At 40.9% G+C, this 70962-nt stretch overlaps 6 protein-coding genes across 12 annotated transcripts in view; 5 read left to right on the forward strand and 1 right to left on the reverse strand.

The window, feature by feature from the left end:
* The window catches only part of apoda.2 (apolipoprotein Da, duplicate 2), a 27657-nt gene extending 14537 nt beyond the window's left edge, over nucleotides 1-13120 (forward strand). Inside the window, exon 6 of the mRNA XM_077232102.1 lies at nucleotides 12851-13120. The gene's annotated coding sequence lies outside the window, so the exon portion shown is untranslated. The remainder of the gene's footprint in view (nucleotides 1-12850) is intronic.
* LOC143740038 (apolipoprotein D-like) lies at nucleotides 9599-13120 on the forward strand. Of its 2 annotated transcripts, none has more exons than XM_077232082.1 (5): nucleotides 9599-9622; nucleotides 11524-11658; nucleotides 12094-12212; nucleotides 12400-12488; nucleotides 12579-13120. In XM_077232082.1, exons 2-5 carry the CDS (start codon nucleotides 11539-11541, stop codon nucleotides 12818-12820), a joined length of 570 nt encoding a protein of 189 aa, XP_077088197.1. In that variant the 5' UTR covers nucleotides 9599-9622; nucleotides 11524-11538; the 3' UTR covers nucleotides 12821-13120. The 2 variants fall into 2 exon arrangements, with proteins under 2 accessions (XP_077088197.1, XP_077088186.1); XM_077232071.1 differs by lacking the exon at nucleotides 9599-9622 and adding an exon at nucleotides 11369-11433.
* A 6511-nt stretch (nucleotides 13121-19631) lies between these two features.
* samd7 (sterile alpha motif domain containing 7) lies at nucleotides 19632-29232 on the forward strand. 2 transcript variants are annotated; one of them, XM_077232125.1, is made up of 10 exons: nucleotides 19632-19755; nucleotides 19932-20047; nucleotides 23045-23161; nucleotides 23292-23415; nucleotides 25299-25423; nucleotides 25508-25586; nucleotides 25711-26399; nucleotides 26882-26994; nucleotides 27080-27190; nucleotides 28571-29232. In XM_077232125.1, exons 3-10 carry the CDS (start codon nucleotides 23059-23061, stop codon nucleotides 28805-28807), a joined length of 1581 nt encoding a protein of 526 aa, XP_077088240.1. In that variant the 5' UTR covers nucleotides 19632-19755; nucleotides 19932-20047; nucleotides 23045-23058; the 3' UTR covers nucleotides 28808-29232. The 2 variants fall into 2 exon arrangements, with proteins under 2 accessions (XP_077088240.1, XP_077088233.1); XM_077232118.1 differs by lacking the exon at nucleotides 19632-19755 and having other exon boundaries at nucleotides 19904-20047.
* A 153-nt stretch (nucleotides 29233-29385) lies between these two features.
* sec62 (SEC62 homolog, preprotein translocation factor) lies at nucleotides 29386-39702 on the forward strand. Its single transcript, XM_077232136.1, has 8 exons — nucleotides 29386-29552; nucleotides 32880-32988; nucleotides 33594-33699; nucleotides 34156-34363; nucleotides 34451-34546; nucleotides 36830-36890; nucleotides 36967-37086; nucleotides 37195-39702. The coding sequence occupies exons 1-8, from the start codon at nucleotides 29517-29519 to the stop codon at nucleotides 37680-37682; spliced, it is 1224 nt and encodes a 407-aa protein (XP_077088251.1). The 5' UTR covers nucleotides 29386-29516; the 3' UTR covers nucleotides 37683-39702.
* Nucleotides 39703-39968: 266 nt separating this feature from the next.
* nadkb (NAD kinase b) lies at nucleotides 39969-49329 on the reverse strand. Of its 5 annotated transcripts, none has more exons than XM_077232152.1 (12): nucleotides 49198-49329; nucleotides 48048-48308; nucleotides 47891-47974; nucleotides 46956-47085; nucleotides 46687-46795; nucleotides 46448-46533; nucleotides 46158-46260; nucleotides 45884-46038; nucleotides 43298-43397; nucleotides 41810-41967; nucleotides 41583-41665; nucleotides 39969-41338 (listed from the first exon to the last, which is right to left on the reverse strand). In XM_077232152.1, the coding sequence occupies exons 1-12, from the start codon at nucleotides 49209-49211 to the stop codon at nucleotides 41179-41181; spliced, it is 1443 nt and encodes a 480-aa protein (XP_077088267.1). In that variant the 5' UTR covers nucleotides 49212-49329; the 3' UTR covers nucleotides 39969-41178. The 5 variants fall into 5 exon arrangements, with proteins under 5 accessions (XP_077088267.1, XP_077088272.1, XP_077088279.1 ...); XM_077232157.1 differs by having other exon boundaries at nucleotides 49119-49329; XM_077232164.1 differs by having other exon boundaries at nucleotides 48849-49306.
* An 8962-nt stretch (nucleotides 49330-58291) lies between these two features.
* gpr160 (G protein-coupled receptor 160) lies at nucleotides 58292-59432 on the forward strand. Its single transcript, XM_077232178.1, has one exon. It carries the CDS (start codon nucleotides 58406-58408, stop codon nucleotides 59231-59233), a length of 828 nt encoding a protein of 275 aa, XP_077088293.1. The 5' UTR covers nucleotides 58292-58405; the 3' UTR covers nucleotides 59234-59432.
* Nucleotides 59433-70962: the final 11530 nt, after the last annotated feature.

Consider the following 70962-nt stretch of genomic DNA (forward strand, 5'->3'; position numbering starts at 1 on the left):
ATATATATATATATATATAATATATATATGGCCCTTTTTTACATGAGGATTTTTACATGGCTCGCTCGGCCGCGCCATAAAACGGAACGACTGGTTCACATCGGTCTATCTGAAAGATGCTTTTTTCCACATAAGTATTTATTAGTGATGGGCAGATCGAGGCTTCGTGAAGCAATGAAACAGTTGAACCAAATGGTCCATATTGTTTCGAGGCTTCGAATCAATCCGACACCCGTCTCAACGGTGACACCTAGTGGTCACTTGCAGGTGTTGCTCTGAAACAACCTTGACGAGCCATGAAAATTTGTTGTTTTTTTATTATTGTACTTTTCTAATATGTGAATCTTGTAACCTATAGGCTCCTCACTGTGCATAATGTTATTGGTCCTGCAAAATGAATATTAATAAAATAAATCAAGCCACAATGTCTCACTTTTTTTACATATTTTTATTCAAAAATATTATTTTTTCTGCTGTGGAAGGACTTCGCCTACTTCTTTTTTTACAGATAATTTCTCCAGTCTTTGAAAAAATCCTCTCACAAGGGACACTTGTTGCTGGCATGCAAAGATATTTTTTAGCTAGGACATACAAATGAGAAAAGATTACTGCTCTCTCTTTCAAGTAAATTAGTGGATCATGAGTTCTGGGCAAATCGCATCGTTGATGAATTTTTTCACTTCCACTGTAGCATCAGCTGTAGCATTGTGTATCATCTGGGTTTGATGGATACGAGTATCAAAAAGTTCCCATAAAATGCCCTGTGTTTCTACTGGTGTTGGTGGTGATGGTGATGGTGATGATGTTGATGGATACATCTATGCATACCTTGCTTAGATGGCCCAGCAGTGTCAGTAGCAGGCCTAGGTACAGGGGGAATGCCATCCTCTGCACCCTGCAAAATGGCAGGATGAGTGCTCCTCAAATGGCGCATCATGGATGATGTATTGTTGCAGTAGGCGAGCTGCCGATCACAATACACACATCTCACTTTATTTGGGGTTTCTAAATGGAAATGCTCCCACACCACAGATGTACGGCATCTCTTCTGGGCAGCCTCCATTTTATCTATCTATCCAAATCTATCTAGATATGTATCTCTAATCTATCTATGTAATTAGATATATGTATCTACAATCTATCATTTAGATATGTATATATATAATATGTATCTAAAATATATGTATTTAGACATGTATCTATAAATGTATCTATAATCTATGTATTTATATAGCCTATGTAGGCTATCTTTAATCTATCTATCTATCTATCTATCTATCTATCTATCTATCTATCTATCTAGATGTCTATATATATTTATATCTATGTATCTATTAATGTGTCACTATATGCATACTCTGTGTCTCTAGCCTATAAGTCAATGTGTTGTGTAAATTTAAATGTAAGCCTAAATATAACTAAACAAATCGCACTATAACTGTCACTATATCACCAAAAATCCGCTATCTCAAAATCAAACCCCTCTCACAAAAACCCACGAGGTCAATATTCGTTGATTTCACTTTTATACAGATGTGCGATTGTGTGGTCTGTTTCCGACCGTATCAATCAAACGCTGATTCGGCGGATCACACCTGATGAAACATAAGACTTCGAGGCTTCGTTTGGCCATAGTTACGTGACATGGGTGTTTTAAAATCAAGCTTCGAATCAGTAGGCTTGTTTGAGATGCGCCTTGCCTCGCCTGAAATGTAGTCGAGAGTAGGCGGCTGCAGTGAGAGGAGGAGTGAAAAAAGCGCAGGCAAGCCAGACAGTTCTCGCTTTTCGCAGTGGATCTGACCCTGCGAGATCAATGATGGATATCGCTGGATTCACGGGATTCACGCTTGTGCACACTGTTGCTAATAAACTGGATGCAATTTAATTTCTGTTGCCTTTATATGAAAATAAATATAACGAACAAGACAATAACAAGTACTTGTTATTTAATTCCATTCCAAATAAGTGTTTATCAATCATTTTTTCTGTAATACAGACATAGGCTATGTGTTTGTTTGTGTGTGTGTTTAATAATAAAATGACATTGCATAACTCATAGAGATCGCACTGTCCGAGAGTAGCCTACATATACGAGTATCCGAGTTTTAAAATCAAACATTTTAAAAGAGAACAACACATCACGGTTGTTTAAACCAATCAGCATTAAGCTGTGTCGTCAGCAAGTCGTTTCCCATCATGCTTTTGATCAGCGCAGTCCTCCACGGCAACTGCGCGCGACTGCAGAATCCGACACATGCGCCTTGCGCTCGCGAGAGCTTTTTGACACACGTCAGCATGACATCAGAGCAAGGCGGACCGCACTCGGACACATTTCTAACCAGCATGCATTGCGCACTGATCACCGGTGATCGGTTCTGCGCATAGACAGTAAAAGAAATGGACAGAGCGACCCCGTTGATTTCAACGGAGAGAGTTGAAGCCAAACATGGGTACTCACTTCCTGATAGCCAAGCGTTCTGCGCAGGCTCAAACTGAGCTTGATGACGTAGATGTCACGTGAGCAACCTGGCTGGGAGTTGTAAATCTTCTAGTAGCTGTGCCAAGACAAATCTTAATCACCCGTAGACAGTCACCCAACCGCGACCTGCAGCAACTTTTGGTAAGTATTCTGATTAATTATTTTGTCGCGTTGCTTTTATGGACTCTATCTATGCCATGGGCTGACTTTAGACAGTAAAAGATTGCCTGCGAGCTTCTCCTCCTGTCTATACGGTAATGTCTCTATTGTGCGACATAAAGTCGCGTGGTTATGACGCAATTTTTAGCCTATTTTTACAAGAATGGCTTCTACGGGGCCATAACGTAAGATACAAAGTAATGGAGCCTTTTATACATTGTCGTGTTTCCTTAGAAATAAATAATGGACAAATGGAGTCTTTGGACGCCTCAGATGTAAAGTTATTCGCTGTCAAAGTGACGCCAAAATGAATGGGAGTCAATGGGATGCTAACAGCAGGTGATAGCCAGCTACAATGGCGGCCCCCGGAGGCAGCTTCAACTTCCGGTTGATGGATTACCCCCTTGGTTCTGCGCAGATTTTGCTCGTCTCAAACAAGCCTAGTGTTTCGAAACATCTGCGCTTCGGGATCTCGCAAAGCTTCGGAACGACTGTTTCGCGTCAGCCATCCCTAGCATTTATCCCACCCACAGGAAGTTTCTTCGTTTCGCCTACCAAGGCATATGCTACGAATTCAGAGTTCTGCCATTCAGGCTCTCGTTAAGCCCTCGAAGTTTCTGTCTGTTTGCGGAGGCGGGCTTAACACCCATGAGAATATCAAGTCAGAGGATTTTGACATACATAGACGATTGGCTCATTAGCCGAATCGAAGGAGAGAGGGTTGCAGGACATCAACACTGCCGTGTGCTCATGCACATCACATCTCTCGGGTTCAGGGGGAATGTGAACAAGAGCAATTTTACACCAGTCAAAATGTGATTTTCTTGGGCTTGGAGTTGAACTCAGTCTCCATGTGAGCGCGTCTCTCTCAAGAGCGCGTTCTCTCTCTAATGAACTGTCTGTCGCAGTTCAGAGAGGAGGTGAAAGTACAATAATCGCACATGCAAGGCAAGGCAAGTTTATTTATATAGCACATTTCATACACAATGGTAATTCAAAGTGCTTTACATAGAAGAAATTAAAATAAACAAAAGAAATCAGAATAATTAAAACAGTTTAGAATAAAAGATAAAATACAGAAATCAGAATAATTAAAACATAAAATAAAATACAGTGCAAACAGTCGGACGAACAGTGGCACAGTGCTCATTCAGTAAATGCACAGTTAAACAGATGTGTTTTGAGTCTGGATTTGAATGTGACTACTGTAGGAGCACATCTGATCTCTTCTGGAAGCTGGTTCCAGCTGCGGCTGGCATAGTAGCTAAAAGCAGACTCGCCGTGCTTAGAGTGAACCCTTGGTATTTCTAGCCGATGTGATCCTAATGATCTGAGTGATCTGTCGGGTTTATATTCACTGAGCATATCTGCAATGTATTGAGGTCCTAGGCCATTGAATGATTTATATACCAGTAATAATACTTTAAAATCAATCCTAAATGTAACTGGCAGCCAGTGTAAAGACCTGAGGACTGGTGTGATGTGTTCATATTTTCTGGTTCTGCTCAGAATCCTAGCAGCAGCGTTCTGTATGAGCTGCAACTGTCTTATGGTCTTTTTGGGAAGGCCAGTGAGAAGTCCATTACAATAATCCACCCTACTGGTGATGAAAGCATGCACAAGTTTTTCTAAGTCTTGACTGGAAACAAAGCATCTAATTCTTGCAATATTTTTCAGGTGATAATATGCTGATTTAGTTATTGCTTTGACATGACTACTGAAACTAAGGTCTGACTCCAGAGACACACCCAGATTCCTGACTTGATTTTTAGTTGTTTGACCCCTAGACTGAAGGTATGCGTTCACCTTGAGAACTTCATCTTTGTTTCCAAACGCAATGACTTCAGTTTTGTCTTTGTTTAACTGAAGAAAATTTTGGCACATCCAATTGTTTACTTCATCAATGCATTGGCAAAGGGAGTCAATGGGGCTGTAATCGTTAGGCGATAGGGATAAGTAGAGCTGTGTGTCGTCTGCATAGCTATGGTAAGCGATTTGGTTTTTTCTCATTATTTGGCTCGTTGGGAGCATGTACAGGTTGAATAGGAGTGGCGCAAGAATTGAGCCTTGAGGGACTCCGCATGTCATGGATGTCCACTCAGACTTATGGTCTCCTATACTCACATAATAACCTCTGCCTCCTAAGTACGACCTGAACCATTTTAGGACTATCCCAGAAAGCCCGACCCAGTTTTCCAGCCTGTCAAGAAGTATTTTGTGATCGACAGTGTCAAATGCAGCACTGAGGTCGAGTAGTACCAGCACTGATAATTTGCCTGTATCAGTATTTAAGCGAATATCATTTATTATCTTTATGAGCGCGGTCTCTGTACTGTGGTGCGGTCGGAAACCAGATTGAAAATGGTCAAAGTATCCATTCGAGCTTAAGAATTTGTTCAGCTGATTGAAGACAACTTTTTCAATGATCTTGCCTATGAAAGGAAGATTTGAGATCGGTCTATAGTTGTTTAATATGGTCTTATCCAGATTTCTCTTTTTCAGGAGGGGCTTGACAACAGCAGTTTTCAGGGAGGTCGGAAAACTCCCAGAGAGAAGTGAGGCATTTACCACTTCTAGGAGATCTGCTTCTAAGCTGTGTAACACATTTTTGAAAAAAGATGTGGGAAGTGCATCAAGGGCGCAGGTTGATTGTTTTTAGTTGCTGTACGGTTTCTTCCAAAATTTTGCCATCAATTTCTTCGAAATCAGACATAGTGGCTACTTTCTCGTGCTGTTGTCTGATCTGCCTGACACCAGCGCAACTCAAGGATGAGCTGATCACCTTTCTGATATTATTGATTTTCTCAGAGAAGAAAGAAGCAAACTCACTGCACTTTCTCACTGAGAGCATTTCACTGGGAATCTGGCTTGGGGGGTTTGTCAGTCTCTCTACAGTAGCAAAAAGAGTGCGCGTGTTGTTTATATTTCTGTTTATAATATTCGAGAAAAAAGTCTGTCTAGCTTTGTTTAGTTCCTTATTGAAAGCATGGATGCTGTCTTTGTAGATGTTATAATGGACTACAAGTTTTGTCTTCCGCCACATGCGCTCTGCTTTTCTGCATTGTCTTTTCATATTTTGCACTGCTGTTGAGTTTCTCCAAGGTGCTTTTTGTCTGCCACTCTTCTTCCTGACTTTCACAGGAGCAATATCATCAATTACACTCTTAACTTTTGAGTTAAAAGAATCAAGGAGAAAATCAACAGAGTCAGCAGATATGCTTGGTGTTAAAGATATAGCCTTCATAAATAGTACACTAGTGTTCTCATTTAAGCATCTCTTCTTGACAGACACAGATCTAGCTTCAATGGCAGGAGAGATCAATATATCAAAGAAAATACAAAAATGATCAGACAGTGCTACATCCTTAATAACAATTGATGAAATGTTTAGACCCTTACTGATAAGTAAATCTAGAGTGTGTCCACGATTATGTTTGGCTCCATGTACATGCTGAGTCAGATCAAAAGTTTTTAAAACAGTTTTGATTTCTTTTGCCATATTGTTTTCTGCATTATCTATGTGAATGTTAAAATCTCCAGCAATGGCAAAGCAGTCAAACTCTGAGGAAATTGTTGATAACAGTTCTGTTAAGTTCTCAGCAAAAGCTGGAGAGTATTTTGGAGGCCTGTAAACAATGATAAGTAAAATGCGTGGAGCACCTTTTAACACAATACCCAGATATTCGAAAGACGGGTAATTCCCAAATGATATTTGCTTACATTGATAGACATCTTTATAAAGAGCAGCTAAACCTCCGCCTCTTCTGACAGCTCTGCAGACACTCATAAAAGTAAAGTTAGGAGGGGCTGTTTCATTGAGGACTGTTGCACTGCAACTTTCTTCTAGCCAAGTTTCATTTAGCAACATAAAATCCAGGTTGTATGTGGTTATTAATTCGTTGACTAAAAGTGATTTATTTTTAAGTGAGCGGATGTTTAAAAGTGCTAACTTAACAGTCTTACTTTTTGTCCCCACAGCAATCTTGCTATGTCGTGTAATAGGCACCAGATTAGATGGGTTTGCTGTACGGCTTTTGAAGGCCTTAGACTTTCTATCATGTAATCGAACAGCAATAGAAAAAGATACAGGCACACTGGGTTCCTGCTTGTTCTGTAAACATTTGAGAAAGTTATTGTTATCATAGCGGGGACCCGACACATATCACTGAGAGCTGGTATCAGTTGTTTTTGGTTCACCTCGAGCCGCCGGAGGAGGGTGTGGGCCCTGGCGCTGTGGCAGAGGCCGAAGAGCTCTCACAGGAGGAGGGGGAGGGCGAGCTGGGCCCGTAGGCTTTGGTGGTTGTGGGGCCTGGCGTTTTTTGGTTGGTATCTGGGGGCTCGCAGCAAAAGAGTGGCTCATGCCTCAGACTGCAGGGTCTTATGGCCTATATATCTATCCAGGTCAGGGGTAGGCAATTTCGGTCCTAGAGAGCCACTGTCCTGCAGAGTTCCAACACTGAAAAAAAACCTCACGTGCCTATAGCCTTAGTAGCCTAATCTGAAGACATTGATTAGCTTGTTCAGGTGTGTTTGATTAGGGTTGGAACTAAATTCTGCAGGACAGCATCTCTCTAGGACCGAACTTGCCTACCCCTGATCCAGGTTTTGCTGCTGGGACTCCTGAGAATGAGAGCGTTCATGAAATGGGTTTTGTCACTACATTTCAGTCCGATACGTGATCTTTGCCGCTCTGAAACAGCCTGCTCGGCAGCTTTGCGTCACTGGAAGAGCGCAGACTTTTACGCACAGGGAACCCCTCTATGGGTAATGATGCGGAAATTGTGACGATAGATGCGTCCTTAAAAGGCTGGGGTGCCACCCAAGGAGGGCAGAATGGTGAACGGTTTGTGGCCAAGCAGACTAAGTTCAGCAGACATAAATTATTTAGAACTTATGACCATATGGAAAGCTCTGAATCATTTTCTGCCTCACCTGCAGGGACATCTGCCTGCAGAAATCACTGGTGGTCTAAATGTAGCTATTTATAGGCCTATGAAGGCATAGGAACATAAAATGTTCTTCCAATCATTAAATTAGGTCCAAATGCAATGATACGTGCTAACTGCCTGTCAACATATGTATTTTCATACCTTCGCCCACCCTGCTTGCACAGACATTACACATGCAATGCAGATTAAGATCAGTCACTGCAACTGAAACAGGAGCAATCTTTCACAGTTCTTCCTGGATCAAAACAACAAGCTTGTGCTGCTTTCACACCATAACTACTCTAATTTGGAAGAGATGAGCATTCGTAAATCGAATTCATGCATTTCATGTCACAGTGTCTGGTTTATGTTCCCTGGTGTCCACTAGAGGTCCTCTTTCCCCACGGTGTCATTCACGTTTGGAACTGCATTCCCCACAATCCTTGTCTGCGCTCATCACTGTTCATTGCACTCAGCTGTTCCCCATCATGATTGTCCTGTTCTCTGTATAAATACCCTGCCTGTTTAGTGTTTGTTACGGAGTCCTTGTATATTGTCGCACCATTTCTGGTAGCCTGTTTTTGCCTGTTTTCTTGTTTTTGGATTGCCTTTTGGATTTTGACCCTTGCCTGGACTAGTTTGTGAGTACGGATTACCCTTTAAATAAAACTGCAATTGGATCTCTGTTTCCCGTGTTTGGATAGTGACATTTCAATGGCAACCAGGGCCGACGCTAGCCATTTGGGTGCCCTAAGCACAAATGCTTGGTGGTTCCCACATGGGAAGTTAAAAGTGCAAAAAAAGAGGAAATAACAGTATAAGTATGAATTTTAAAGTGCACATTTTAAACAGCAAATAACCATAAATAACTGCACAATAGAATTTACTCAACAGAGGGACTGTCTACATCTCTATAAAGAGACCATTCTGCTATTCTATAGGGCTGGGAAAAGATTAATCGGGTTCTAATTGCAGTTTCACCAACACATGTCGCCCTTGGGCCTTGGCCTATGAACCTCTTGAAAATGACCGCATTAACCACATAGAACAACAACGAAAAAACTTATCTAAGCGGTCTTCCTTTTCTTCTCAAACAAACTAACTGCATCTTAAACAGCCCAAGTTTCAAAATTTCCCGGGGGAGAAACCCCTGGACCCCTGTTAAAATAAAAGATTCAACATGCAGGGCTAAAAAAGCCTGCCCCGGATCATTTGCGCTACTAGCGACGCCCCCCTTGACATGCATACACGACGCAAGGGTGCCCGCGCTACAAAACTAACATTTTTCTTTAAAACATTGTCTTATCTGCAAGCGAGTATCATCCCGCTGTCTCTTCTTTTTCCTTTTTTCCGCCCCCGACTCTTGGTGCCTTTTCGAGGCCATGTCTGAGGTCGGTGTCTGCCAAATTTGACATTGATTGAGGCATAATCGAACAGACCACTGGGAGGTGGGGAAGGGGGGGCACCAGAGGGAGACTGGGAAGGAGATTCACCTTTTTCTCGACTAATTTGGTCTAGGCCTATATTACTTTTGTATTGCTTTTGTAGCCTATTAGACACATTTTATTTGTTATTTATACTAGAAGCCTATTGTGGTGATTTTTCACCACCCAGATTTTTTTGGTGCCCCTCCTCCTACGCGCACTGCGTGATGTGCGTGTGCGGAGCGCCGGCCCTGATGGCAACACTATCAACGGCAAAATAAATCTGCAACAGTCAGGTGGTAGCCAACAAGCCAGTGCTCTTCACTTTCTTTATTATTGTAATATTATGTAGACATGAGATAATTTAACGCCATGTCTTCGGTTTTGTTTTCTCCCTGCTGTATGAGTTCATGTGTTTTTGAAGGAGGCGTGGCTTGGAGAGTGCTCTGGATTTGAATAAGCTAGCTCGATATTGCTAGCCGCTCCAAGAAATGTCTACCGTACCTTTTAATATATGCACACAATCACTTTTACTCGTTCATATGCCTATGTCAAAAATGGCTCCAATAATGTTTCTTGTCTCCTCACATTCAGTTATGAATTAGCCTACCACAGTTTATTCCCAACATGAAGTAAGTGATGTTTCATTAATGAATATCTAGACTAAACGTACACTGTCGCTTTGTCTAAACAGTCTTTTTAATAAACATTTAAAAATGTTTTTGTATGTGCTTACATGTTACTTAAATATAAAGTTCCTTATTGATTTGTGAGTCTATGTGGAAAGCACATTGGTCAACAGCTGTTGTTTTTAATACTGCTATTTAAATAAATTGTCATTGTCATTCCATTTGTGTTTTTGAAGTTCATCTAAGTTTAGGGCATAACTGTCTGGGGGAAAGTAACAATAAGTTGTGATAATCTGTGACAATGAACCGGTGCTTCCAAATTGAGCAGCAGGCTGAATGAATATAATTTTGATGCTGACAGATAGAGGCTGATATATATTTTGAGGATGCTCATCTGTCTGATCAAACGCTTTGCTGCCAAAAACAAGTGGTGATACTTAATCATAGCTTTTAATTGTATTTCTGAATCAATTCTTAACCATTTTTGTGGGACATGAGCATTGATTAAACTGAGGAACTTTCTATTGTCCCTCTTCTCAAGGTCCTGTATGTTACTATGTTATTGTTATAAGCTACTCATTGGGCCCATTAGGAGCGAGAGAATAGGGAGGCTCACCTGATGAACTCTTTCTTAAATGATATAAAAACTGCCACGTGTAGGCTATTTCTCCCCAAAATGTTTGCAGTAGACATGTTTTTACATAAGGACCATATCCTCACGTGTTGTGTGTTTTGCATGTTGCAGGTGTTTGTGAAAACTCAAACAACACTAGTGTGATAAGAACATGTTGTGTGACTCAACCTCCAATTGAGGACACAAGATTAGTAACAAAAGGATGAATGGAAAAACATTGAATAATTTCATGGATATTATGTGAAGAACTCAAAAAAGTTAAGTTTTATTGATATATTGGCCAATTAATTTTTTATTTAAATATATCATGGGTAACAAACTAAATCGTTATTTTTTTTCAAAGTTTTGAACCTTCATTGAAGACTAAAAATTCCAAATGTTTAAACATTAAGGGTGTAATTTAATTCTAGAAAAGGAAAAATAATATTCAACCTGCAGGTTTCAAGATGCAATGTGACAAAACATAAAATCCAAATTCATGGAGTAATGAGAATAAAGTTATCAGACTTGAAAGTAAAGTGCTTTATCATAAACCAACATAATTGTAAAACTATAAAGCTTGATGGATTCAGGCAGCTTCATGAAGAAAACATAAATCACAGATGTGCACAATGATTCAGAGATGGTGCTGGAGAATTACATTTTAAATGATAAATTGCTACCTTTTATATCTGTGTTTTGGCTTAAAGTGCATTTCTTCAGGGCGGTTCAGGCTAAAATGATGCTTACGTTACAGATATGCGACTTAGCCTAGATTATCACATTCACACAAATTAAAGCTTTTATGTGTGTTCTGTCACAATTTATATATATATATATATATATATATATATATATATATATATATCATGTAAAATAAGCAAATTCAAATTGTTCATTAAAATACCGACGGCATGGATTCTCTGGAAACCTTTTGAGTTTTATTTTAAAGCTTTATTTTCAAAGATTGTGGGAAGCTATACCCGTGACTCGTTGATCACCTTCTTCTGAGAAGTTCAACTCAAGGTGTGTTTACTTAACCTTCAACATCTGTTTGAGCAGATGACCAGGTTCCCCAAACCTGTTCTGAGTTTTTTTAAGTTGAAGGGGGTGGAGTTAGTGATATAACCAAAAGATGTAACGGTCTATATATACTAAACTTTGTCACTGTTCTTTACCTTCCACTTTTGAGTCCAAACAGGTAAGGTGGTTGTTTTGAGTCTGCAACTATCCAAACTATAATTTACATTTTCCTGGTATGCTCATTAAGTATGAATTTCTGTTTTTTCAGGTTCAAACTGAAAGAATGCAGGCTCTTCAGGTTCTGTCTCTGACTTTGCTGTCTGTGCTGGCGGTCAGCGCTCAGTCCATCAGCTCTGGAAAATGTCCAGAACCTCCTGTTCAGCAAAACTTTGATCCTACTAGGGTAAACTTTCGCTTATACACTGTAAAAAAAAAAAAAAATTCCACCTATTTAAATACTTAAGTTCAGCTGCTGCCTATAATTAACTTGTTAGTACAAGTCATTTCAACTTAAATCACATTAAACAGACTTAAAACCTTTTTTTTTTTTTGATGAGTTAAAGTCATTTAAAAACATAAGTTACCATGACTTACTAATCTTCTTTTCTTTTTTGACTTTGTAAATGTTTCTTAATCTTTACATTTACTTTTTTAGTATCAGGAGCATCATTATGAACAACTTTGTCAACATAAATAAATCCCATATTGATAAAAAAAATGTAGCAGAAATAGTAGAATATTAGTATTTGTTTATATGAAACATTTTCTACAAAATTACCTGTATTATCATGGGAAAAAATCCTGTTGCATAACTTCTTATCATTTTGTTATTTTATAGTACATGGGCAGATGGCATGAGATCATGAAGATTCCAGCCCCGTTCCAGTTGGGCGAGTGCTGTCAGGCCACTTATACTCTGAGTGACGGCATTGTCCTGGTTCGAAATGATGAGCTTCTGTAAGTATTGATGAGAAAATAGTACAATATAAATATATCATACCTTTGTTAGTATTCGGAATATAATAAGTCTATTTACAAATAAAATAAAATTGATTCTGATATTCAGAATATTCAAAAGAGTTTTGCACTTTCTTCTGAAATGGCTTAAATTAACCTAATATCTTTTCTCTTAACGTTCTCACAGTGCTAATGGCACTATCAACTTCATTGAGGGAACTGCCAAGATTGTAGATGCATCAGAGCCTGCCAAACTTGAAGTCAGCTTCTTTGAAAGTAAGTCTAAACAAATCATTCTTTTCAGCTGGTTTATTTGATTTTATTTACGAATCTTTGATTTGAGTTATCCATGATGTTCTCTTTTAGATGCTCCTGATGCCCCTTACTGGGTGCTGGCTACTGATTATGATGAATACACCCTGGTTTACTCGTGCTCTGATTTCATCGGTCTCTTTCACTCTGAGTTTTCCTGGATCATGAGCAGGACACGCACACTTCCCAAGGAGACCGTCTCTGCATTATTAGACATCCTCAAATCCCAAGGCATCAGTACTGATGCTTTTACTGAGACCGACCAGAGACCAGGACTGTGCAGCGGCATGCCTTGAATTCAGCCTTGAATAATGAGCTACTGTGAGATGCTGTGGTCAAATTTTTCTTTTTTTAAAGACCTTACATTATTGTTTTTTTCTGTTGTATTCTTAATCAGTGGTCTGTGCAATGAGAATGTGACTAAATATGTTTATCGTAGGTCGCAATGTAAACTAAAGCTTTTAATTAATCCTATTTATCCATTGGTGATGTCACTTTTCTTTCTTCAAACAGTTGAATGTTGTCTAGATAATATCTATTGTGTGATAAATCAAAGACTTTGGATAAGACTTTAAATAAAGGACAAAATATCAAAATGCTGCCTTTTGTCATTTGTTTTGTTATAGGTTTTGTTATAAGATATTCTTGGCATTTGCTTTGCATAAGCACCTGTTATTTAGTAGTAAAACGTTTGCTTTTTGACCAAAACAATACGGTATAAGGTAATAACTTGCTATGCCTTTCAGCTGACATTATAAAGTTAACCAATATTCAACTAGCTATTGTGGAATTTTTGTAGGCTATACTCTTGCAAGAAATGCATCCTTTCTAAAATTTTGCCAATAGTTAACTATTTTAATGATGACATGCAAATGACATTAATACAATTTGAAAAAGAAGAGAGAAGAGTTCAGGAGCAGAAGAGCTTTTAAAAGGCTGATCCGCTGTCCTGCCAGGCTTACTGTGAATGGACGAGAGCTATGGGTGCCATCTATTGCAAAAATAGATGCTTGATGAAATCTCGTCCCAGTCGACTGCTGTTATCTGGGATGAGGACCTTGACTGGAGCACATGGGATGATGGCTGGAAGTAGACAATCGACTGAGTTGGAAAACTAGAAAGCCAGTCAGATGTGCCCACTGCGTAAGATCTATAACAGCGAAGCCTGCTGTGAATGCTGGGTCGAATGGGATGACATAGATGCTATACGCTTCTTCTTTAATGAGATGGAACACAAGTCAAAGGAAAGAAAGAAGGCAGTAAAGAAACCCTTCAGGCTTATAAGTGATCCGAACCCTTGTCCATTGGTGAATAGCCAGCAAAAAAAGACACCAAAGATTTCCTTAGCCACCTCCAATGTCCAAAGGCATGCCAAATATGAACAATGGAATGAGTGACGGGATTTGACCGGCTGAGAAGGAGAAAGGCAGCAGCACAGCAGAGAAGATATAACCTACAGAAAATCTAAGCTGTGGTTGGCAGAGCTCAATGAGCCTAAAAAGCATTAAAGCATTTTTTAAGCATTAAAAATCATTTCTTCCTAGGTAGGTCTGAATAAATAAATAATATGTTTCCCTCATCTACAGAGGTATAGCTATCATTAAGGTTGGTAATGTTTGTAAATACATGGAGCTTCAACACTTTTTAAAACTTTTACAACTTTGTTTTGCTACCTGCAGTTGACTTAGCTCATAGAAAACCTCATGCAAAATATAAAAACACACTAACATGTACATGTGTGTGAACATAAAATATAGATATGAATTAAAACAGACCAGTTCCCGGTAACTAAAATCACTAATAATAGCATCTCCTGGAGAGATGAATGTGCAAATGTAAATAGTTCAGATCAGTGTTTGATAAGCAACTATTTTGATTTATTATTAATTTAATCTGAGGTGTTTCAGAGTATATTGTGCAAGTATAAGTTACAAGATCTTGCTTTTTTTGTCACGTCTCTTCACAGTATTACTTTGTGTGAATGCAATGTAACATACTACTTTCATTAAAATAATCTTGGATCTATGACACATGGATCTCTGCTTTGGTAGACTTTCTCTGACAACACAGTTCAGACAGTGCTTCACAAAAAACATATTTTTTTAAGTCTCTATTATTAAACTGTGGGACAGGCTCTTGAAAAAAGGGCCTCACTGCTTTATTTACAGAAGTTCTTTATCCATTGGTATCAAGATTTGACATCTGAAGCTAAAGGCACTTCTTTCGTGGAAATGATTACACAAAGTTTACATAGGCTGCATTTAAAAAGTAGGGCTATAGTAAAATACACATTAAGAATAACAGTAAATGAATGCTCCGGTTACTAACATAACATTGGTTCCCTGAGATAATGGGAATGAGCATTGAGTGAATCACCATTTTCTCAGAAAACTGAAGCCCGATTTGACAGAAGCGGCAGCGTTGACTCGAATGCAGCTGTAGAGCACGGTAGAGCATGCTCGTTCCCATTATCGCAGCGAACCAAAGTTACATTAGTAACTGGAGCGTTCCCTTTCGAAATGGTCTCTCCCATTGCGTGAATCACGTTTTGGGGAACAATATAACATAGCGCCGTGCTACAGGCGCAGAACGAAAGCTGTCCTATGAGCCCAGTTTAAGGGAGCCAATACAAGGACCCTAGGAAACATAGGCTAATTACGAGGCACAGGCTACAAGGCCGAGTTGGAGGCATCTGTCGTGACAACCTTCCTTCTGGAGTTCAGTCCCAATTGGACGCTTGCCCAATATAGGCGAGGGTCCTTCCAAGGGACCACAGCTGTGATACAGCGGGGGTCCACCTTAATGAGACGATGGAACTCAGGCTTTTCACTTTTTCTCCTTTTCCATCCCCAAAGCTATTCTGCTCATTGCTCACATAAAATCGGAGGATGTTATAATTTGATGATTTTTGTAAAATAACGTCTGTGTTTGCTTTTCAAACTCCGAATGATTTCAGGGTCATTTATTGATAATAAATAATAATGAATAATATTAATTTAACCCTTTCCTCTCTGGTGTATTGATTGCAAAAACGAGTTCAGAACGTGATTCTTGAGTGTTTTATCTTTCAAATGATGCATAGTTTATGATAGTTGATTGAATATTTGTTATAAAACAAAGTTAATAAAAAAATAGACAGGGGCCGGTGCTAGCTAAGAGATTAAAAATTATTTTATTTAAACTTCTCTTTGTTCCTGTTCTGTAGGCTAACTGATAGTTCATCAGTAAATCACTGACCAATTAAGATTGAGAGTTCAGATTAATAATAGCTAATCTCTAAAATAAAACAAAAAAATATTGTACTATTAAAAACCAGCTCACTGTAAAAGCAAACAAATAACATTCACTCAGTCAGTAAGGGAGTAACTCATTCACTCATACTCTTTTTAGTCAACTTACTATGCAGTTACTAATTGTGGTATGAGATGAAGTTGTTCATCCCAAATGCCTAGTCTTTAACAGCATCCGAGACCATATGATTCTATGGCAGGTACAGTTGATACAGTGGCTTCCAGCTGTACCCCACTGACCATAGCACATTTCTCTAAATTGCACAATAACACTAAAATAAACTAGCATCAAACATTATCTTGGCAATCAAACCATTTGCATTGATAAAATCAATTTATGAATTGTTCTTATTTTAAATTATGTTAAGACAGGTGATCTTTTCTATATGGCCACATTTATAACCCTTGATATAAATATGTCTAATCTTACAATTCGTCTTTGTAATTTTAAGTTGGGCTCAAAAGGAAGGGATGAGGGCATTTAACGAGAAAACTTTCGGGATTGCATGCCAAAAATGAGTTATGTTACACAATGTGCAAATAAAAACTTATGTAACGTACGATTACACAATGTTCAGAGAAATGTTTTATGACAATTATTGAGAACTAGAATGTATTTATTCTTCAATGTCAGTTGGATGTGATAAAATTTAGATAACCTGCTCTTCTTGAGAACTACAATTTTGTGTCATTCCCCTTATTAGATAATGAAAGGATCAAGGTTTGTTTGAATGACCTTTGTGTGAAACAAGCCCCCTGTATGAACAGATGTGAAGAGCCTCAAACTTCCCTAAGAAAATCAGTAGTCGGGGGCAGGGTTTACTGCCATGGATTATATATCTTTCTAGAATCAAGATCACAGGTAAAAGCCTCCTCCTTTCCATTACAACGAACCGCATTACAAGGCACTACTGGTTTTGTCGCTTCTGTCTGTAGTGGTGGTCAATGCCGGGCCCTCCAGGCTGGAGGATGTCATGACATTTTTCTAAAAGTTTGGTAGTCAAAATAGCATACGTTGGTCACCACACATTTGATTTTGCCGGAAAGAAGTTTTTCAAATATTATATATATAAAAATATATATTTCAAATATCTGAAAAATTATATTTATTTTATGTCCATCATAGATAGACCTGATAAATCTGGACAAAAAAAAATACACTGACCCAAATCCAACCAAAATGCCCTTTAGTTTAATAAATAAGAATCAAATAAAAGTTTTTACCTAAGAAAATGTGTTTTCTCCAAAAAAATTTTTTGTGATGTCTTGATTCCCAGTGGCTGCAAAGATAATTTAAAATGTTGGGTTGTTTCAACCAAACAAACCCAGTCGTTGGGTTTAAAATTGTTTACATATCTACATTACTGTGTAAAGAACTATGAAAATAATGTATTAATAAACTAAACCAGTATATCCATCTGTCTAAAAGACGTCTTAGTTCATATTGCTGGTCTATGTTCAGTATGCTAATAAGGTATGTCCTGTAGGGGGCAGAAGTCACGGGTCTTCTGTATTTGGTATGTATCAGTGGTCACTGTGGTTACACTTTGTGTTTATTTATCATATGTCTGTTTATTTATATGTTTAATTTCAATGGAGAGTTCCCTTATCCTTCAGCATAATTCGGACTTCACAGACAGAGTTGTTTTGGGGTTAAACCCCACGTTATCCCTTTGCCTCACTGTGACTCTATAATACAGTGCACAAACAGGCCAGGCAGAAATCCCTCTTAAAAAGCTTACTCCACATAGATTCTTAAATTAGTGGTTTACATGTCTTAATACTCTGCTCTCTCGGAGTCTAATCACTTTATTCGTGATTCTCTCTTTTTGGCTGATATGAGTCCACAACATGAGCAAAGTTTTCGTCTAATCCTGCATCTCAGTAGGGCTAGGACGGTATGGATTTTTTCTAACCGCGGTTGAAAAGCAAGAAATTCCCGCCGTATAGCGGTAAACCGCTTTAATACTTTAAATTTAAAAAAATTGAGGTGATGACGGTGACAAGCTCAGACCCACGGTTGGCGTCACGTGACCGCGGTATTGTGGTAATGTGGTAACCATCCCAGCCCGCAAACACCGTCAACAAAATAACCAACAAGAACGGCTTATGTCTGAACTATGTTTTGTATTGAGTGTAATTCAAGCACGCCAAACTATGAAACTATTACTCAGTTTTGAGTAGATTCAAAAAGGGGGACCACATAAAAAATAAACCTTTTTCCAAACAGTAATTCAGTGACATTTCACACAGTAAAATCACTCATTCTTAAGGTGAAGATATTGTTTAATTTATGCCATATTGGTTTGTAGTTTGGAATTTTTATTTAAAACAATGTAAAAATTTAAGTTAGTCCAAAAAGATTGTGATAACTTGTGATCTAATAATAAAAAAACATCATTGGTTCAAAGAGTATTTTTAGTTTTAACTGACCATAGAAATTTGATTTGTTCAAACAAAATTTTTTCAGTTGAGAAAAAGTAAATCGATTACTAGCCTAGTAACCATTTTCTTTTTACTTTGATCCAACGAGACAAGTGTAAAAATGCTACTAATAGATCTATGTTTCTTCAGAATTTTATTGTACATTTTGTTTGTAGAATTATGAGTGTTTATTCAAACCTGAGTGAATGAAATATATTTTTTAAAATTAGAATTAATAAGTTTTAATTTGTATTTTTCTCTGTTGAATTTAGACTGTCAAAAAATATTTTATAAATAATATTACACAGAATTGCATAATGGTCAACTTCAAATAATTTTCGCTTTTTGTCAGTAAGATGTTTTAATTTAAATGCTTATGCTCACCAAGGCTGCATTTATTTAAAAAAAATTAATATTGTGAAATATAATAACAATTTGAAATAACTTTTCTATTTTAAAATATTTTAAAATGTAATTTATTTTGACGAAAAACTGAATTTTCAGTATCATTACTCCAGTCTTCAGTTAAATGATCCTTCAGAAATCATTCTAATATGCTGATTTGATGCTCAAGAAACATTTTAAGAAACAAATATAAGCCAGCTGTGCTGCTTAAAACTTCATATTAAAAAATTTAAACTGTCATATTATTTTTTCAGGAGAACAGCCTTTATTTGAAACAAATCTTTGTGACCTTATAAATGTTTTTATTGAGGAAATGCATCAATTTCTGACCCCAAACTTTTTCTTAAATGGTATAGTATAAATTGTATATTGTAATTTTCAAGGCCACAGGTTCAAATGCTATTTGATGAATTACTATAGTAGTAATGTCACCAATAAGCACTTGAGATTCCTGCGGTTTCACAAGCATTTGTTTACTCATTTCTTACAAAGCTCTGCATAGCACAGGAGGTGGTGTGTGCGGCCATTTATAATAATCAGCAAAACAGCTTTATTAGCCCTCTGTCAGCTTATCCCCGCGGGAGGCGAACACTTGCCGCCAATCTCTGCGTCTCCCCAAGAATCTGTTTTCCAGCAAAACGCTCATATGCCGCCCAATTGTGCGCACACCTATCCCTGTACTAATTCTCCCTGATCCTCTCAGTGTAAAAAAAATATAAGTCTGGGAACTGCAGACAATGCTGTAAGCGGGTGGTGAGCACAAACTGTCAGATTAACAAGTCTGAGCACATGATCATCCACAACATAGTCAGGAGGGCAGGACGCCCAATTAATGCAACCTGATATAGTCTCTGATTAACACCATGAGAATGATTTCTATAAGTTGCACTTGAAAGGCACATGCACATCCTGCTTGGTTTCAGTTGACTGTCTTTTCCATGGAAAAGGAAGCTGAGCGTTTAGGTGTCTTACCCTCTGTCTTAAAGTGCTAACAGGGGATTACTGAGGTAAATGTTGAAAGAGGTTTAGCCACTGTGCTTAGGCAGTGCTCTTAATTACATTTCAGCAGAGTGTCCTGCATGCAGTTGGACGAGAGATCATAGTGATGTCAGGTAAGGGGGGGCTTAAGCAGGCAGATAAAGCCAAGCTAATAGAGATAACATGAATCTGTAATTAAAGGTCTTTTTTAGTTAAGACAAGGAGCTGGCACTTGTTGGCCAAGGCACCTGCAACAGGACTGAAGAATTGGGTCCTGAGAGTTGTTGACTTTCGTCCTTTCTTGTTGCAGCTTCAGGTCTCGTGCTCATTTTGGAATCATTTTTCTAGTTTGGAATGAATGTATTGATATTTACTTCCTGACCGAGAGCCTGGACATATTCCCATTTCTCTGGCCGACATTCAGAGGTGAGTCTAAAGTCTCATCTGTTTTTATGGCCTAACTTTTCCTTCCACTATTTGTTTTTTTTTTCTAGTTTATGCTGTATATTTTTAACCTGTAATGTAAGGTTAATGATTTAGACTGTATTTTTAACATGTTCATTTCACTGTAGATTCATTGCAACGGTGTGCAACAGTTTCATCGCACAGTATAGAATTTTAACAATATAGAACAGTGATGACATCACTCTTTCCTGCAGAGCTGCTTTATAGCTGAATTGAACTCATTCCATAATTGAACTTTAAATCAACACTGAACTGATTTTAGCAGAATGATGACACTTTTGTCTTTTTAGATCTGCTTTACAGCTGAATTTAATTCTGTTTGATTCACTGAATCATTTTCTTGTTTATCACTGTAAAGCTTCTTTGAAACAATCTGTAATATCTAAATAAGGGTGATATGACTAGAACATGCAATTAATTTTAACCATCTTTATTCCTTTACATATAAATATCACATTTAACTCTTTGTTATGTGCCAAAGAAGTGATAAATGACAAGGTAGTTGGTAGTGTTCGAATCATTGTCACTTCTGTTCATAACTGTCTTAGACTTAGAGATGTGTACCATTGGAATTATTGTGTGCCCTTGCCGTACAAAAGAAGTACATTAGACCAGATGATTATTATCTACTCTATATGACCTACCCAAATGCAAGGCTTGATTTAAGTAGTCAGCAGTTTTCCCTTCATTTATTCCTTTAATGAGATTAGTCCCAAGCAAATCCATCCAGTTCAAGACTGTGACTTGGATATGGCATCACTTATCACATGTGTGACAAGTGATGCAATAATTATTATTATTCCAAAAGGGGGTCATATTTATATAAAGAACATTGTTTGTCCAAAAAAAAAAATCATGTGTTTATCAACATCCACCTGCCTATGAATTTCCAAATTATATGAATTAATATTTTTGGGTAATATTTGAAAATATATTGACAGATACAAAGTTATATGAATTTTGAAAAAGTATTTTAAAAATTATCTACATAGAAATATGCTTATAGATAATAAATTTAATAAAAATCATTCCTTCATTCTATAATAAACAGACTCTTCTGTGTATCAGGCAGGGTTTTAACACTGTTGACGGAGTGTCTGCCTGCACCACATTTAACACATAAACCGATTGTATCCCAGATTTATCCCCAAGGTGTTTTTAGGACATCTCTGGGGCTAATGGAGGCTAATAGGCTTAGCACTTAGGGTGTATTGTCCGGTATGCTTACAGGCAAGGTTTGCTGAGGGTAAAACTCTAAACTCTGGGATTACCTCCAACACATCCCTTGAAAATGCTGTATAGTCAGGACTTAGCTAATAGGATCTGAGGGGGGAATAGGGGCCCTGAATGTAGTTTGGGGGTTGGCTGACAGCAGGACCGCACGCATGCAGGTCAGCAGATGTAGCAGGCAGACTGCTGGACTAACAGGAGGATTACTGGACTCAGATTAGAACGGCTCCTCATAACGGGTAATACGCACAGAGGCAGTCCCAAGCAGAGCACAGGAGAATTATCCAGTAATAAAGATCTGTAAAGATTTAATTAGACCATGTTATTATTCCAGTAGAGAAATTCTTGCAGGTTGAGAAATAGACACTCAATAAGCCTACATGACAATCATAATATATCCATCCATCCATCCATCCATCCATCTTCTTCCGCTTATCCGGGGCTGGGTCGCGGGGCAGCAGTCTAAGCAGAGACGCCCAGACTTCCCTCTCCCTAGACACTTCCTCCAGCTCTTCCAGGGGGGAGATACCGAGGCGTTCCCAGGCCAGCCGGGAGACATAAACCTTCCAGCATGTCCTAGGTCTTCCCAGGGGTCTCCTCCCAGTGGGACGCGCCCAGAACACCTCCCCAGGAAGGCGTCCAGGAGGCATCCAGAACAGATGCCCGAGCCACCTCAGCTGGTTCCTCTCGATGTGGAGGAGCAGCGGCTCTACTCTGAGCTCCTCCTGATTGACCTAGCTCCTCACCCTATCTCTAAGGGAGCGCCAAGCCACCCTGCGGAGAAAGCTTATTTCGGTCGCCTGTATCCGGGATCTTGTCCTTTCTGTCATGACCCACACAGCTCATGACCATAGGTGAGAGTAGGAACCTACATTGACCGGTAAATCAACCGCATTACTGCAGAAGCTGCACCCATCCGTCTGTCAATCTCCTGTTCCATCCTTCCCTCACTCGTGAACAAGACCCCAAGATTCTTGAACTCCTCCACTTGAGGCAACCTGAAGTGGGCAAGCCACCCTTTTCCGACTGAGAACAATGGCCTCTGACTTGGAGCCGGTTCAGCCCAGCCGGTTCACACTTGGCTGCAAACCGTCCTAGTGCATGCTTAAGGTCCTGGTCTGCAGGACCTGAATGTGCTGCTGCTATTGGCTCATTGAAGTGTCTGTCACTGCAGCACAGTCAGTGATTGGGTCATTCTCCTGTCCTTCTAAAATTCTTATATTTCTTTCCGCTTCTCAGCTTTTTCTTAACCCTTAACACATCCTTATTCCTTTACTGGCAGCCTGGTTTACCCGGGTTACACTTGCATAGGAAAAAATATTACCGTCAACTGTCTGATTACCAACTTTCTTAAAAATATCTTATTTTTTTGTGGTCAACAGAAGAAAGGAACTCATACAGGTTTGGAACAACATTGGAACAACAGGGTAAGTAAATGATGACAACATTTAATTTTTGGGTGAATTATCCCTTTAAAGGGATAGGCCATTCAAAAATGAAAATTCAGTCATCATTTACTCACCCTCATGTTGTTCCAAACATGTATGAGTTCCTTTCTTCTGTTGACCACAAAAAAAATAAGATATTTTTAAGAAAGTTGATAACCAAAAGATTTCATTTTCCATTTACTTCTGTTGTTTTTTGTTTGTCGCTATAATGCAGTGTTTTTGGTTTTTGTTTTTTTTAATTAGAGAATTTTTTAATTAGATAATGTTTATTACACTCAAGGAGGAGGCAGTGTCATGACCCCACGTGACCAGCTAAGGAAGATATCAGCGCTGGGAGAGCAAGGCGCCCTAGATGAGAAACACTGGTACCGACTTGTCAATGGAATGTCTGCTGGAGGTGAGAGTTCATCACGGAAGTGGCACTGTCCATGAAACACTTTAGCTGATCACAAACTTGATGAACTATGGATAAAAAAGAGCTAATACTATTATTGACACCTTCATCTGTTTCTTTGCATGTGAAACAGAGTTGCGGCAAAGGCAGGAGCTCATGATGAGGAACCAGATGGCCATGGCTCCACAGATCTTGGCTCAGGGGCAGCAGAGACTGCAGGGTGTTCCTGCGCAGTTTGATCACCGCTTCATGGAAAGGTCAGTTAGAATTAACTAAAACTAGCAAGTCTAGTTCTAAATGAGAATTTCTAATACTAAGAATGACATTTAATTGTTAATGGACAATTTCAGTTATTACTGTTCTCATGTAATGGAACCATGCTAGCAGGGACTGACTGGGGCTAGAAAACAGCCCTGGACTTTCTCCCAAATAGGCCCATCATCCGGCCATTCGCCCCTAGCCGTGTGCGACAGACACTAGCCAGGATGTCCTGATACCATGCCGCAATACTGTAGCCTATATCAGAGGTATTCACAGCAAGTAATATCTCAAAAGCCTCAGCCTTCAAATAAAAACAAAAAATGTATAATGCCATTACATCTGCATTGAAAATAAATTACAAATAATGAAATGTCACTGGCTACAGAAACCCCAAATTACACAAACTGGTAATTATAAAACATATAGATATACCAGGGGTCTCCAACCTTTTATGTGTGCGAGGGCTACCTCAGGGGATAAAATAATCTAGAAGGGCTATACTCAAAAATATTTATTATACATATAACAAGGTGGTGCTTTTTTACCTTACCTTTGCCTTTACTTTTAACTTTAACTTTTTTCCTTTTCCCCATCATATGCGAAATAATAAAATATCTTGATATTCTGGTTCAGACTTACAAACGTTTAAAAAGAATCAACAATTCCTGAAAAATTTGGAAAATATATATTGAATTTTTTTTGATTCTCTATAAACCTATTGTATGTGTTATCAAAAACAGTAGCCCAAACATTTAGTATAAGTAAAAACAGATTCACGCCCACTTTTAGGGGAAAATAAACTAGACTTCCCATAGACTTCAATACAAAATAGTGTCACAAAACAACGTCCGTACACAGCCGACAGGCGTGAATAACTTAAGAAATAATGAAGATTAAACATGTCAAGTAATTATATGTCCGCCCTGCCTGCCATAGAGTGTGAAAGATGCATCAACAAACTTAACTTGGTCAATTTAAAAACATGTCCCTTCATTTTCCCAGTGTCAAATTGGTGTAACAACACCACCCAGTGGGGTTATATATATTATAAGATATATTATAATGTATATTATAAGACATAATATATACAACAGGTACTCCAACAGGTGCGGGACATCATTAACCAACATGGTTAAATGACCAATTTGCGACAATATGGTTTTGGGAAACAGTTGTGACTAGCTAGTTGATTTCTTCAACGATGCATCATACTATGATAGTTTAGCAGAGAGTTACGTTGTTGTACGGGAAACGCACGGAGCGAGTCAAGGACCGGTTACATTTGGTGCAGTGACCGAGATGGTAGTGAGGTTTAGGGGTGTGAGTGTAACAGTAACAGACATAGGCCAGTAAGAGCTGTGTGTGTAAACCTCACTCCCCTGGCCTCAATACGCATTCTAGCGACAGACGCTAAAGGCTGGGGTCTTTAGCGTCCTTGCTAGAGCGCCTGCTTCCCACGCTGTAGCCCCCGGTTTGAATCCCGCTCGGAGTGGGTAGAGTAGGACCGGGTACACTCACTTAAAGCTGAGTACAATCATGTGTGCAATGTAAATTACAACAATAGTACTGCTGATACATAATATTTACATTGAAAATAAAATGGCAGTTAGTGCAAAATAAATTGAGTAAAAAAAGTTAGATAAAAATGCAGTGAATAAACTATGAGGTTTTAACTAGACTAGAAATTGTATTTGTCACACACACAATCACACACAGAATAACAGAAGGACATGAACAGGAAATAACATGCATAAGCTAAAATTTAACAGTAATAGAATTACAACACAATGTAGGAAATAGAAATATATTAGATAGCAGAATAAAGTCAAAAACGACATAAGCTGGACTTTAATGATGAATGAATCCTCCTTATCTGCAGAGAACTGGTGCAGCCCACTGAGATGCTATCAGCTGATGGGAGACAAATGCACATGGGTGCCCACCTCGGCCCACCTCTGCCCCAAAACTCCAATGTTATTCAAGGCAGGGGATTCCCTGGCACAGGTTGGAATGAAATTACATGTTAATTTTGGAGAACAGGGGAAGCTCATTGAGCAAACTAATTTTATATAAAAAAATAATCTCCAGGTTACAGCTTCCTTCCCACTGAAACCATGGAGACAGTTTCCAGACGACAAGAGTTAATTCACAAACAGAACATAGCCAGGTAAATTTGTGTATTTGCCTTCTATGTAAAACAATATTAAATTGGAGTAAAAAAGATGAGTACATTACAAAGCTATTAATAAATGTAATCAATAAGTTTTTTCTTTTTCTTTTTTTTTAACGAGGATGGAGATGAATGCTATCCTGCATCAAAAAGAGTTGGAGAACGCCCACCAAAAGGGTCTTATTGGTATGGAGAATCCCATGATGTACCAGGGCATCCAACCCAATCCAATGGCCTTCAGGGGCCGCCAGCGACTCCCGGATGGTCATGATGTATTCGTCCACCGCACCACACTTGAAGACCTGCATGCTAACAGTCTCCTCATGTCAAGCCCTTACCCACAGATCAGCACACTGCAAAGGGAGCGAGGACGCAGGACAGGCAGGAGGACCACCAATCATAAAAGCTCAGACAGCAACATCACTCTCCCTAAAGGCCAATCAGAAGAGAAGAACATCGAGCAAAGTCCAGGAGGTGCATCGGGGGAGGAGAAGGAAGTTGAAGGGAAAGGGGAAATGAGCAGTGAGGCCACTAGCAGCGAACCACACCAAAGCAAAGTAGAGACAGAGCTGTCTTCAGCCAGCAGTAGGAAAAGTTTTAAGGAAGGAGAGCCAGGGATTCGCAAGGCATGTATTAGTGGACAGGAGGGATGTGCAGAAGTCAACAACTGCAATGCCGGCACCACTGACAAAGACATTTCCAACCCTTGCTCAGCTTTCCAAGAAAAGTTTCTGTATCCATCTGCCGCCGGCCCTCTCACAGGGATGCCCTACATGCTTCCCGTGCCAGGAAATGGACTTCTACCTCTTGGTGTGTGTTTTAGTTACTTTTTTTAAATGCAGTGGTTGTGTTTTGCAGTGTTATTTTAGTATTTTTTATAAACTATTATAATATTTTTTCATATTTTAAGTGAGCTTATATTTTCATTTTAGATAAAGTTTTAATTTTGTTATGTGCTTTTGTTTTTGTTTGTTTTTTTTCTTTATTTAATTTTAGTCATTTTAGTACTTTAACTTAAACTTTTAACTAACTATTTATTTCAGTTAGATGCAAAGGCAACATTTCTAACTTTTGGGTTTTTTAATAAAGTTTAGTTTGTTTTTCCATCAAATTAGATATATTTCAATTAAAGAAAACATTTTTAATAGTTCTAGTTAACAATACAACACAGGTGTTTGGCTGTTTGTTAGGCATGTTTTGTGAGCCAATATACATTTCTCTTAAGAAATATTAAGATGATGATGACACATTATAGTCAATGCTACCTATTAATTTGTTTTGTTTTCAACTAGGTCCTCCTAATATGTTTCTTAATGGAGAAGAGATGTCTGATATTCGCAAATGGACAGTTGATGACGTCTTCAACTTTATCAGTGAAATACCAAGCTGCGCTGAATATGCACAGGTAATAGAAAGGTAAAATGACAAAATGTAATTATAAATTTAAAGCTGTTTTTCAATCTTATTCTTTTGTGTGTCATCCACTTCAGACATTCAAAGACCACAAGATTGATGGAGAGACTTTACCTCTTCTTACAGAGGAGCACCTCCTGGACACACTTGGGCTAAAGCTTGGGCCGGCGCTTAAGATACGATCACAGGTATTTGGGACGGATCTGGTCATACGGTGTGGGGCTGGTGGTGTTGTACCTAAAAAATAGTTTTTTTTAATTCTATGTTTACACGTACGTATGTACGTTTTTGTGCATATGCATTTTTATTGATAAAAAACATTTCTTATTGATTACTTTATCCTTTATGATTTAAATTTAAATTTAGGTAAAGCATCGTTTTACTCACCAGTGAATCTGAACAGGTGATGTATTGCTGTAATGCTTCAGAATGAGAGGCTCCAACCTGTATGCCTGCAGGAAACCATTTGTTTTTATTTAGATGTTATTCATATTTTCATATTCATATTTTCATATTTAGATGTTTAAAGGACAAGATTATCTACATGATAATAATTATTAATTAATAATAATTTGTTACATTTATATAGCGCTTTTCTGGGTACTCAAACGCTTCACATATGGAAGGGGGAATCTCCTCAACCTCCACCAATGTGCAGCATCCACCTGATGATACGACAGCAGCCATAGTGCGCCAAAACGCCCACCACACACCAGCTAATTGATAGAGAGGACACAGTGATGAAGCCAAACATGACATGGGGATGATTAGGAGGCCGTGATGGACAGAGGCCATGGGGCAAATTTGGCAAGGATGCCGGGGTTACATCCCTACTCTTTTTCGAAGGACATCTTGGGATTTTTAATGACCAAAGAGAGTCAGAACCTCGGTTTAACATCTCATCCGAAGGACGGTACTCTTTGACAGTATAGTGTCCCCATCACTATACTGGGGCGTTAGGACCCACGCAGACCACAGGGTGAGCAGCCCCTGCTGGCCTCACTAACACCTCTTCCATTACATATAATGTCCCAATAAGCAGGTTAATCATTAAAATTAAATTAAGTTAATATGAAAGTATGAAAGTTAATATGAAGTATATGAAAATTAAATATATTTTAAAAGTCAAACAGAAGTTGCAATAATCTTTTCTTTCCTGTTGTGACGTATATCTGAGTAAAAAGGCTTCTCAAACAAGAAAAAATGTAGGGCGGGAGTTGATTTTGTTGTCGTTTGCTATTGGTCGATCTCATGTAAGTGACAGGTTGTCCCGCCCTCATGCCAGTGAACGTCATCAGAGACGAGATGTTGCTGCAAGAGGGAGGGGGAGTTATTTTGATGAAAGATTATGAGGTCTTTTTTAAAAAAAAAATCATGTGCACGGATAAAATAATTTATAATAAACAGTGCAATATTCCATTAAAAAAGAATTGTCAATTTTGATTTCATCGTGTATTTAAGGGTTCTTTCTATCCTCCAATGGGTCCTTGATCTTCAAAAGGTTAAAGATTTTTAAAGAATTAGCTCTAGCTCTTTTTACTCATTAGGTTATTCTATTCTCTTTTTAGTTGTCCCGACGGATGGGTAACATGTTCTACAACATGATGAACTTGCCCCTGCCTGTCTCTGGCCTGCAGCCTCCACCTGAGAAAAGTGGGGACAGATCATCAGACATCAGCTCCCCCCTCAACTGCAACAGCGTGGAGCTTCTCAGCAGCCCCAGAGACACAGAGGCTCTTAAATCTACAGAGCCTGTTAGTGAAGCTGATAATCCTTCACCGACCCAGATGAGTGAGACCACCTGAAAGAGCACAACTATTGGACTTCTTTTTATTCCACCTGTCTCTCAAATACTGTTTTGACACCTAATGTATAAGGTAGACAGAAACTGACATTTCTATAGTGAATCACAAATATATTATGATCTGTGTTATGCAATAGGTTGAAAATGTGCTCCAACAGACTTAGTAGACTGTTGAATGCTGGGTTTTTTTTACGTATATTATGTATATTTTGTAATAAATTAGCAAATCAATTAAAAACATTTTGTCCCTTATTATTTTTTATTGCAAAATTGTATTTTGGTTTTTACTTCAAACTTGAATTATTCTCTATTGTCATGTGTTGTTTGCTGTGAAGTAAATAAAAAAAAATCTTTTGTTTGGTTAAATTGGTATGTTAAATTTAAAAAAAAGAGGTTTAAATAAAGCATTTTTCACACTCACAAAAATCACAAAATCTACACTATTCTTTTCTTTTTCAACAAATGAATGATTTGTTACATTTTTATCAAGCAGTTTGCTTCGTACAGTTGAATTAACAGCATTAAAAATGAATTCAGTGCACTGACGCACTTTGTGTGCCTTACCTGCACTTCAGATGGCAGTATTCACTCATTCAGGTTTTAATCTGCAAAGCGAAGAAGTGACTGATCACGGGCTATTCGAAATATCGCGAGAGCTCCCTCCCCACTCTGTTCGTGACCACGTCAAGGGAACCCAGAAGTTAGAAATCATGGCGGAGCGCAGGAGACACAAGAAGCGAATTCAGGTACCAAATTCACGTAATATTTGCTACCAGATGCTCAATCTTAGATGGCCTCTGCTTGGCATTGTGTCATTTCTCGAGTTAGTGTTTTATTCGACATAACATACAGTTGTACATTGATCCGTTATTTTCGCAGTGCTTTCATATACGGGAGGTGGATTATTTATCAGTGTTGGCGCAATTTTAGCTCCTTTCTCCGGCAATGCAATGTATCTCTTGGCAGGTATCTAAAAACTTATACATTTACTCGATGTATTTGATGTCAGCATAACCTGATTTGAATGTCTCTCCCCGGTGAAGAGTAACGTTGTGTGTCTGGTGGCACAGCTGATGGAGTTGGCCATCTTAGCTCGGCACAGACTGCTCGGTTTGCAGGCTATTCTTGCTATTAACCAGCTGCTGTCTCAGATGCTTCACGAATTTTAACAAATTTCGCCCAAAATACGTAACTTCTCAACTATTGCACAATCGACGCATTTGTACCTATTTGCAGTGCAATTAAACAGACATTTCAACCCAAAATAAAAATTCCTTGCTATCATTTACTTACCCTCATGTTGTCTCAATCTTATTTCACTATTTCTGCGTCGAATAAGGACTTGTGTGACTCAGTCACCTTTTCCTGCATTAAAAGTGAACTCTGACTGTCAATCCATAACATTTTACCTAATATCTCATGTTCCATGAGAAAACGCATACAGATTTCAAACAAGTGAGAAAGTGCTGACAAGATTTACATTTGTGGGTGAATTATCCCTGTAAGGCCATTCTCCATCATTAAATTTTGTAGCTTCCTCAATATTTCAAATAAATGCAAGTGCTACGTTATGTGGATCTGCCACTGACTTAAAACCTAGTGTGCTACCTACTTAGACATAATTTTTGGTTGTAGTCAGAATGGGTTTATCATCCCTAAAAAAACATTGTTAGGTTGGCAACTCATTTGGCTTCGAGACAGCCACTGTGTGTTCCTGTAATAAATATGGTGTTATCTAAAAGAACAGTGGAGTTTTGAGTAATGACGTGTTGTCTTGATAAGAGAGTCACTCTTCATGATCCTTCCAGCGAGTTGGTTTTTGCTCTAAATACAACAGGATGAAATCCACTGTCATTGTTGGACTGGTCTTTTCTTTCAGTGCATAAACATGTAATTTATTCCTGTGACACAAAGCAGAATTTTCAGTAGCAATTACTCCAGCCTTAAGTGTCACATGATCCTTCAGAAATCATTCTAATATGCTGATTTTCTGCTCAAGAAACCCTTCTTAATATTATTATTTGAAAACAGTTATGCTGTCTAATATTTTTGTTGGAAACATTATTATTTTTTAGGATTATTTAATGAATAGAAAGTTTAAAAAACTGCATACATTTGAAATGGAAATCTTTTGTAAAATTATAAATCTCTTTACTGTAATTTTTGATCAATTTAATGTGTTCTTGCTGAATAAAAGTGCCACCGTAAAGGCCAAGTAAATTAAAATGACATCTCCACTCTGAGTGATAGATGAGAAATCCTGCATTACATTTACTTCATAACATCATTAGGACACCTAAATCAGATCTTTAGGTTTTAAAGTATCAAGCTAAAACAAATAAAGTACTGAATGTTTTTCCACAGTAAAGACGCCAAGTGTTACAGGGAAGTTCACACAAAAATGTTTTATTTACTCATGTCTTAACAAACCTATACGGTTTTCTTTTTTCTGTGAAATACAAAAGAAGATATTTTTTAAAAATGTCTGGGTTTTTTTGTCCATGCAATGAAAGTCAATTGCTACCATGACAAATTCAAAACACAATCTTGTGTTCCACTGAAGAAAGCAAGTCATACAGGGTTAGGACGAAATGAGTTAATAATATCCCTTCAAGCAGTTTATCTGAAGTCATCAGACTGTCTAATGTAGTACAGCTTTCACTGAGAGACCACCAAACCGTAATGATAACAAGACCAGGGCCTGCTGTATTGCAAGACAAGTTATTATTTACCAAGGTGACAGAGACAATATAATCCATAAACATTTGGCTGACTTCCTTCACAAAATCCAAAGGAATATCAGGCAACGTGCCAGTAACTCCCAGACAAAAATACTGTTTATATGGTCTTCATTGAATGTTTCTCTGAGCCGTGCAGGAGACATACTGACCAAATAGAGTATGACTGAAGGATTGTGGAGCCTATACTAAAACCTCCGGCTCATGAGTGTAGTTATGCCTGGTAGTCATTCATTACTCAAATGAATGATGTCTCTATAGGCTGGATTTGTTAGAGTTTTTTTGTATAGTGAGGTCACACAAGTAATGATCTTTAGCTTAATAAAGCGGGTCAGTCAGGACTCTGTGTGTCTGAATGGAGATGGTGATTACAGAGCACAGCACATCAGTATGTGGTGATCTGAGGCTTTTAATTAGTTCACATTCATTGAGTCCATGATCGACGAGGGTCCTGCTGCAAATGCCGGAGGTTCATTTCAAAGCTTTTTCAGAGGGGTTAGCTGGATTCCTGCACTGCTGTTATCCCAAATTCCCTTGATATCATTTTTCACTGGAATTAAGGGCTGTAGCCAAAGGAACAAACCAGCTTTTTGTCATTTCCGTTACAACTATGAGTCTTGGTTTAGTATCTAGGTCCACTCCCATGGTATCTCAAGTCTCATTGGTCCAAGATTGTGCTACACATATAATAGGGATGCACATATTAGGCAACTTGTTTTTTTGAAGTTTTGGCCGGTATTACAATTCTATGGTATTTTGTCTGAAGAAAATTAAAACGCTTAAACAAATGGTTTCAGAAGGGAATGTCAGCATTATTACTCCAGTCTTCAGTGTAACATGATCCTTCAGAAATCATTCTAATATGCTAATTTGCTGCTCAAAAAACATTTCTTTCTTATCAATGTTGTTAATAGTTTACATTTTTTTTGTTGAAACCGGGAAGCATTTTTTGCAGGATTCTTTAATGAATAGATTTTTTAAAATATATTTAAAAAACATTATTTATTTGAAATAGACATCTTTTGTACGATTTTAAATATAAATACAAATTTTAAATAAAAGTATCAATATCTGTTAAAGAAATTATACTGAACATAAACTTTTGAGTGGTGTCATGTATCCAATATTGACTGATGGTATTAATAAATAAAAGAAATCACCAATTTCAGCTGATAGCCTAACCAATATGCTACTGAATGTTCCTATATATTGTACGTTCTGACTGAAGCATTATATTTAATGTGATCTGATTGCAGATTCAGATAGAAGCTTGTTTAGGTCTTCAGCAGACCAGTTTTATCATCAAGCCTTTACAATCTTTAACACTTTTTTCAGGAGGTCAGTGAACCTACCAAGGAGGAGAAGGCTGTGGCCAAGTACCTGCGCTTTAACTGCCCCTCCAAATCCACCAACATGATGGGACATCGAGTGGATTACTTTGTCGGTCAGTGCACTCATTCCTGTCTTTTTTTTCTTCTGTGCCCTTCAGCATAGGGTTTATATCAAGACTTCTTTTATAGACCCCCTTTGGTTAAAATCAAGTTTTTAATGTTATTTATATGTCTATATGTTGTGTTTAATATTCCTTAAGGCAAACCTTGTGTAAAAAGTCAACACCATTGCTGAGTATTTTCTCTTTAAAACTGCAGTGATCTAAAAAAAAAAAAAAAACGGTTTGAAATCGCTGGTGTTTCTTATGTCACAAACTATCTTGTAAACCAATCACGTCAACGTGTGGTTGGGCTTTAGCATATCATTAACTATGACCGCTTTGAAGCAGTGGAGTCTCAAGAGAAGCTGGGTTATCCCGGTATATTTTTCTGTTGATATTATAATTCATGGACCCGCGTATACTAAATGACGCAAGGGTGTAGAGTTACATTGAAGCTATTTAAAGAAGCTACATCACAGAAAAAAACTTTTAAATATGTCAATTTGGGGTTTAAAGATGAGTTTTAAGGGATACAATTATTGACTACAGGGGGACTTTATTTATTTTTTGCTTTCAGATGCTGTCATTAAACCAAATGTTTGTTTTCTGCTCATCAGCCTCTAAAGCAGTTGAATGTCTGCTGGATTCAAAGTGGGCCAAAGCAAAGAAGGTTGAGGAAGCTTTGTTCACAACCAGAGAGTCAGTGGTGGACTACTGCAACAGGTAAACCTAGTCTTTTTCTCTCATTTTATGATGCTGAATGGGATTTTTCAGTAGTAACAAAGCTGTTTATCGAAATAATTAGTTGAGATATCAAAGCTTAAGAAAAATTAAAGAAGTCTCTTATGTTCACTAAGGTTGCATTTATTTGATCACAAATACAGTAAAAACAGTAATATTGTGAAATATTATCAGAGTATACAGAGTTGGCATATTAGAAACATTATTATTATCAATGTGGGAAGACAGTTTTAAAATAGAAAGCTTTACTGCCACGTTTGACTTGTAATTGAATAACTTTTAATTAAATTACAAATGTCTTTGTAAATTTTCATTTTATTTTATTTTATATGATACATCTCCATTAGTCTGCTCCCATTATATATGTATTTTAAAATTTGTATTTTGAAAAATCTGTATCAGTCAAACACTAATTTGAACTATTCTTACTATTCACAGGCTCCTGAAGAAGCAGTTTTTCCACAGAGCCCTGAAAGTGATGAAGAAGAAGCCAGAGAAAGATGTAAAGAAAGAGAAGGAAAAAGAGAAAGAAAAGGAAAAAGAGAAGGCTAAAAGTGACAGCGGCAAGGAAGAGGAAAAAAAGAGCAAAAAAGACAAAGACAAAAAGAAGGATTCTGAGGCTGCGGACACAAAAAAGGAAAAAAATGTATGATTAGAACATCTGAGAGGATGAGTGCCGTTACATGTGCATATCGTGAATCTTTATTTTGATGGCTTATTTCTGTGTGTTTAGGATGACAGTCCAGGATCTCCAAAGAAGAAGAAGGATGTGAAAAAGAAGTTCAAGCTGGAACCTCATGAGGACCAATTGTTCTTGGATGGCAGTGAGGTCAGGATGAGTAGCATTCAGAAAATCATATCTAACAGATGCTTGTAAATATAAATCTCGCTTCACGATGAATTGTCATTTGCAGTTAACAATTTAATTGTCTTCTTTATGCTCGTCGTTCCTAACAACGCCCTTCGGCCGTGACTTATTTACCATACAGCACAGCCTGTCGCACCTTATTGCTGTTATAAAACACTTTCATTAAGTAAAATCCCTAAATGCGTTCCTTCCGCTGGAAAAAATTGTCTCTGACCGTGAATAGTAACTGAATGTTCCTAGGTGTAATATGCGTCACCGCATTCAGCTCAAATAAAAACAGACCTCGAACCGTTTCCATTACAGAATTGCGCAAAACTTTTGCGATTTATTTTTTTCTAAATGTCGACAAAAAACTAATGTGAAATTACTGCATTTCCATTAACTTATGTTATGCGACTAAAACTTCATTCCAAAAATCATGGCAACGGATGTTGGTAGGTTTATGTATATCCCAGCCACTGCACTGGCCATTATTATTAAAAGGAGACAGATGTGTGTTATCCAAGCATTAATGGCAAGGAAAGACCCTTATATTTGAGAGTGGCACATATGAGGTGTTTCTGGGTGTTTCTCCCTCATATCAGCTTCGAGGTCTTGATTGTGGCATTTCTTTGAGGTTTAGAATCCAGTATTCCTGTAATTCTACGAGAACTCTGTCTCGTATTCTGTCCAAACATCTATATCATGTGACCTGTAAATGCGCAAAAACTGTTTCCATTGCAGTTTTGCGAAATATTTCTTTTCGAATTGCCTGAAAAACCACCTCATGCGAGAGCCTGTAAACTTATTTTGCGATTAATGGGAGTTTTTGCGAAATTGACGTGTTTCCATTGGCCGTATTTTCAATTCGCAATTTCAATTTGCGCAATTTGAAGGGTAATGGAAACGCGGCTATATTCTATCATTATTATATTATATCCTCACAAATACTTATACTTTTATAATGACTATTATTGTTCATTTAAATATTATTGTTCAATAAATAGTATTTTATATAAATAATATGCCGTAATTTGTATTGAAAAGTGATTCAATACAATCACGGTTTTTCAACTTCAGTGAAAGTTACATTGTTGCGCCGTTAGATGGCAGCAAAGACGGTCTTTATGATTGAGTCAGTAGCAAAGACTTTAATATTGAAAGGGCCTAGAACAAGGTTGTAAACAGGGACGTTGTTTTTACTTTAAACAACACCTTATAAGATACAATCGACAAATGCATCAACTAGCCATGGGGAATCCCCTTAACCATTAAAGGGCAAAAGATATAGATATTCTAAAGATAAAGATATAGCTTTCCTCAGCAGTCATTCCAACTTATTTTTTGTAATGGATATAAGCTTGACCAGAAGATACATAAAACACTCATAATACATGTAATAATAATTTCAGCACTGGACCATGACGGTTCATGTCTCTCCAAATTGTTCCACAAACCACTCATTTACTATCATGCCGCCTATGAAATGAAAATTTACTTTAAACATTTTAGCCTTCCAATTCTTAAGTTTTTCTTCAAATAAGAACAAACATATGTTTAAGTTGCGCAGAACCGTTGGGTGAAGAGCTCATAGTCGTGCCTTATCGTGAATAAAACAGCTATTGACTAATCAGAATTGAGGACTGGAGCTACTAACAGTTGTAGAAATAATGGTTACAGTATAAGAAAAATATAACTTACCTTACATGGTAAGAGTTTTTTCCACATTTAACTATTTTATGGAATAAAACAATAAAATGTTGCACAGGGCTAGTATACGCTGTTATTTTGCTATAATTTATATACTATTATAGTTTTTATTTAAAAAAAAGTATATTTTCAGTTTTCATTTTAATGTTTGTTAGTAATTTTGTTATGTGCTCCTGTCATTTTGATTCATTTTAAATTTTTGCTTTAATTAACAATACCCACACTAGTAGCATAATAATTATTTTATTTATTTATTTACCTTAATATTTATTAATAACATTGTTAATATATTAGTCTTTCTTATCTTAATATTATTATTGTTGTTGTTATTTAAAATAATATAATTCAATTTACACACTAATGTTTTTGGAACCCACCCAACCTGAATATTGTAATATATTATATGATAGTATAGACTTGTATAACATAATATTATAATATTTAGTCTGGCTGGGTATTGTTGCTGTGTTGTGATAAAATGAAAATATACTGTTATAGATTCTTCATGTCTTTTTTTCTCTAATGAAAAAGATCAAACTTTTGTCTTCCCTACAGGTTTATTTTTGGGTTTACGATCCAGTCCACTTTAAAACCTTTGCCATGGGATTGATTCTAGGTAGGATCTCTTCTTCTACAGTGTCTGTCGTTTGACAGGCTCCTGTCCTGATTCAGAGCGTTGTGTGTGTTTGCAGTCATTGCTGTCATCGCCGCCACTCTGTTCCCTCTGTGGCCTGCTGAGATGAGAGTTGGTGTGTATTACCTGAGCGTGGCAGCAGGATGCTTCGTTGCCAGCATACTACTACTGGCTGTTGGTACGACCTCAAGACTTTACATTCTAGTTGCAATTTGATATCGTCTTCCATTTTCAAGTGACCTGATCTTTTCTCATCCTCTTATTCCTTCTTTTCTCTTTTGTTCAGCTCGTTGCATCTTGTTCCTGATCATCTGGCTGGTGACCGGCGGCCGCCATCACTTCTGGTTCCTACCGAACTTGACAGCCGACGTGGGCTTTATCGACTCTTTCCGGCCCCTCTATACGCATGAGTACAAGGGTCCCCGCTCCAGCTCCAAGAAATCCAGCAGCGAGAAATCTGACAAGGGCTCAGATTCCAGCAAAGCCCAGAAATCAGATAGCGAGGATAAATCAGACAGCGAGAAGAAAGACGGCGAGGAGGAAGAGGATGAAGACGAGAATAAAGAAATGGAGGCGATCGAGGAGGCGGGCGCAGAGCGTCAGTCAGACACAGACAGTGACAGGCGAGAGGACGAGGGCTCGCAACACAGCAACGGCAACGACTTTGAAATGATCACCAGAGAAGAGCTGGAGCAGCACACAGAAGAGGAGGATGAGGAAGAAGTTGATGAAGAAGAGCAGAGTGAGACAAAGCCCTTGACTGTTCAGACATAAACGTTTTCCTCACACCGCACACATACTCCCATGCTCCATGTGGACCTGCTGACGTACTTCTGTCAAGTTCAGAAGATGTTTCCCATTTCTGTTCAGGCTGAGATCTTCCTCTGTGAAAACAGACAGGCTTAAAGGATAAACGAGAGCAGGAAACGGCTACGATGACAATGGAAATATCGCAAAGGCTGTTTGGTTTCCCTGAAAATGCTTTCCCCACTGTGGATGCAACAATGCAAGTCTCCCCGAGCCCCATGTTTCTCTGGTTCCTTGATTTTTCTCTTTTGACATGTTAACTTTATCTAATGTCAAGCGGTTTGTTGTATAAACATGTTAGTGTTAAGTGTTAAGAAGGACTGAATCTGTCAACTTTCACAATGTTTTTTTTAACCCACATATGAATGTTCGCTCTCCAATATAGTCTGAATGATTCAAATCTGAAGTTGAAGGGTTTTTCTTTTGTTCTTTCCTTTTAGATACATTGGATAATTTGGAAGGACCAACATATTTTGTCTTTGTTATCTATCGTTTCAGTCATAAATGTCAATGGCACTTGACCTGTGACATTTCTTTGAGGAACTCTGGGAGATCTTGCTAGGTTTGGGATGAGAGCTGTATTTTTGTGCTATTGACACGGTCTGCCACATACATTTCTGCAATCACGTTTTGGGACCTTAACGAGAAATAGTTCTTGTTATTGAAACCGAGAGGGTTAATAAATTGGAGCAGTATCCTTGACTGTGGTAGGCAGTTATTTAAAACCAAACTCCAATTGAGTCTTATGAGGTCGACTGCATTCAAAAGGGGAAACTACATACACATTCGTGCCAAATGATGGGGGATATTGATGTTTTTTTCATGTATGACCAACTTACAAATAAGGAGTTCAAACATGTCATGCCGTAGCTCGTACATGTCCTCTAGAGCCAATCACATCTGTGCATCATAGCCTCTGGTTCTCCCATCTGGTGTTCAAAGTCCGAGGTTGACAAATCGTACTTCCCCGAGCGGCTTGTGGTCCAAAATAGATTGTTAGTTTGCATTTTAACAAGGCCAAGTCCAATGCTATTTTTCTGTAGGGTTGCTAACTAATTGGCTAGAGTATTATTTTACATTAGCTGTTTCTTTGACTCATACTGAGGATGATATTTAAGAGATAAAATACAAATGTATCATTTATATATGGATTCTATAAATCTACCAGAGATGTTCATGTCAGCAGTTCAGGTTCAGCATGAACTGTACTCTATTTTATAATGTCAGACACAGGTTTTTCATTTCACTGCATTTTGTACTAATACTAAAACCACCAATTGTTTTCAATGCTGAAGACTTCAGAAAGAATGCAACAAACATCTGAGTTCTAGTGGTTGTCAAAAGCGCACAAGACAAGATGCTGAAAAGGTGTTTTTCCTATATTAAAAAAACTAAAAACCATTGTTAAACGCATCTCTCAAAATTCACGGACATCTCAAGCTGACGAGGAGCAGGGAAAGCCCTCGTGCCTGAGAGAACGTCTCTCTCTTTCTCCTCATCAAACGTATGGATCTTTAACCACGTCTGTAAGTAGATGATCTTGTCAGTCAAAACCCCAGAGGGGTCACGCTTAGTGTTCCTGTAGAAATACTATGTATGTTTTCAATATTCTGTCATTGACTTTGAAGACCTGGATAGACTGGGCATGACACAACGTGTGACTAAAGACATATTTTTACTTTATATGGAACTTCACTCACCTTTTTTCTGTCCCGTTGTCTTTATGAGAGAAAGATGCTGATATCCCAGATGTTTTTTTTTTGTTTGTTTTTAATTTGCAGGAAGTTTCATTTGACATTAGGTGACTGTCATGTAAAAATTTAGTTATATCATTAAAAAATTTAAAAATCGTCTTTTTTATGTGGTCAGCATCTTCAACTAATTGTCTGTATTTAGATAAATGTTGAGGATTGTCTTATATGGAGAATAATTGAAGTGTCTGTCAAAAATCTGTATCCTTTCATTGCAATAAAAATATAGAACTCAAGCAGTTCGCATTGTTTTGTTGAAAACTGTCACAAGCATTTTGGTTTTTAAAATATAATTCACACAAGCTATTAGTTTTTAAATTTTTGCTCTTCAACATTAGATTGTTTCATTTAAGAAGCTTGATAGTCAAAAACAATTAAATTTATTCCATTATATGTAAGATTAAATACAAGATTGTACCACTGCAGGATTGAATGGTACATTTCAAATCTTGAGCATTAAGTAATTTTAATAAAAAATATAAATAGCCCCTAAAATAAAACATTCAAGATAAAATGAAAGATTTTATTGAAATATTACAAATGAGATAAATACGTCATAGTATCTGTAATTTACATCAAAATGTAAACAGTTTACATTCAGCTATACCAGTTCTTATGCAATAATGTGATATGACCTAGATAAAGGATCAGTAATACATAGTGAGAAGTGCAAAACACACAGTGCATTTGTAAAAATGAATAAATCACAGCTTATGTAGAGTAAAAATTAAACAAAGGATGGTGCAGCTCTGAAAATGCAGTATATGTAGCACCATCCTGTCACCACAGGGAGGCTACAATGTTCTTTCTCAAGATCTACTTGGGTTAGACACAGACGGCCAACCTGACAAAGAGAAAAACGAGAACACTTGATTCATATTCAGAAAGGCTCTGCACGGGTTTGTCAATCTGAATGGAAATCGAACAACAGCTAAAGTGAGCTACAATAAAAAACCTGCCAAATCGTCTTTAATTTTAGTAGTTGAATGTACAATGGTGTCTAGTAGAGTGCACAAAACGGATTGCAAAGAAAAACTGACAAAGAATGGCGTTTTATGCAATTTATTACCATACAAGAGGAACTACTGTTGTAGCAAACCACATAGAAATCCCAACTCCTGTCTGTGGTAAATTTAGTCAACAGCTACGTTGTTACGAGTTACGCACTGTAAAAACACCTCAAAATCAAAGTTTTATGCTAATGGACAAATTACATTTTCAGCTATAATGTGCATTTCCAGTTTTCCTAAACAACTATTTAAACATGGATGAATCTACAGGCGAAAAATTAACTAAGCATTTTTGTCAATGGTAAAGGTATTAAAAAAAACCTGTTCAATAGTAAATGGGATCAGTTACTCTTCAGCTTGTTAATTATGAGAAGCCATCAGCTACAAAAAACAGAATCTAGGAAACTGTCTGCGTAACGGCGTTTAGCAATCATGCATCATGATTTTAGATGCTCTTAAACAAACAAACTTTTAGATACTGATAAATTACAAGTAATCCAGGCTGACCTCTAACTAGTTAATGTGTCATTTTTCAGGTAGAACATGAGCACTTGTGAGCTATAATGAAATGAATCTATGAATACGAATCTATGAACAATGTAATGTAAATATAAAGAACCCTCCTTTTCAACGAGTCAGGATGGAGATCTGAATTCATTTGGAATGTCAACAGACTGAGAACACTTGGTTTTATGGTGGGTTTCAGTTCTCCGTTTCGGAAGAGTCGCTGGCATCTGTTAAACGTGTTTGCTTCTTGCGGACGTTCCAGTGAAGACACTGAGCCAAACTGTCAAACCAGTCGTACACCAGATCGTGACAACAGATAGAAGGAACCGGGAAGCAAGAGGTTGTGATCTTAATGCTATGGGGGAAAACAAAACTCATGATTAACAGATACGATTGTTGTGAGAGTTCAAGTGATGATTTAATCTAAACTACCCGTTTTCTGTTACTATACATATCCAATGAATTCTTAAATAAAGGGAACTGTATCCCTACTGATACTGTTGATGTTCATTTCCATAACTGTAACAGCTGTTGTTGTATCATGTATTATAAGGAAGGTAAAAGATATTTGTTTATGGGCTTTTGTAAACGAGTGTCACCTGTCCCCATGCTGGATTTCCTGCCTCTTTCTACCATCAAATGAGACCCAGGCTGTGTTGCGAGCATCAGGTGACAGAGTTATCTGCAGAGTAAATACAGTTTGTCGTAAGATAACACTGTATTTCTGAAGCTCTCATATGAGATGAATAAACAAAAAAAATCGCAAGTTTGCTTGGTAAATGTTAGTCATTCAAATGGCTAAACCTTGGCAAAATGTCACTCTCACCATGAGCTCCACGCCAGCAGGCACCACTATGGGTCTGAAAGAGAGGGAGTGAGGGCAGATGGGGGTCACCATGATGGCAGGGACATTGGGATGGATCATGGAAGCTCCCGCTGCAGCAGCGTAGGCCGTGCTGCCCGTTGGGGTGGAAACTATTACACCTGCATAGAAACAAAGCCACATATTTACATCTATTTTCATAGCAGCTGTACTCTCGTCAAAGCAAATGAAAAGACCATAATGTACTGTGACCTGCTTGAGCTATAAGAAGAAAAAAATCAAACACTAAGATGAAGTGCATCTATGATAAGCTACATGGATAAGATTTTTTTTATGTTTTTGAAGTCTCTTATGCTCATCAGGGCTGCATTTATCGGATCAAAAATACAGTAAACAGCAATTTTGTGCAATATTACAATTATAATATATATTATTTTTTAAAGTCCCGCTATAGTCAATAATTTTATCCCTTAAAACTCATCTTTCATCACCAAAATAACACATTTAAACCTTTTTTCCCCTGTGGCTTGAATGTAATTTTACACCTTTGCTTTATTTAGTATAAGCGTACTCATGATTACGCTAATTATCCCCGCCTCCACTCACACCAGCTCAGAGGTTCACTCAGTCAACTTACTGAAATAATCGCTGCACAGTGGTATCGCTATTTACAACGTCGGACACATAATAGTAATTAATATAAGCCTTTTGCTTGACTACGTTATCAAACAGCTAATAATGTGTTGCTAACGTTACACAAACCATGTTCCTGTTCACCACCTCAGAGTCAGAGCCATCAAACAATCAGTATCCTGAGAAACGCTTTGAACTCAGAACTTCAGTGGAGAAAGGCATAGCTAATTATTACATTGTAATATACATCATATCATATACATAATTCACCCACTATATTGCTAAATGAAAGCAATTTTTTATATCAACAAAAAATATACCAGGACAACATAACCTGGCTTCTCTTGAGACTCCACTGCCCGTAAGAAACACCGTCGATTTCAAACCCTTTTTTGATCCTGTGAGACGGTCTTTTGAAAACTGCAGTTTTAAAGAGAAAATACTCAGCAATGGTGTTGACTTATGAATTTCCACATGGTTGGTCTTAAACCACATTAAAATACCACATAGACATTAAACGACAATAAAAACTATAATATATTTTAAAATATTATTTATCCCTGCGATGGCAAAGCTAAATTCCTAGCATTCATTACTCCAGTCTTCAGTGTCACATGATCCTTAGAAATCATTCTAACATGCTGATTTGCAATGTTGAAAACAATTGCGCTGCCTAATATTTACATGGAAACCGTGATACATTTTTGAAGATTATTTGATGAATAGAGAATAGTTCAAAGGAACAGCATTGTTATTACAATCTGTCTTTCCTGTCACTTTTGACACAACCTTGTTGGATAAAATTAGTCATTTCTTAAGATAGATAAAAACTGAACGGCCCAGTAAATCTGTGCTCACCGTCTCCTTGTACAGATGTGATGAGACGTCCGTCCAGGTAAAGGTCAACATTGGACAAGTAGGATGAGGGTCCTCTGTCCACCACCACCTCATTCAGCACCTTCATACACACACAATATCCATATCACAGATGGCGAATGGATGAATTACAGACAATCGCCATATCACAGATGGTGAATGGATGAATTACACACAATATCCATATCACAGATGGCGAATGGATGAATTACACACAAAAGTATTTAACAAGCCAGTGTATTTCTGCACAAATAACATGCCACTCTGGTCCAAAATATCTATCTCAGACATAAAAGAGCAGACATCATGTTATTGTTATGGCAACTGGACATACAGACCTATCACAGTTGCCATTTTCAAATAACTCCTATTATGTCTGTCACCATGGAAAAATGTCTCTAAAAAGTCTTCAGGACAGAATGTTTTTTTTTCTTTTTTTTCATATACCACTCATTTTACCATCAAATGTAAAATTAGACTGGCCAAAACAGTTGTTTAAGCGTCATTATATTCAAAGAGTGCCCTTACATGGCAGACATTCATATTTATTTCTTGTACAACAAATTTCAAGATCTGCTTTGAAGACATTTTACTTTTATTCTCGTCTCCTCAACCCTTATAACAACTTATAGTTACAACAATAACAACTGTATATGAGTTTTACATTCTAAAAAACGTTGTAAATTATTTTATGGCCAGCTAATTAATTGTATATTCATTGTGAGCAGATACCTGTACATGCATTTATATGAATATGTTTATAGATATGCATATGTTTGTGGATATGTATGAATATATACTCTTATCGTCCAAAAGTTTGGGGTCAGGAAGATTTTTACCAATTGTTTTTTAAAGTCTCTTGTGCTAAACAAGTTTGCATATAATTGATCAAAATACAGTAAAAATAGCAATATTGTAAAATATTATTACAGTTTAAAATAGCAGTTTCTAATTGAATATATTTTAAAATATAATTTATTCTTTTGATGGCAAAGCTGAATTTTCAGCACACTTTTATCCAGTCTTCAGTGTCACATGATCCTTCAAAAATCATTCTAAGATGCTAATTGTGTCCTCAAGAAACAGTATTATTATTCCCATTTGACAACATCTCTTCTAATTATTATTAATGTTAATAAGAAGACAGCAGTTGTGGGGTTGATTTATATAATTGTGACAATTGTTATACATTTTACTTTGCAGGATACTTGGAAGAACAGAAAGTTAAAAAGAACAGAATTTATTTGAAATGGAAATCTTTTAACATAATAAATGTCAAAGAAATCTTACTGACCCTAAACATTTGAACCGTAATGTTTATGTATACATTTATAAATATAAATGCACTCTTGTATATATATCAGGCATGAAAACTGGTCAGGGGTAAAAAAGGTGAGAAGGATACGGCAGCAAAAAATCCAATCCAATCAACTTATAATATATATATAGCACATTTTAAAAAACAAGGTTACCAAAGCTCTGCACAAAGAATAAATAGAAAAAATAAAAACACATAAAACATATAAAATATGGGGGCCATTTTCATGTGTGGAGGCAAGTATTTACACAAAACACACAGCATGAGATTATTTTTTTCTTTTTCGCCTGAACCAGAATCTCAAGGGCCCGTTTTCTCTGTTTACCAGCATGTCTCAGCAATGACCATTTCAAACGTATAATGTGCATCATCTATTAGCATCGTATGTAAAACGGAGGTCAGGCTCATTTCTATAAAAGCTAGCAGATAGGAGCTTGCTCCTGCTTGCATTAGCTTACAAGTTTAAATGAATAACGTGCAACAAGAGAAAGATACCGACACGTTTTATCCTGTTGTTGACGTTAGCCTTCATTACATCCAGGTTGCTGCCACTTGTCTCCATAAATGAACAATTAACTTAGGTAACATTATTGGTTAATAACAGTGGGTTAAATAATGACATTGGCAACATCACTGTCTGTATCTGACAGGACAGTTAACATTGTAAGCTAACTTACCTCAGGCTTGCTTTCCGACGTGCAGTTCTTTGTTTGGCAGTGTGTCCAGTTGTCAGACTCACGGTGTAAAAGACTTTGAAAACAATTCTGCCCTACTCTGACTCGGATGGGCTGTCGGGTTTCGGCATTAGGAATGATTATTGTTTTTTTTAAAGCTGCGCAGTTTATGGTAACTATAGAGATATAGCGGGTAAATTCTGGTCAGGCCCCAATATTTTCACAAATCACGTAGGAGACCCATTTCGGTTTTAAAACGGCGAATTTCGCCGAAAGGTGAGGAGTTTTCATGCCTGCTATATATATATATATATATATTATTTGGTACAAAATACTAGGAAAAAGGGCAAGGCATAAAAAAGGCCCTTAGCTTGTTTTATGGCTTCTCCCTTTGTGTCATGTGACTGGTAGACACCATATCATCAGATTTTTTTCAAGTGTCCTTATTGGTGGATTGTAAGTTTGAATTTTGTCAGTGTTTGTAATAAAAAAAAAACTTTTGTACTTTTTTTGCCCTGTGTGCCAAAATGTGTTGGCAAATAAAAGACCCAATGTTTTGATTCAGTGCTGCATTACCTGTAACTGCAGTGTGATTTTGCCTGCCTCGTTATTTATGTGGTTATCAGGCACTATTACGTTGTCCTGACTGCTGAAGAGCTGCTCGTTCCTCTGGAACATGCCTTTCACCACCTTAACTTTCAGACGACTGCGCAGAATGATGGCAGCATTACCTACAAGAGCCAGGACACAAACACTTCAGATAATCATCACAAACAACAAGCTACAAAACTAAAACTAGTTTTGTCATGTTTCAAAGATGGAAAATATAAGAAACTTTCAATCTCTCTACCTTCAAAAACTTTATCCACCTCTGTTTTAAAGGACTCAAACTTAAATGGTGTGAGAAATCCTAAGGAACCCAGATGGAAGGCCATGACCGGGGGAACACTGCCCTTAAACAAATGAGACAAAAGGATGATTGAACCAAATTTGATTCTTAAATCAATCTCCAACTACCTTTTGCATATCCAAATTCTCTCTGCTAATATGGAGCACACAGAGGCCATTCAATGGAAAGCAGCTGAGAATGACAAAGTAGGAGACTCCTGTGCACAAACAAAAGATGAGATGAGAGAATACCTGGAAAAGAGATGATGCATACAGAAGAGTCCCATCTCCACCCAAACAAATAATCAGATCAATGCAGTCCGAGATGTCATCATACCCTGTACGAACAAAAACAATGATGATTCGCTCATTTTCCTAAAGCACCTACTCCATTATTGGTTAATGGTGTGTCAGGGTTATTTAAATCCTGTTACTGGTCAACCTGCCAACAATTCACTCATATCCAATTCAAAACTATGAGGTTTAGGTACCTTCCCTGAATGTGCACAGCTGATTGCGGATGGCGGAAAATGACTCATCCTTTATGAGAGAGACATCGTCCACAACTTTCTTCTCCACATAAACCATCAGATGTTTCTCCTGATGGTAGAAATAATTTAGATCAAATTTGTATAACCAAATCTAAACATAAATCTTACACAACACAATGAAAATAAAAGAGTAAAAAAAGCACCTGTAGCTTTAAAGACTGTAAATCAACAACTAGCATTGCTTTTAGATTGGATTTTTTGTAACCTACCTCCAGGAGAAACCTGCAAAGCTCTTTGAACGGCTCCAGTAGGGTCTCATCTCGGATCTTTCTGATGACCAGGACATTGAGTGGTGGTTTGCTCCAGGTGAGCCGCTGGCTGGCTGGATCCTGAATGTGCCTGTGGGGAAAGTCGACAGAGTAGGCAAACATTCTGACCGTCTGCACTGTTCTTCACACAGAGAAACACAGCATGTACTTTGTACACTCATTACACAACTTAGTCATGGTCAAACATTTTGTAAGCACTGTAAATGTGGACTTCTGCTTTTGGTTTCTGGCAGATCTAGGATCAGATCATTCTTGGTATTGATGAATGGGGGGAAAAATGAAAATTATTATAATAATATTTTCACCAAATAATAGGTGTTATGAGACGCATTCGCTTTTGTTTCCTTACTTTTATTGTCAAATATTTAAATAAATCTTTAATACACACATTTTATTTACTGTACCAAAGTAAGTAAGCCCAAGTAAGCCTAAGCAACAGCTAGGTTTCTATAATTTCAAAAAAGTCCAGAATAAATTATTTTTAGATTCACTCTAATTATCCTTATTGACACATAGCTAACATTCATAAAATCTAAACAACATGTGAAGAAAATGTGAAGGCACAACATCAGATATCAAACCATAAAACCCCACATTACCCTCTGCATGTGTTTTGTCCTGAGGGGTGTAAAACAGGCATAGTGCTGGAGGGCTTTTGGAAGGGGACCGTTAGAAAGTTCCAGCATGAACGCTCCTGTGACGGCAGCAGCAGTACCCGACTGCACTGCAATCCAGCTCCCCCCAAAAAAACACCCTCTGGCACACAGGTTCCTGTCACTTGTTTGTCCAATCCTTTGCTTGACTTAATGTTTAAACAATAACAAGAGATGTGACCTCACCCCTCACCTAAAGAAGGCCTGACTGCGCTTACTTACATAACTGAGGTGGGGTTGGGAAGAACGCAAGCTTTGGGTCCAAAGTGAGTAGCAGGATATGGTCCATGTAGAAAGTGCCCTCGTCTGGAACAAACAGACATTTCACTTAAGTCCCTTTAAAGTTTAACTGATCTACATAAAATGGCGTGTTATATACCTGCATCTATCCCATCTTTTTGGGCAACTCTCGGCAGTGTCCTCCGTTGATGCAGAGGCTTCCGATTCGTGCTGTTCGGGCAAACGGTGTGCGCTTCCCCCCGACAGGTGTTCTGGACAGTCCGGCCTCCGAAGAGACCTCTTCACCTCTTTACGTCTCCTAGGAAGTTTCCCCTGCCGTTCCTGCTGCCTCTGTGACCGCTTAGATGAACCACCCTCCTCCGCTATTTTGGAGGGCAGCCTGTCTTCCATGCCTTCAATTCTTATGGGATAAAAACAAATCAACATTATTACAAGAATCAAATAATTTCTAAAAATGAGGTGGAAGACTTAATTGAGCCCCCTCATCAGTGGACCAGGGGTTGATCTCCCCCCTGCTTTATATAGGATATTGTTGATCTAAAAAGACATTTTGACATGCATTACAAAACAATGGTTTGTGTAAACCGAGAAATCAAACATATTCCGCTGGTGTCTCGTGTAAATACATTTATATGCCCTCCTTCATTAAGACAAGCAAAACTAGTATTTAACTATTTTAACAATATTCTATTATCATTATACATTTAACTTTAAGATTATTATACATTTATCTTTTAGACAACATTAAATATATACATAATTCGCCATATTGCAATGCAATTTAGCACAAACTAGGTGATTTAAGGTGTAACGTTAAAGGGGTGAAGACTTAAAAATATACTAAAATATAGTCACTTTAAACTGTAACACTAAAACCTTGGTGTTGATGAAAACAATTCCAAGAACATGTTATCTGTCAACTACCCATGTGTTTATTTACCGTGAATAGCCAGCAAACGCATTTGATGTGTGCTGCACAAAACGCAAAGGCAGATTTACTCATACTACTAAACATGCAAACTGTCAAGGTTTTGCAGTCACAGGGTGACAAGGAGCAATTGTCTTGAATAGGTTAAGTGACACGAGACACTGCACTGAAAACGCACATCAGTAGGATCATATCCATCGACCAAAACTTGCCCTAAGTTAAGTTAACGTTAGCCGCGCGAAGCTAACGTTAGCTAAACAAACACTCTTCCCCAAGGCTTACCGCACAACAGGAAACACAGCGAAACTTCCCTTTTGAACTTAACAGTAAGTGGTAAATGTAATACACCACACCTCGTTACCTTGACAGCAACATTATTTCTACTAAACCACGCTTAACGGCCTGTGCTTGTTAATTATTTATATGGGATGTCCAGTGACATCACGAGGCTGGTCTGGTCGTGACACTCTGCTGCGCAGAATCTCTGAGAATCAAATGAAAACTCTTATAGCTGTAGTTTTATGCCTTGATTTTCTTTGTCAATTTTTGTATTTATTTTTGCCTTTTGTGTTGTTTTAATACATTTATTTAGCCATGCCGGGGGGAAAAACCTTTATGGACAACCTGAACTAAACAAATCAAGAAGTAGCCTACACATGCTTGAGATTCACATAAGCCTGCTGTGAACAAGGCAACCTACATCTCACAAGGTTTCTCGAGTAAATAAAGATTACAAAAATTAAAAAGACATTGATTTTTTCTATTTAACTCTTATCACATGATAAATCGTAATTAAATAGGTGTGTAACGTTAATTGGGACGATTACACAAATGAATACTTTTCCAGGATGAATAAAGCAAGAAATAATCAGGCGTGGTTTGTAGTTCCCTTTCGAGAGGTCTCTCCTATTGCGTAAGTAGCTTACGCTATGGGAAAACTCCTTTTCTCGAGAATATTGAAGTCTTTATGTAAAACGCATTGCTGGCTGCTGCACAGCTGACAGCAATGAACGAAGGAATCTCGGTCATTGGCTGTGCTGCGGCAACTTGCTCGAACCAATGACGGGGTGACTCTGAATGCGCGACCAATGAGCGCGCTTCGCGCCCGCGCGCGTCAGAGCCCGCCAAGATGGGCGTGGCCAAGAGCTATTTATTGGGCGCCCCGTCATGAGAGTTCTTTAGATTTAGGCCCTGTCCCATTTCTCCCCCCTTAAAACTTCCACTTGGTTTTGAGTGCCCTCGAAATTAAAGTCCCCTCAACAAGGGAAGTGGAGTTGAAGATCTTTCCCTATGAAATGCGTGATTTTTTTTCCCAAACCACTTCAGCGGAAATCCCGCCCTGCAGCCGATTCTAAAGTTTTCATTGGTCATGTCAATCACTGTACTGATTGCCTACACCAAACACTGATCCCTAAACCTACCCGTCACTGTAACCTAAACCAATGAAATCGGCTGCAGGGCGGGATTTCCGCTGAAGTGGTTTGGGGAAAAAAATCACGCCTATGAAATGGGACACCACTATATGCAAATTAGCGCGGTAAACCTCACTACGTCACGCGCAGCAAACCTCACTACGTGACGCGCAGCGTCAACGTGTCCAATACTATTTTCATTCAGAAAATGCCGGTTCCAGCTGTTGTGTGGCCTGTGTTCGTTTATCTACGTCTGATGAATCAACAGAGACATGTGGAACATAGAAGACGCATCCGCCATATTTTTGTCTGTATTTAATCGTTTAGACGCGCACATGAAACCCAAAATATAGTTCGCTTGTCTAGTTGCAGTCCGTTTCCGAGCGCTCGCCGCCATGGGAACAGGGTCAACGTTCGCAGATCATTGTGCTTATAATAGCACTTTTTACAGTCAAACACCTCCCGCAATTTAGAATTAGCAATTTTACAACAATCACTGATTGTGCTCAGTGCAGTTTGGGTTTAACGTTAGGGAGAGCTTCATCTTTTTTCTTCACAGCGCGCTGTCATTTCTCAGCGTGCTGTGAAGAAAAAGATGAAGCACTAACGTTAGACGAACGCGGCTAGTTTTTAATAGTTTTACCTCACATCTTCTTTTTATAATCCTTGGAATCCAAAATCGAAAATAAAATTAGATGAACCAGATCAGATGTATATTTGATGGGCAGACTCTCTCGAAGCACTCGGCAGATATCATGAACATCGTCGGATAGATAGCTTTGTGAAATATTTTCTAACATTAGTGTTCAAAACTTAACAGTCCATTGGATGTGCATCAAACTAACATATTCCAACATATTTAGAAATTTTAACATGCTTATTTTTGAAAATATACTTCAATTCTTCCTTTTCAGCGGTGTCCGCCATCTTGTTTAAAAACATTTGGCTTGCCGAGTCCGCAAGGTATCCTGGGTAATTTCATCTTCCACTTCGTTTTAAGCCTGCATCGGACCGCACTATGGTTTGAGGGTTGATTTTAAGGGGAGAATAGCACTCCCCCTTGCTCTTTAGAGTATTGGGACACCCTACCCCTACACGAGAACGCGCAAAAACAAAGGTTAGGGCAGAAATCTAGGGTAAGGGGAGGTATTGGGACAGGCCCTTAATCTCCTTCAGCGAACACCTTCTTCGCTGGATCCTCCGGATTATTGAAGCCTTCGCCACCATCGAAAAGCATACCAGCGGGATTGCTACGAGGACGTCGGCACCTTCAGCCGCCTTCGAACGCCATCCTACTGAGCCATCCGGCGTGCCACACACGCAAGTATCTTTACATCTGTTCGCCCCGCGACACTTGTAAAAGAGCAATTTTCTGAGGCGTTGTTTCAAATGCCTTCCTGCGCGTCGTGCAGAGACCTTCTCCCGGACGGGGATCGTCACATCATCTGCGCAGAGCGCAGAGCGGTGGGCCTTGTGACTTTCGGCGCGTCCGAGGACGATGGGGGAATGGATGACAGCCTGTCCATCGACGCTGCATCGGACGACTGGCCGGGCTCCACTCTCGACCCCGCCCCGTCGACGCTAGGTAGCACGAGCGGGGGCTCCACAATGGATACGGAGATTATCCGCATCCTCTCGAAGGCCGTAGAGGACCTCGGGCTCGATTGGTCTTCTCCCGAAGAACCAACCCGAAGCCGATTGGATGAGTGGTTTCTGCAGGGGCGCCAGCAGGCCCCTCGGCAAAGGCCTTCTCCCTTCTTCCCGGAGGTTCATGACGAACTCACCAAGTCATGGAAAGCCCCCCACTCTGCGCGTCTGAAGCCTTCTTTTTCTTCGTCGCTCTCCTCTGTGGACGGCGCGAAGGAAAGAGGCTACGAGGGAACGCCGCCCCTCGAGGAGGCCGTGGCCAATCATCTCTGCCCGCCCTCCACCACCGGATGGAAAGCCAAAGCTTCCCACCCCTCGAAGCCCTGCCGCACTACTTCTGCTCTCGCTGGTTGCGCCTACGCCGCCGCCGTCCAAGCTGCATCAGCGCTTCACTCAATGGCGGTACTTCAAGTGTTCCAAGCTAAGCTTCTCCGCTCTATGGACGAGTCTGGCCCCGAACCCGAAGCCTTTAAGGACCTACGCAGCGCAACTGATATAGCTCTGCGAGCCACGAAGGCCACCGCCTAGTCTATTGGCCGCGCCATGGCTAATTTGACTGTTCTCGAGCGCCATCTGTGGCTGACTCTGACGGAGATGAAGGACGCGGATAAGGCGCCGTTTCTCGACGCGCCTATCTCCACCAGCGGGCTGTTTGGACCGGCGGTTAAAGGTTTCGCCGAACGCTTCACTGAGGCCCAGAACGCTTCACAAGCTATGCGCCATTTCCTGCCCAAGCGCTCCAGCTCATCGCAGAGCAGACAGAGACCGCCACAGCCGCAGCGGGCTAGAACAGCTCCCACTGCCTCTCAGCCCGCGCCTCATGCTGACGCTCGACGCCGCTCGCGCTCCCACAACCGCAAGCCGCCTCCTGAGCGACGGGGTCCTCGGCCCAAGATTGTGCTGAACCCTGAGCCTCGAAAGCCGCCCTAGCCACAGGAATGAGAAGAGAGAGTGCGTGTCTCGCAAAAGCCGGACCACACTCTCTGCAAAAGCTCAAACATTACCCAGTCCCCTTACAGGCGGCTGGAAATGTCCATACAGCAGTCAATGGGCCAGTCACAGAGCTCGCTCACCTGCAAACAAACACCGTTTTTACGGCGACGCACAGAAAACACAAAAAGAGTCTTTTTCTGCCTGTGTCACTAAGGGTTCACATGTCCACAAAGTGTGCATTCCCAGATACTGTCAAAACAGTGCCAAATTCATTCCCAGCTCAGGCTGCGCGCCCCATGAATGTAGATCACGTGCCTACGGTCATGTACGCACCACTACACACAAGCACTGTTCACACAGTTATGAATTCATCCCCAGTAAAAGCGGGAAACATTATAAAAGTGACGCGTGTGCCTACCACTATTTATGCACCCCCACTTATAAACACTGTCCTTACAGTGTCAAACACAACCCCAGCTCAGGCTGCGAGTTTTACAGACATAGCGCGCGCTGTTGTAAGCACACACGCGCCCATTCACTCAGCTGCTCAGCGCGCGCCCGCGCCTCTGAGAGCTACGAGCTCAGGCGATTCGCTGGCCGGGTCCCTACGTCACAGCGGCCCGCCCCCGGCCTGTATCTAGCCCATATCTGTACACGCAGCGGCATGGGAAAACATTCCAGATATGCCGAAATGGGTATTGAATATAGTAAAGCACGGATACTCGCTCCAGTTCGCTTGCAGACCACCACGTTTTACGACTGTGGTCGAGACGAAAGTGAGAAAGGAGTGTTCACAGGTTCTACGCACCGAGGTGCGCAAACTAATAGAAAAGGGCGCTGTGGAAACTGTTCCCCCCTCTATGAGCGAGGCAGGTTTTTACAGCCGCTATTTTCTCATCCCGAAAAAGGATGGTGGTCTCCGCCCCATCCTAGATCTCAGACACCTGAACAAAGCACTAATGATTCGCTCGTTCAGAATGTTAACAACCAAGCATATCCTCGCGCAAGTACGCCCAGGAGATTGGTTTCTCTCAGTGGATCTGAAAGATGCTTACTTTCACATTCCAATAGCGCCTCATCACAGGCCGTTTCTGAGATTCGCTTTCGAGGGACAGTCTTACCAGTACACAGTACTTCCGTTCGGCCTGTCCCTGGCTCTCCGTAGATTCACGAAATGTATGGACGCAGCACTTTCCCCCTTGAGACGAAGGGGAGTGCGAATACTGAATTATCTCGACGATTGGCTGGTCCTAGCACAATCAGAGAGTCAGTTAATAACACACAGATCTTGGATTATCAGCCATTTAGAATGCCTGGATCTAAGAATCAATTTTGCAAAAAGCATACTATCTCCCAGCCAGAGGATTTCTTTCCTGGGAATAGTTCTAGACTCGATGCAAATGACAGCGCGTCTCTCATCAGAGCGCGCGCTCACCATCCGGCGCCTTGCAACATCATTCAGGGCGGGCGCGCGCGCCCCCGTCAAGCGGTTTCAGAGGATGCTCGGTCTCATGGCCTCAGCATCGGCCGTACTCCAGCTAGGATTGTTGCATATGCGCCCTCTCCAACGCTGGCTCAAGAGCCGCGTCCCTACTCACGCGTGGCGTTCGGGCCACTTTTTAATCAGAGCGAACCACGGCTGTATAAAAGCCCTGACGCACTGGAAAGCCGCCGACTGGTACCAGTCAGGCACGAGTCTGGGTGTGAACACAAGGAGAAAGATGATAACGACAGATGCCTCCAAAATAGGTTGGGGGGCCCTTTACAAGGGCAGGCCTGTCTCCGGCTTTTGGTCAAACCCGGAGAAGCGCCTACACATAAACTGTCTGGAGATGAAAGCGGTCGCTTTGGCTCTCAGAGCCCTGCTTCCACATCTAAAAAACGAAACATCCTGGTCCGAACGGACAACATGACGGTAGTGTCGTACATAAATCGCCAGTGTGGACTCAGGTCGAGCTCCATGCATTCAATGGCCAGGAGACTCATTTTATGGTCCCAGCACAACTTGCGCTCGCTGAGAGCAGCGCATGTGCCAGGCGCCCTGAACCAGGGGGCAGACATGCTATCCAGAGACAAGATTCTCCCAGGAGAATGGGCTCTCAACCCGCTGACGATTCAATGGTTATGGAAAACCTTTGGCAAAGCGGAGATCGACCTCTTCGCCTCCAAGGAGAAAGCGCACTGCTCTCTTTTCTTCACGAAGAGCACGGATGCGCTCGCCCAGAGCTGGCCGAGCCGCCCCTTATATGCCTTTCCCCCGATCGCGATGCTGCCACAGGTCATCAGTCGGGTCAGAGAGGAGAAAAACGCAGTGCTTCTGATAGCCCCACTCTGGAAGAACCAAACATGGTTTCCAGATCTGATGCAAATGCAATCTGCACCACGGCCGATTCCACTGAGGCCAGACCTCCTCAGTCAGGCCAGCGGGATGATATTTCATCCCCGCCCCGATCTGTGGGCCCTTCATGCATGGCCCCCCAACGGGTTCCCAGGAACCTCACGAGCGGAGCGCTAAAAACCATCGCTGAGGCGCGGGCGCCCTTCACGAGACGCTTATATGCCCAGAAATGGAAAGTGTTCAGTGACTGGTGTAATGCCAAGGGCCTGAACCCTGAGACATGCGAGATTACGAACGTACTCGCTTTTCTACAAGGGCTTATGGAGGCGGGCCGCACCCCCTCCACGCTCAAAGTATATGTGGCGGCCATCACAGCATCACACAACCCTGTAATGGAACGTCCATTGGGAAGAAACGACCTAATTATTCGTTTCCTAAGGAAACGAATAGGAGGATGAACCCTTCACGCCCCCCCCTCAGTGCCGATCTGGGACCTAGCTACTGTCCTAGACGCTCTTAAAGGGCCCCCGTTCGAACCACTCCGAACCGTGCAGCTTAAACAGCTCTCGCTCAAGACTGCGCTCTTGCTGGCACTCGCCTCGGTCAAGAGAGTGGGCGACCTGCACGCGCTTTCGACAAGCGCTGCCTGCCTAGAATTCGGACCAAACGACTGCAGGGTCGTCCTTAGACCGAAACATGGGTATATTCCTAAAGTGCTCACCACTCCCTTCAGAGCACAGGTTATCTCCCTAACTGCGCTATCGTCTCCAGCAGACGAACACGACGCTAATCTACTCTGCCCTGTTAGGGCTCTCAGAGTGTATTTGGAGCGTTCTGCCCTATTCAGACAGACAGAACAACTGTTTGTATGCTTTGGCGGCCGTACGGAAGGTTCCGCCATTTCAAAGCAGAGAATCTCTCACTGGATAGTTGAGGCTATAGCGCTGGCTTATGAAGCTAAGGGACTTCAATGCCCCTGGGGAGTCAAAGCACACTCCACCAGGAGTGTGGCTTCTTCCTGGGCATGGTCAAGCGGGATACCGAGGATATTTGTGCGGCGGCAGGCTGGGCCTCACCGTCCACATTTATCAGGTTCTACAACCTACAGGTCCCGACATTGCATTCCAATGTACTATCAGCATGATACTAGTTGAACTACGAGTTCGTATCTAGATTATGTATGTGCTTGTGTCACACTGAGCGCCTTCTAGCCGCTCTGTATTTTTCCCACATATAAAGCTCGCCTCTGCCGGCTAGTTGGATGATAACTTTGCTTTTCAGCTCAGGCACCTGCCTCTGGCTATCATAAGGCGAAGTTCAGCACGCACAGCGTTTTGCATGGTGTTCCCATAGCGTAAGCTACTTACGCAATAGGAGAGACCTCTCGAAAGGGAACGACTCGGTTACTAACGTAACCTCGGTTCCCTGAGAGGAGGGAACGAGTATTGCGTAAGCTGCCGTGCTTGTGCTTGGTTAGTTCGCTTCAGTCGTTTTAACCTAAAGAACTCTCATGACGGGGCGCCCAATAAATAGCTCTTGGCCACGCCCATCTTGGCGGGCTCTGACGCGCGCGGGCGCCAAGCACGCTCATTGGTCGCGCATTCAGAGTCGCCCCGTCATTGGTTTGAGCAAGTTGCCGCAGCACAGCCAATGACCGAGCTTCCTTCGTTCATTGCTGTCAGCTGTGCAGCTGCAATGCGTTTTACATAAAGACTTCAATATTCTCGAGAAAAGGAGTTTTCCCATAGCGTAAGCTACTTACGCAATACTCGTTCCCTCCTCTCAGGGAACCGAGGTTACGTTACTAACCGAGTCGTTTTTCATTCTTTCATCATAGGTTTAATATAATGTCAATAGCTGCACTTCTTCAGTTATTTCACTACTAGCGTCCTCCGTCCTCCAGCGACGTTCTGCTTTTGAAGTGAAACCGTAGGCTACAAAATACCAATGCAAAAACAGCTGATATATTATTATTTTTACTTTTTTGTCGTTCCTAGGGCTCTGCTATATTTAAACTGCTTTATAACATTTAAAAAGGTTACTAGCAAAATATCTACAATAGCAGAGGTGGGCTGTCAGGGCCATCAGGGCCTTCTGCTGGCCCTGTCAAAATCTAAAAATGTAAATATAATATATGTAATATATATATATATATATATATATATATGTGTGTGTGTGTGTGTGTAATATATATATATATATATAAAATATATATATATATATATATAAAAAAAAAATATATATATATATATATATATTCATTTTTACCCATTTGATCATAACTTTGACTGACGTGTATCATTAGCCATTGATGCGCAGTGACAGAACGCCCTAAGGGCCCAGCGATGTGTCGGCGCTAGCCCCCGCTGATGTCATCAACCATTTTAAATTTTGGCGGGTTGTGAGCAATGTCAGTGAACTGAGCTAAGGGCTATAGCCGCTGCCTTCACACCTTTTACCGATCCTGTTGACGATCTGCACTTTTACTGTCTATGGGTGCAGCTGACAACACTTAGTAAGCTTGTTACTCTCGCAGTGCTGTCAGCTCCCCCCTGTTCTGTCTCCCTCACATGCATGCACACACACACACACACACACACACACACACACACACACACACAGTATCATTCACACAGGAAGTGCAGTGAGGAACCAAGTTCACGTCTGTCTGTTAATGCATAGCTGGAGCCAGCAGACTTGTTCAACATGTTGACGTTAAGTTTTTGTAAATGTTTTGTAAAAGAGTAAATGTTTTGTCACTGTGTAAGCATTTTCATCAACTAGCTTATTAATAAAAAATTTTTACTTTGTATGAATTATTATTACTTTTTTTAATAAATATTGTAATCAATTTTAAATAAAAGTACTGTATTGCTGCTATGGTTACTTTAGTTATTTTCATTTTCAATTTTAGATCTATTTTAATAAAGTTGTTGAATGAGTAGTGTTGTTGAATCAGCAATACCTAAAAACAGATTAACTTAAAGAAAGGTAAAACCACACCTACATTCAATTGTGTGGAAAATGATGCACATACATGATTTACTAGTAATAATGAACGTCCAATAAAGGGCTATTCATTTGACGTGTAGACTTTAGACTTTCTACGTTAGTACACTTTAGGGTGTGTCTACTGACAGCTGGTGTAAAATGTTTCAGTGAGAAACTGCTGGCCAGTTACAAGAAAAACTAGAACTGTGACTGACTGTTGTGACTTCTGCCGTGGACTATGCCTTACCATGGACACATCAATCCCTTCTCTTCTGCTGGTTCTGTGGCTCAAGAGTTTCCTGAACTGGCTGGTTGTCGTGATACAGCGACCCTACATGATCCGGACTTTCTCGGGATTCTTCTGTATTTCCTTGGCACTGATTGACAGTCTCTTGAGTTTTGTCCTCACAGCTATTTTATATCTGGAAGACGTCAGCATCTCAGGCTGGCACTTCACACGGTACTACATATGCCTAGTGACTCAGATTGCTTGTTTTATCTATGCCATCCTCCACTGGCCAGTGTTCCTCCTTGTAGGACTAGATAACTTCTGGACACTATCATCAAGCTCAAGACACACATCCTGGACACAAAAGCTGACTTACATTGCTGGAGTGTGTCTCCTTTGGATTCTAGCAGCTTTGTATGTTTTCTGGGTGCCTGACATTGCTCTACTGTTTGGAGATAAAGAGAAGCATCAATGCAAGCTGTTCAGTAGCCCTCAGAGTTCTCAGATTCTTGTTGTGTTGCTACTGACAGTCACCTTCGTCATTCTTTACTCGTATGCTCCGTTTGAGAAATGGAGGGTGCAGGTTTTTCTGGATTCTAGTCAACAATGCTGTTTGCTTTGTTTAAGGCGGGTTATGCATACGTTTCTCAGCACATGGGCCTCGTTTCTCGTTATGATGATCATCGCACCTCTGCTAATGATAGAGATGCATGCGCAGCTGCAGTTAAACGTTGTCTGGTTGTGTTTCCTCAACAGTTTTTCTGTCGCTATGGCACTGTGTGGCCGCTCTTTTGCACCAAATTCCCAGAAAAGCGACACCATTACAGATGGTTTTTGTTCCTGGTAGCCTACTTTTGTTTTACATATGGAACTGACGAGTGGAATTATGGACAACAAACTGACCGCACTGCAGTTAAAACACTAAATGTTTGTGGAGTATGCATATTTGCTTTTTTTTTGTTTGCATTACAAAAAGAAAATTAAACATGTGGTTTGTTAAAAAAATGATTCTCTTTAGTACAATAAAAGTGAATATTAGACCAGCACATAAAGACTACTGAGGTCAATTTAAAGCAGCACAAGATAATCGAGCCAATTTTGGGCCCAATTCTCCCTTTCCGACACTACCGGATTTCTTGATGGTTCTACTCATTATTTTTGATTTTCCTGTGGTGTAAGGTGTCTTAAATTGCAAATATATCCAACATGTTAAATAATTACGATAAAACAATCTGCACGCCGTCTGTATATTGTCACATTGGCTGCGCGTTTACACCGGCATAACAAATCCGATATTTTACTCACATCTGATCATGCCACTTCCAAATGTGTTTTTAAATCAGATATCCTATATCTGGACATCCGATACATCTAAACACGCATATCCGATTCTCCTTTGAATTCTAAGCCACCACAAGGCGAGGATGAAACGTTTATTCACAAAGATAGCTTTTTAATGTTGTATTATGAGGCAGACGTGCCTGCGCTCGCTCCCAGCTTTTTATTGAGGTGGGACCTTATATTTATCTTTGTAAAGAAAAGAAATTGCGCGAACACCAAAACATTCAAGAGCTGGGTTTCAACCCGTGACTTTTATAGGCTAAATAAAACAGCTTCACTACTGAAATCTATATTATATTTCTCAGCAATGAGGTGATAACTTCGCTGTAATTAGGCTACAACAAGTTTGACTACTCACTCGCGTGCGTGCGTACGTGCGAGCGCTCTCTCTCTCTCTCTCTCTCTCTCTCTCTCTCTCTCTCGCTGTCTCCCTTTGGTTAATTCATTCGAATTCATTAAAAATATATATTGATCTACTTTATTTCAGTTCAGAATTCTAGATTTGAGCTGTAGATAAAAGAAAAATATTTCGTTTTATTGACTACCATTTAGTGTTTCGTCAGATTTTGCACTGCAAAACATCATGCCAGTTGTTATCAGGTGAGGAAATGTACATAAAACTAATCAATGTTATATAGCTCAACATGATGAAATGTTAGAATATGATCATTATGTTATTCTAATGTTGATCTAGCTTACTGCTAGTCTCATACAGACAAACTAACACATAGACTAACATTTCACTATACTATAATACAATAACTTTCAACACACTCAAATGTAGGGGTGTACTGGTCTCATGGTTCGGTTCATTACGATTATCATGTCATTGATTAAGTTCGATTCGATATCGCGATGCATTACGATGCACTGCATCCTCAATTTTACTTAAAAAGATGTGTGTGTGTGTGCGTGCGTGCGCGAGCGCGTGTGTGCGTGTTCGCCTGCTCGGGAAGTCGCAGTGACATTCCAGTTTAAAGGGTTAGTTCACCCAAAAATGAAAATTAAGTCATTAATTACTCACCCCCATGCTGTACCAACCCCGTAAGACCTTCGTTCATCTTCGGAACACAAATGAAGATATTTTTGATTAAATCTGAGAGGTGGATCACTGCTACATAGGCTGCCAGAGGGAATGAAACTTGACGGCCCAGAAAGTCATTAAAGAACATGTTTAAATATTCCATGTGCCTACAGTGGCTCAACTATAAGTTTATCAAGCGACGAGAATACTTTTTTTCCGAAAAAAAAACACATAAATAACGACTTTATTCGACTACTCCTTTTCTTCCTTGTGGGCCTGAGACGAGAGTTCAAGAGATTTCCACGACGCATGCGCGAGAACTGAACAAGAAGTATTAGAAGAAGAACGTCCTCTTCTCAGTTCTCGCGCATGCGTCGTGGAAATCTCTTGAACTCTCGTCTCAGGCCCACAAGGAAGAAAAGGAGTAGTCGAATAAAGTCGTTATTTATGTGTTTTTTTTTCGGAAAAAAAGTATTCTCGTCTCGTCTCGTGCCATTAAAGTAACACCAGGTAACTTTTCAACCTTCATAATATATTTCCAAGTCTTGTGATGGTACATCGACTTACAATAGGTTGAATGACACGTCTGCCATAGCCTGACGGCGTCTGTAGCGTTTTTAATCGTACTTTTAAACTTCGGGTTTCGGGTAGTAACCGGCTAACAAAGAGAACTACAAAACTCGACTGCTTTACGGCATATACGTCACTTCCACCACCACCCCCTTACTTAAAATCGCAGGGCTGTCAAGTGTCACGCATTGAGCGTGACAGTCACTCATTTCGGTCTTTTGTCACGCTCTCCCGCCACACATTGTATTTCTCACGCTGAAAACCTAATTGTAATATATTTAATATGCCGCAGCGCCCAAAACTCTGGCCGCGCCGCTCTCACTGTGGAACAGGCATGAATTCAAGCGCATCTCCTCGGGTGTTGTTCGTCTGGGGTTGTTAGCCAATCAGAAAATAGCACTAATTTATCTGGGTAACATTTAACGCAACAACTAATGACACCCCGTAGTCTGGGGTGTTTTTTTGTCTGCCTGACTATGTTACGGAAGCTATCTTATCCTCCGTTTATCTTCATGAATCAGGTAATGATTATTTGTCTTGCCTCAAGCTATAATGCAAATCGATTTGTAAAATTTGCAGATTTATTTATGGTAGCTTGATATTATAATATTGACGATATATGGTTATTATCTACCACTCAAACATTGCATTGAAGTATCATATAGATTCAGTAAAACGGTAACCAATAGACTAGGCTACTATAATGACACTGGCTTGTAAACGTGATCATCGCGATCATTTGTCGTTAGAAAAAAAATAAAACCCATGAAATTATATTCATATGACATGCTAAAATATATGCCACTGTACCTGGGATGAAGACATTTCACTCGCACGCAAGCAGAACACCTGCATGTGACCTCCTCCTACAGTGTTCAGGGCTATCATGGTTGTCAACAAATGCACGATGACAGAGTTTACGACAGTAGTAGAGGACAATACTGTTTCCCCACTGTAGGGGGACCCCGAGAGCAAAAGTTACCTGGTGTTACTTTAAGAAAATTAAATTATATCAAATCAATTTTGTTTTAAAGAAATGTTCATTTAAAAAACAGCGCTCATTCATCGGTGTATATAATGTTACCCTAGAGATGCCCGCATCAACCGTCGCGGAGTCCGCTGTTGGAGGTGACGGTAATCCATTTATAATCAAGTGTAACATCACAGAATAATTGTAATTTGACCATCGGGTGCGGATACATAAAGCAGAGAAAATTATTGTGACGGGTTGATGATTTGTTTTTGGCTGTGGATTCGTCTGACGTTGGAGCTCATCCGCTTACTCTAAAGCAGTCAGACTCTGCCAGGCCTAACGTTAACAGCTCGGAGTGAAAACGGCTAACGTGGTTTATCAAGTTAGTGGTATTACCTCCTCCATATTCTATTTGTGTGCGACATGAGCGCACACAGCGCTGTGTTCTCCAGGTCGTGCTTACCAGGTTGTTCATAAAAGCCGAAATGTGCCCAGATGTAGGCTAGGCTTTAAAAGTAGTTGGAGCATATTTTAAATAACTCGCACTCGCGTCTCGCCTCCCTCTGCCATTGTATGCTACAAAGCACACACGCGATAAATGACGTCAGAAAAGCGTCAGTACATTATAATTGGTTACGGTCTATTACTTAACTGACACCGAATCGTCCTCGTCTGCATCGCAATGCATCGTAGAAACGATTAAATTTCGACACTCCTACTCAAATGCAGTTTAGTGTGATAGTGTAGTAGACCAAGTGAAACAGCGCTGCGTTACCTCACAAGTTTAATTCGTCTAATAAACTGACCCGTGTGAGTATTAATTCAGCACTTGCGGGTTAGTTCGGTAGAATGAAATGTCCTTATTCCTTTATATCTGTGGGACTCGCTTGTGGCGCTGATATCTGTCTCTCATTAGCAATCGCAACCTGCTTCATACCACAGTCATGTTAAAGATATCAATGTATTCATTCATCCAAAAACATTAATAGATCCATCAACCTACGCCTTTGTTATTGTAAGAGGTTAGCGACCCCTAAAAACAACAACATTTTGTAGCTTTAAATTTTAAATAGTTTAAATACCATGGCCATTCAAAACCAGTGTCTACGTACATGTGCATAGTAAACCGATCCCCGAAAATCATTTTGGGCGGGAATTAAAGTAAACACAGTTCCCTTTCGAGAGGTCTCTCCTATTGCGTAAGTAGCTTACGCTATGGGAAAACTCCTTTTCTCGAGAATACTGAAGTCTTTATGTAAAACGCATTGCAGCTGCAAAGCTGACAGCAATGAACGAAGGACGCTCGGTTATTGGCTGTGCTGCGGCAACTTGCTCGAACCAATGACGGGGCGACTCTGAATGCGCGACCAATGAGCGCGCTTCGCGCCCGCGCGCGTCAGAGCCCGTCAAGATGGGCGTGGCCAAGAGCTATTTATTGGGCGCCCCCTCATGAGAGTTCTTTAGATTTAATCTCCTTCAGCGAACACCTTCTTCGCTGGATCCTCCGGATTATTGAAGCGTTCGCCGCCGTCGAAAAGCATACCAGCGGGATTGCTACGAGGACGTCGGCACCTTCAGCCGCCTTCGAACGCCATCCTACTGAGCCATCCGGCGTGCCACACACGCAAGTATCTTTACATCTGTTCGCCCCGCGACACTTGTAAAAGAGCAATTTTCTGAGGCGTTGTTTCAAATGCCTTCCTGCGCGTCGTGCAGAGACCTTCTCCCGGACAGGGATCGTCACATCATCTGCGCTCGCTGCCTGGGCCGGGACCACGCAGAAGCTGCTTTGACCAAGCGCGGATGCCCGGAATGTGATGACCTGGGTCTCTCCGCACTGCGGGCTCGCCTCGCCGCTTTCGCCGCCACCCCTCTGTTTGAGCCGCGCAAGAAAAAGCGCCGCTCACAGAGGCTCAGTGACGTCACGCCGAGCCAGTCTCCGCGTGCTTCACCGCCGCTCCTGCCTTCCCCACCGCCGGTTCAGTTCACCCAGCCGGACCTACACCCCTCTAGCAGAGCGGTGGGCCTTGTGACTTTCGGCGCGTCCAAGGACGATGGGGGAATAGATGACAGCTTGTCCATCGACGCTGCATCGGACGACTGGCCGGGCTCCACTCTCGACCCCGACCCGTCGACGCTAGCTAGCACGACCGGGGGCTCCACCATGGATACCGAGATTATCCGTGTCCTCTCTAAGGCCGTGGAAGAACTCGGGCTCGATTGGTCTTCTCCCAAAGAACCAACCCGGAGCCGATTGGATGAGTGGTTTCTGCAGGGGCGCCAGCAGGCCCCTCGGCAAAGGCCTTCTCCCTTCTTCCCGGAAGTTCACGACGAACTCACCAAGTCGTGGAAAGCCCCCCACTCTGCGCGCTTAAAGCCTTCTTTTTCTTCTTCGCTCTCCTCTGTGGACGGCGCGAAGGAAAGAGTCTACGAGGGAACACCGCCCCTCGAGGAGGCCGTGGCCAATCATCTCTGCCCACCCTCTACCACCGGATGGAAAGCCAAAGGCTCAGGCTGACACTCGACGCCGCTCGCGCTCTCACAACCGCAAGCCGCCGTCTGAGCGACGGGGTCCTCGGCCCAAGATTGTGCTGAACCCTGAGCCTTAAAGCCATCCTAGCCACAGGAATGAGAAGAGAGAGTGTGTGTCTCGCAAAAGCCGGACCGCTCTCTCTGCAAAAGCTCAAACATTACCCAGTCCCCTTACAGGCGGCTGGATATGTCCATACAGCTGTCAATGGGCCAGTCAAAGAGCTCGCTCACCTGCAACAAACGCCATTTTTACGGCGACGCACAGAAAACACAAAAAGAGTCTTTTTCTGCCTGTGTCACTAAGGGTTCACATGTCCACAAAGTGTGCATTCCCAGATACTGTCAAAACAGTGCCAAATTCATTCCCAGCTCAGGCTGCGCGCCCCATGAATGTAGATCACGTGCCTACGGTCATATACGCACCACTACACACAAGCACTGTTCACACAGTTATAAATTCACCCCCAGTAAAAGCGGGAAACATTATAAAAGTGACGAGTGTGCCTACCACTGTTTATGCACCCCCACTTATAAACACTGTCCTTACAGTGTCAAACACAACCCCAGCTCAGGCTGCGAGTTTTACAGACACGGCGCGCGCTGTTGTAATCACACACGCGCCCATTCACTCAGCTGCTCAGCGCGCGCCCGCGCCTCTGAGAGCTACGAGCTCAGGCGATTTGCTGGCCGGGTCCCTACGTCACAGCGGCCCGCCCCTAGCCTGTATTCAGCCCATATCTGTACACGCAGCGGCATGGGAAAACATTCCAGATATGCCGAAATGGGTATTGGATATAGTAAAGCACGGATACTCGCTCTAGTTCGCTCGCAGACCACCACGTTTTACGACTGTGGTCGAGACGAAAGTGAGAAAGGAGTGTTCACACCGAGGTGCGCAAACTAATAGAAAAGGGCGCTGTGGAAACTGTTCCCCCCTCTATGAGCGAGGAAGGTTTTTATAGCCGCTATTTTCTCGTCCCGAAAAAGGATGGCGGTCTCCGCCCCATCCTAGATATCAGACACCTGAACAAAGCACTAATGATTCGCTCGTTCAGAATGTTAACAACCAAGCATATCCTCGCGCAAGTACGCCCAGGAGATTGGTTTCTCTCAGTGGATCTGAAAGATGCTTACTTTCACATTCCAATAGTGCCTCATCACAGGCCGTTTCTGAGATTCGCTTTCGAGGGACAGTCTTACCAGTACACAGTACTTCCGTTCGGCCTGTCCCTGGCTCCCCATACATTCACGAAATGTATGGATGCAGCACTTTCCCCCTTGAGACGAAGGGGAGTGCGAATACTGAATTATCTCTATGGCTGGTCCTAGCACAATCAGAGAGTCAGTTAATAACACACAGATCTTGGATTATCAGCCATTTAGAATGCCTGAGTCTAAGAATCAATTTTGCAAAAAGCATACTATCTCCCAGCCAGAGGATTTCTTTCCTGGGAATAGTTCTAGACTCGATGCAAATGACAGGGCGTCTCTCATCAGAGCGCGCGCTCACCAACCGGCGCCTTGCAACATCATTCAGGGCGGGCGCGCGCGCCCCCGTCAAGCGGTTTCAGAGGATGCTCGGTCTCATGGCCTCAGCATCGGCCGTACTCCAGCTAGGATTGTTGTATATGCGCCCTCTCCAACGCTGGCTCAAGAGCCGCGTCCCTACTCACGCGTGGCGTTCGGGCCACCTTTTAATCAGAGCGAACCACGGCTGTATAAAAGCCCTGACGCACTGGAAAGCCGCCGACTGGTACCAGTCAGGCGTGAGTCTGGGTGAGAACCCGGAGAAGCGCCTACACATAAACTGTCTGGAGATGAAAGCGGTCGCTTTGGCTCTCAGAGCCCTGCTTCCACATCTAAAAAACGAACACGTCCTGGTCCGAACGGACAACATGACGGTAGTGTCGTACATAAATCGCCAGGGTGGACTCAGGTCGAGCTCCATGCATTCAATGGCCAGGAGACTCATTTTATGGTCCCAGCACAACTTGCGCTCGCTGAGAGCAGCGCATGTGCCAGGCGCCCTGAACCAGGGGGCAGACATGCTATCCAGAGACAAGATTCTCCCAGGAGAATGGGCTCTCAACCCGCTGACGATTCAGTGGTTATGGAAAACCTTTGGCGAAGCGGAGATCGACCTCTTCGCCTCCAAGGAGAACGCGCACTGCTCTCTTTTCTTCACGAAAAGCACGGACGCACTCGCCCAGAGCTGGCCGAGCCGCCCCTTATATGCCTTTCCCCCGATCGCGATGCTGCCACAGGTCATCAGTCGGGTCAGAGAGGAGCAAAACGCAGTGCTTCTGATAGCCCCACTCTGGAAGAACCAAACATGGTTTCCACATCTGATGCAAATGCAATCTGCACCACGGCCGATTCCACTGAGGCCAGACCTCCTCAGTCAGGCCAGCGGGATGATATTTCATCCCCGCCCCGATCTGTGGGCCCTTCTTGCATGGCCCCTCAACGGGTTCCCAGGAACCTCACGAGCGGAGCACTAAAAAGCATCGCTGAGGCGCGGGCGCCCTCCACGAGACGCTTATATGCTCAGAAATGGAAAGTGTTCAGTGACTGGTGTAATGCCAAGGGCCTGAACCCTGAAACATGCAAGATTACGAACTTACTCGCTTTTCTACAAGGGCTTCTGGAGGCGGGCCGCACCCCCTCAACGCTCAAAGTATATGTGGCGGCCATCACAGCGTCACACTACCCTGTAATGGAACGTCCATTGGGAAGAAACGACCTAATTATTCGTTTCCTAAGGGGCGCTAGGAGGATGAACCCTTCACGCCCCCCCCTCAGTGCCGATCTGGGACCTAGCTACTGTCCTAGACGCTCTTAAAGGGCCCCCGTTCTAACCACTCCGAACCGTGCAGCTTAAACAGCTCTCGCTTAAGACTGCGCTCTTGCTGGCACTCGCCTCGGTCAAGAGAGTGGGCGACCTGCACGCGCTTTCGACAAGCACTGCCTGCCTAGAATTCGGGACCTAACGACTGCAGGGTCGTCCTTAGACCGAAACATGGGTATATTCCTAAAGTGCTCACCACTCCCTTCAGAGCACAGGTTATCTCCCTAACTGCGCTGTCGTCTCCAGCAGACGAACACGACGCTAATCTACTCTGCCCCGTTTGGGCTCTCAGAGTGTATTTGGAGCGTTCTGCCCTATTCAGACAGACAGAACAACTGTTTGTATGCTTTGGCGGCCGTACGAAAGGTTCCGCCGTTTCAAAGCAGAGAATCTCTCACTGGATAGTTGAGGCTATAGCACTGGCTTATGAAGCTAAGGGACTTCAATGCCCCTGGGGAGTCAAAGCACACTCCACCAGGAGTGTGGCTTCTTCCTGGGCATGGTCGAGCGGGATACCGATCGAGGATATTTGTGCGGCGGCAGGCTGGGCCTCACCGTCCACATTTATCAGGTTCTACAACCTACAGGTCCCGACATTGCATTCCAATGTACTATCAGCATGATGCTAGTTGAACTACGAGTTCGTATCTAGATTATGTATGTGCTTGTGTCACACTGAGCGCCTTCTAGCCGCTCTGTATTTTTGTCCCACATATAAAGCTCGCCTCTGCCGGCTAGTTGTATGATAACTGTGCTTTTCAGCTCAGGCACCTGCCTCTGGCTATCATAAGGCGAAGTTCAGCATGCACGGCGTTTTGCATGGTGTTCCCATAGCGTAAGCTACTTATGCAATAGGAGAGACCTCTCGAAAGGGAACGACTCGGTTACTAACGTAACCTCGGTTCCCTGAGAGGAGGGAACGAGTATTGAGTAAGCTGCCGTCCTTGTGCTTGGTTAGTTCGCTTCAGTCGTTTTAACCTAAAGAACTCTCATGACGGGGCGCCCAATAAATAGCTCTTGGCCACGCCCATCTTGACGCGCGCGGGCGCGAAGCGCGCTCATTGGTCGCGCATTCAGAGTCGCCCCGTCATTGCTTCGAGCAAGTTGCCGCAGCACAGCCAATGACCGAGCTTCCTTCGTTCATTGCTGTCAGCTGTGCAGCTGCAATGCGTTTTACATAAAGACTTCAGTATTCTCGAGAAAAGGAGTTTTCCCATAGCGTAAGCTACTTACGCAATACTCGTTCCCTCCTCTCAGGGAACCGAGGTTAGGTTAGTAACCGAGTCGATATCGGTTACTAGTCCTGTCGTGACTGTGTAAACCAAGTGTGCCGCACAAGCCCTGAAAAGTGAAGCCAAAGCGTCTCGATCGCCCCCCGGTTATGGCGGGCCGGAAGGTCCAAAAATAGGACTAATGACTTGTCGTAGGAAGTCACTATACTATAGCCACTAGCTACTGACTTTCCCACTGATAGGCCAGCGGTGGATCTGTATACGTACTCTACTCACACAGCGGGCGACCCATTCTCCTCAGTGAGCGACTCACTCTCCTCACACAGCGAGCGACTCAATTTCCTCAGCGAGCGACTCACTCTCCTCACTCAGCGAGCGACCCATTCTCCTCACACAGCGAGCAACTCACTTTCCTCAGCGAGCGACTCACTCTCCTCACTCAGCGAGCGACTCACTCTCCTCACACAGCGGGCGACCCATTCTCCTCAGGGAGCGACTTACTTTCCTCAGCTGGCGACTCACTCATGTAGGCTGCGTTGACCTAATATTATAATAAAATCTCTACCAATTTAAAATAATGTGGTGGTGCAATAACTAACAGTAAAGTGGGAAGTCATTTATTCTGAACCAATAATCTTAAATTGACTCTCAATGGATTTTTTTTTTTTTTTTACATTTATAAAGGCAATTTCCCCCTAACTGTCATCTTTCATGTCAAATTCTATACATTTTAAGTCACTATATATTAGCCTGGTTAAAATAAGACCCTTCTCAGTCATAACTGAGTTAGGGTCTGGGGCAGGTTCATTCACAGCTCATTTCCAAAGGGGCGTCACCAACGGACGTCGCTCAAATGGCTCTGTAACATAGACTGTAAAAAAATATGGACGTAGTATCCATGACGTCACCCGTAGGTTTCTGAAGAGCGTTTTTGAAGCCTAAAGTGGGCGGAGTCACTCGTCGCCATCTTGGAAGCGCGTCACAGTGCGTCACTCCCGGATAAGCGAAAATGGGCAAAAAGGCGGGACGTGGGTGGTGTTGAGGTGCCTGGATGCTGAAACTACGCCCGCCTAGCTCGACGTGATCGAGTTTGCTCAGGCTAAGCTAATGTGCTACTGGCCTCGCGCTAAAGTGACAGCTGACTTGAAGTAGACCTAAAGCCAATAGTTAAAGTTTATGTTTTTGCCCTTGGAAATACTATAATAGTTAAAAGACATAACTAACCATGAGACTAACGTGTATTGTGATGCATTATTATTCTCATGCAGTAACTTACAATATTTGCTCTGAGTGTGTGTGTGTGTGTGTGTGTGTGTGTGTGTGTGTGTGTGTGTGTGTGTGTGTGTGTGTGTGTGTGTGTGTGTGTGTGTGTGTGTGACAGTGATAAATGCGCATACATGTCAGTCAGCGCGGCAATGCACGTCAAGTTCGTAGAGAGCTTTATTCAGTCCATTTTAAATTCTGATAGATATTACCTAAGAAGTTCAAGTAATGCACTAGAAATCCGCGCTCATTTAAGGGACGAAAAGAAAGCACTGACACCTGCAGGATTTAATCTGACGGTAACGTTACTTTTTATTGAACACTAAAAGCATATTATAACATAGTCTATCTGCTCCGTAAGATCAACGGTAAGTTACAGCAGAACGAGTGTGGCCTCTATACCTTAGACGTTTTTAAATCTGAACTCCAAAAAGCAACTCAGACATCCATGAGTGCATGTTCACAGAGGAAAACAACTGAAGAACAGCGCTGGTTGTTCTCTCGATACTCGACAACGACGGAATCCAACGGCGTGGGCGAAGGTATAAGGGCGGCGTGTAATAAACTGTATGAAATAATCCCGAAAAGAGTACAAACACGGCAGAGATGACAAGTTCAGCAGCTGGAATCAGCTGAGGTGACATGATGGCTAACAGAGAGCAGACAAACGGCTAGTAATAACAGCAGCGGCAATCCACCTGTCACTCAAGTGGCCACGCCCTTGATTATGCAGGAATTTAATGCTTAATATAATTTAAACGGATGAGTTATAAAAAAATTCACCCCCCTCACA

This window comes from Siphateles boraxobius, unplaced genomic scaffold (assembly GCF_051911475.1).
Source record: "Siphateles boraxobius isolate OS27281-9 unplaced genomic scaffold, OSU_SipBor_1 1, whole genome shotgun sequence".
NCBI lineage: Eukaryota > Metazoa > Chordata > Actinopteri > Cypriniformes > Leuciscidae > Siphateles > Siphateles boraxobius.

Bases quoted from the DNA above. Each gene is read 5' to 3' on its own strand.
- LOC143740038 (XM_077232082.1), top strand. From the start codon at position 11,539: ATGCAGGCTCTTCAGGTTCTGTCTCTGACTTTGCTGTCTGTGCTGGCG. The intron at 11,659-12,093 runs GTAAACTTTCGC...GTTATTTTATAG, and splicing joins AAAACTTTGATCCTACTAGG to TACATGGGCAGATGGCATGA. The intron at 12,213-12,399 runs GTAAGTATTGAT...ACGTTCTCACAG, and splicing joins GTTCGAAATGATGAGCTTCT to TGCTAATGGCACTATCAACT.
- samd7 (XM_077232125.1), top strand. From the start codon at position 23,059: ATGACCCCACGTGACCAGCTAAGGAAGATATCAGCGCTGGGAGAGCAA. The intron at 25,424-25,507 runs GTTGGAATGAAA...AATAATCTCCAG, and splicing joins CAGGGGATTCCCTGGCACAG to GTTACAGCTTCCTTCCCACT. The intron at 26,995-27,079 runs GTAATAGAAAGG...CATCCACTTCAG, and splicing joins GCTGCGCTGAATATGCACAG to ACATTCAAAGACCACAAGAT.
- sec62 (XM_077232136.1), top strand. From the start codon at position 29,517: ATGGCGGAGCGCAGGAGACACAAGAAGCGAATTCAG. The intron at 33,700-34,155 runs GTAAACCTAGTC...TACTATTCACAG, and splicing joins GTGGTGGACTACTGCAACAG to GCTCCTGAAGAAGCAGTTTT. The intron at 36,891-36,966 runs GTAGGATCTCTT...GTGTGTTTGCAG, and splicing joins TGCCATGGGATTGATTCTAG to TCATTGCTGTCATCGCCGCC.
- nadkb (XM_077232145.1), bottom strand. From the start codon at position 48,334: ATGTTGATTTGTTTTTATCCCATAAGAATTGAAGGCATGGAAGACAGG. The intron at 46,039-46,157 runs GTAGAGAGATTG...TGGCTCTTGTAG, and splicing joins GGTGGATAAAGTTTTTGAAG to GTAATGCTGCCATCATTCTG. The intron at 43,398-45,883 runs GTAATGCAGCAC...GTGTGTATGAAG, and splicing joins AAATCACACTGCAGTTACAG to GTGCTGAATGAGGTGGTGGT.
- gpr160 (XM_077232178.1), top strand. From the start codon at position 58,406: ATGGACACATCAATCCCTTCTCTTCTGCTGGTTCTGTGGCTCAAGAGT.